Source organism: Nicotiana tomentosiformis, chromosome 2, assembly GCF_000390325.3.
Source record: "Nicotiana tomentosiformis chromosome 2, ASM39032v3, whole genome shotgun sequence".
NCBI classification, from domain to species: domain Eukaryota; kingdom Viridiplantae; phylum Streptophyta; class Magnoliopsida; order Solanales; family Solanaceae; genus Nicotiana; species Nicotiana tomentosiformis.
Window position 1 is genome coordinate 102,281,001 of NC_090813.1, and position 71,812 is coordinate 102,352,812.

The 71,812-nt window shown below is 36.9% G+C and overlaps 4 protein-coding genes across 7 annotated transcripts; 2 read left to right on the top strand and 2 right to left on the bottom strand.

Annotated features, from left to right (window-relative positions):
- Positions 1-17,100: 17,100 nt before the first annotated feature.
- LOC104093622 (serine hydroxymethyltransferase, mitochondrial) lies at positions 17,101-29,219 on the top strand. Of its 2 annotated transcripts, XM_009599391.4 has the most exons (17): positions 17,101-17,240; positions 17,354-17,404; positions 17,494-17,580; positions 18,353-18,474; positions 18,596-18,672; positions 18,766-18,890; positions 19,572-19,664; positions 20,177-20,269; positions 20,362-20,559; positions 20,712-20,816; positions 21,405-21,470; positions 21,618-21,695; positions 21,825-21,872; positions 22,106-22,217; positions 22,299-22,409; positions 28,066-28,229; positions 29,025-29,219. In XM_009599391.4, exons 1-16 carry the CDS (start codon positions 17,148-17,150, stop codon positions 28,212-28,214), a joined length of 1,608 nt encoding a protein of 535 aa, XP_009597686.1. In that variant the 5' UTR covers positions 17,101-17,147; the 3' UTR covers positions 28,215-28,229; positions 29,025-29,219. The 2 variants fall into 2 exon arrangements, with proteins under 2 accessions (XP_009597686.1, XP_009597687.1); XM_009599392.4 differs by lacking the exon at positions 21,825-21,872.
- Positions 29,220-30,000: 781 nt separating this feature from the next.
- Positions 30,001-39,651, top strand: LOC104093620 (probable cytosolic oligopeptidase A). Its single transcript, XM_009599390.3, has 16 exons — positions 30,001-30,486; positions 30,599-30,766; positions 31,673-31,796; positions 32,361-32,437; positions 32,871-33,014; positions 33,111-33,341; positions 33,463-33,553; positions 33,934-34,055; positions 34,686-34,793; positions 34,888-35,133; positions 36,409-36,554; positions 37,728-37,845; positions 38,555-38,746; positions 39,006-39,071; positions 39,177-39,248; positions 39,366-39,651. Exons 1-16 carry the CDS (start codon positions 30,028-30,030, stop codon positions 39,450-39,452), a joined length of 2,451 nt encoding a protein of 816 aa, XP_009597685.1. The 5' UTR covers positions 30,001-30,027; the 3' UTR covers positions 39,453-39,651.
- A 2,591-nt stretch (positions 39,652-42,242) lies between these two features.
- LOC104093619 (nodulation receptor kinase-like) lies at positions 42,243-49,561 on the bottom strand. 3 transcript variants are annotated; one of them, XM_009599388.4, is made up of 14 exons: positions 49,432-49,561; positions 49,186-49,358; positions 47,333-48,331; positions 47,077-47,227; positions 46,836-46,907; positions 46,654-46,722; positions 46,384-46,455; positions 46,040-46,218; positions 45,214-45,437; positions 44,556-44,682; positions 44,402-44,470; positions 43,930-44,119; positions 43,492-43,624; positions 42,243-42,782 (listed from the first exon to the last, which is right to left on the bottom strand). In XM_009599388.4, the coding sequence occupies exons 2-14, from the start codon at positions 49,274-49,276 to the stop codon at positions 42,447-42,449; spliced, it is 2,712 nt and encodes a 903-aa protein (XP_009597683.1). In that variant the 5' UTR covers positions 49,277-49,358; positions 49,432-49,561; the 3' UTR covers positions 42,243-42,446. The 3 variants fall into 3 exon arrangements, with proteins under 3 accessions (XP_009597683.1, XP_018625434.1, XP_033511348.1); XM_018769918.3 differs by having other exon boundaries at positions 47,333-48,328; positions 49,186-49,525; XM_033655457.2 differs by having other exon boundaries at positions 49,186-49,525.
- A 1,409-nt stretch (positions 49,562-50,970) lies between these two features.
- LOC104093623 (uncharacterized) lies at positions 50,971-51,663 on the bottom strand. Its single transcript, XM_009599393.1, has one exon. It carries the CDS (start codon positions 51,661-51,663, stop codon positions 50,971-50,973), a length of 693 nt encoding a protein of 230 aa, XP_009597688.1.
- Between the last annotated feature and the right edge of the window lie 20,149 nt (positions 51,664-71,812).

A 71,812-nucleotide genomic window follows, 5' to 3' on the forward strand; every position in this document is an offset into this window, starting at 1 on the left:
GATAAGAAGTGGAAGAGGTGGGAATACACCTACCTCAAGTCAAAAGCAACTTGTGGATGATGAATAAGTGGTAGAAGAAGAGGATACCACGAACAATGTTGTGCAAGCAAATGATGAAGTGCGGATTGATATTGATGACATAGCGGAAGAGACTCAAGAGGATGTGAACCCGTCTAGGGATCATGTGATTGACATATCAAAATCGGTAGTGCAAAAATCTAAGGCACCATTGCCTAAGCCACCTCCTCCAAATCCTCAAAGGCTATCCTCAATTCAAGAAGTTCATTGATATGATGAAGAGTCTCTCTATAAATGTGCCATTAGTTGAAGCCTTGGAGCAAATGCACGGATATGCAAAGTTTATGAAGTATTTGGTAACAAAGAAGAGATCGATAAATTTTGAAACTATCAAAGTCACTCACCAAGTGAGTGCAATTGTGCATTCGATGGCTCCTGAGTTGGAAGATCCTGGTGCTTTTACAATTCCTTGTACCATTGGAAGTGCCGAGTTTGCAAAAGCTCTTTGTGACCTTGGGGCGAGTACCAACATGATGCCCTATTCGGTTTTCAAGACATTGGGAATTAGGAAACCAAGACCCACATCTATGAGATTATAAATGGTCGATCGTACAATGAAGAGACCGTTGGGGGTGATTGAGGAAGTATTGGTTCGAGTTGACAAGTTCACTCTCCCATCGGATTTTGTTATTCTTGATTGTGAAGTGAACTATGAGGTGCCGATTATTCTTGGTAGACCTTTCCTTGCTACAAGGAAGGCTCTTATTGATGTGGAAGCCAGTGAACTCACTTTCCGGGTGGGTGATGAAAAGGTGATGTTCCACGTGTGCAAATCTATGAGGCAACCGAATAACAATGAAGTGTGTTCGTTCGTGGACTTGGTGACCGATATGATTATTGATGATACAAGTGCCACGATTAATGTGGGTGACATGTTGGAGGCCGTTTTGCTCAATTTTGATGATGATGAAATGGATGGCTTCATGGAATGTGTTATTTTTTTTCAAGGGATGGGGTCATACAATTATACACCTCAGAAACTTTCCTTGGATCTTGAGAATAAGAAAACTCCTCCTACAAAGCTTTCAATTGAAGAGCCTTCTATCATGGAGTTGAAGCCATTACCTCCACATCTCAGGTATGAATTCCTTGGCCCTTGCTCTATTTTACCGGTTATTCTTTCCTCTTGTTTGACTAACGTGCAGGTTGACTCTACATTGGCGATGCTCCACAAGAGAAAGAAAGCTATTGGGTGGATTTTGGCGGATATTCGGGGAATAAGCCCCACATTTTGCATGCACAAGATTAATTTAGAGGAAGATGACAAACCCTCCATTGAACATCAAAGGAGACTCAATGAATCCATGCAAGAGGTGGTCAAAAAGGAAATCATAAAGTGGTTAGATGTCGGGGTTGTCTACTCCATTTCTAACAGTTCGTGGACTTCTCCGGTGCAATGTGTTTCGAAGAAGGGGGAATAATTGTGGTCACCAATGATAAGAACGAGTTGATTCCAACAAGAACGATGACCGAATGGAGAGTGTGTATGGATTATCAGAAGCTAAACAAAGTCACAAGGAAATACCATTTCCCACTACCCTTTCTTGACAAAATGCTTGATAGGTTGGTTGGCCGGGCGTTCTATTGCTTTCTAGATGGATATTCGGGCTACAATCAAATCTTTATTTCCCTGGAAGATCAAGAGAAAATAACTTTCACTTGTCCTTATGGCACTTTCGCTTTCAAGTGGATGCCATTTGTCTTATGCAATGCACCGGTAACTTTTCAACGGTGTATGATGGCGCTCTTTACAGATATGGTAGAGGACTACCTTGAAGTCTTCATGGATGATTTTTCGATAGTCGGGGATTCTTTTGATGATTTCTTGGAAAATTTGTATAAGGTATTGGCAAGGTGTGAAGAAACGAACTTGGTATTGAATTGGGAGAAATGACATTTCATGGTCGAGAAGGGTATTATCCTTGACCAAAAGATTTCAAAGAAGGGAATAGAGGTCGACAAAGCAAAAATAGAGGTGATTTCTAAACTTCCACCTCCAACATCCGTGAAGGGAGTGAGAAGTTTCTTGGGTCATGCGGGGTTCTACAGGCGTTTCATAAAGGATTTTTCCAAAGTGGTGAACCCCTTGTGCAAGCTTTTGGAGAAAGATGCTAAATTTCACTTCAATGATGATTGCATGAGAGCATTTAAATTTCTCAAGTTCAAGTTGACAACTACTCCCATTATCACCGCTCCTAATTGGAGCATTCCTTTTGAGCTCATGTGTGATGCTAGTGATGTAGCGGTTGGAGCAGTTTTGGGGCAATGTATAAACAAGATATTTCATTCGGCCTACTATGCTAGTAAGACCATGAATTATGCCCAATTCAATTAAACTGTGACCGAAAAATATCTCCTTGCCATTGTGTTTGCTATTGAGAAGTTCCGCCCGTACTTGATGGGTGCAAAAGTTAATGTCCACACGGATCATGCGGCACTTTGTTACCTTATGAGCAAGAAATATTCCAAATCTCGGTTGATGAGATAGGTGCTTTTGTTGCAAGAGATTGACATAGACATCCACGACCAAAAAGGAAGTGAAAACCAAGTGGCGGACCACTTATCTCGTTTAGAGGAAGAGAGGAGGCCGCATGATGGCCTTGAAATCAATGACTCCTTCCCCAATGAGCAACTCTTAGCTAGTTCAATGAAATAGGTGCCATGGTTCGCGGATCTAGCAAATTTTCTTGTCAGTGGTATCACCACAGATGAGTTCTCTTCAAACCAAAGGAAGAAGCTCAAACGAGATTGTCAAGACTATTATTGGGATGAACCATACCTTTTTTGGATTTGTATGGATGGAGTGATTATAATATGTATACCGGTAGAGGAACAAGTTGAAATTCTGGGGGCTTGTCATTCTTCGCCGTATGGTAGTCACCATGGTGGAGCAAGAATGGCGGCCAAAGTGCTAAGTTGCGGTTTCTATTAGCCCACTCTTTACAAGGATACAAGTGATCTAGTTAAGCGTTGTGATGAATGTCAAAGGGCCGGTGGAATCTCAAAGAAAAATGAAATGCCCCTCACCACCATTTTGGAGATTGATATTTTCGATGTGTGGGGTATTGACTTCATGGGACCTTTTGTGAGTTCTTATGGAAATACCTACATCTTGGTCGCGGTTGATTATTGTCTCTATGGGTTGAGACCGTTGCTCTACCCAACAATGAAGCAAGAAGTGTGGTGGCATTTTTGAAGAAGAACATCATCACAAGATTTGGTACTCCGCGGGCTATCATAAGCAATGATGGGTCGCATTTTTGCAACAAAGCTTTTGACACCTTGCTTAGCAAGTATGGTGTCACTCATAAAGTTACGACTCCCTATCACCCTTAATCTAGCGGTGAAATGGAAGTCTCCAACCGGGAGATAAAGAGTATTTTGTCCAAAACAGTGAATGCTAACCGGACGGATTGGTCAGAGAAGCTTGATGATGCATTATGGGCTTATCGGACTGCTTTCAAAACTCCTATCGGGATGTCTACATACCGGTTGGTGTTTGGAAAAGCTTGTCATCTTCCTGTGGAACTCAAGCACAAGGCCATGTGGGCTTTAAATAAGTTAAATCTTGATTGGGATATAGCTGCTAACTTGCGGGTTGCACATTTGAATGAATTAGATGAATTTCGGTACCATGCATATGCAAGTTCGTCCTTGTACAAAGAAAGAATGAAGTACCATCATGACAAATACATCCGAAACAGGGATTTCAAGGTGGGCAATCTTGTTTTGTTGTTCAACTCAAGATTGAAGATGTTACCCAAAAAGTTGAAATCCAAATGGAGTGGTCCCTTTGAAATTGTGGGTGTGGCACCTTTTGGTGCATTGAACTTGAAGAACAAAAATGATGAGGTATTCTGAGTCAATAGTCACCGGGTGAAGCATTATTTGGGACAAGTTGATGATGGCCACGTGGTGGCAGTTATTCATTTGAAGTGATGGTAATCTGCATCGTGTCGCGACGTTAAATCAGGCGCTTCTTGGGAGCCAACCCATGTTTCTTTTTTTTCTTTTCTTTTTCTTTAGATAGGTCTTATTTTGTGCTAACAGGTTTTGAAGTGTGTTGCGGGAAGGTGTGTGCTTTACAAGAACTGTGCTTAGAAATATTTTCTAAGTATGGAAAAAGTGCGGACAACACAATTTTGGACACTACAGCAGAAGGCAAATACGGTCGCACAATTCATGTGCGGACCGCACAACTTGAGATGGAAAATGTAAACTCTCTAAAGCTTGTTTGTTAGAGAAACAGCCAAAGTGCAGCCGCACAACGAATTTTGCGGTCCGCACCGAAATCTGCAGCCGCACATCTAAATCTGCGGACCACAGATCATCAAAAGGAAGTGGAACACCAACTAACAGAGTGCAGACCGCAAAAGGAATTTTGCAGCCGCACTCGTCTCTTGATTCCTTAACCAGACCCACTGTGTATAAATAGTAACCCTAAGGCTACTGTTGAAACTTTCCATTCTCTGAGAAATCAAACTAAAATTTTGCACGCATCTTATTCAATCATCTACCACCTAATTACACATATGTGATCATTCCTTAGCACCAATTCATTACTAGTATGTTCAAATCATTTCTAGGATTCTTCAATTTTCTTAGTTTAATTTACAATTTGTTAGTTAATTTAGACCATTTGTCAATTTCATGTCCATGTGGGGTTTAAATTGTGTGGGCTAACTCTTACTTGCTTTTCGGGGAGTGGGTAGTTTGATTATCATGTTTAGTTTCTATCACCATGTCCAATTTGTGAATAAATCGAAAACCTACAGGACTCTGCCCTATTGAATATTGAAATGTGTGGCCGCACAAGGAATTGTGCGGTCCGCAGAAGTATAGATTAGGGCAGTTGGTAAGGCAAGATTGTGCGGACCGCACTTAAAATTGTGCGGACCGCAGTAATTTTATCGCGACCGCAGAAAAGTGTGTGCGGCCGCATATCAGGAAAATCTTTGTCATCAGAGAGTTGGCACTTTTGGAAAGTTTCATGTGCGGCCGCACTTGCAATTTTGCTGACCACAGTTTCATTGATGCGGCCGCACTTGCAATTGTGCGGACTGCACTTCCCCACCCTGCAACATGTTTTGTTCTGTGACTTTCTGTATATCTGCAATTAATTTGGACTGACTCATGTTGCTGTTTGTTACAGAAAATGGTTAGATCAGGAGGTCGTGGTGATACATCAAAGGGGATGGGTGATCCTTCCAGAGGTAGAAGCAAAGCAATATACCCTCTCCCTCCAAAGAGCAATCAGTAAGAAAGCCATAGCAGGCCGAGGAAAACAGCTCAAGCCTTCCGAGTCTAGTTCATATGCCCCATATCGGGAAGCGTCGGAGGGTCACTCAATACAAGAGCAGCCTGTTATTCAATCACAACCACAGTAGCCACATGGAAGATACCAACTTAGAGACGAGCCTTCCTCCTCTAAGAGCTCTTCCGAGGGTTCGGAAGATGACAGTCAGGCTTCAGAGCCCTCATCCGCACATGCCCCTGACGCACCTATTACTACAGTGGATGTTGAGGATATTCCGGATGATGGTCGAGGGGTGATACCAGAGTTATCGGCTTTGAGAGGTTGAAAAAGAAATAGATTTGGGAATATAGGTTTGTCAGTTTGGCTGCTTTCACAAGCTTCTAAGAGTGGTGGCCAATGAGATCGCTCACTCTTGAGCGTCAGTTCATGATAAAAGACCTTGAAAAATACAACCCGACAGTGTTGAGACAAATCCGGGAATGGAAGGGGTGGATGTTGTTCACCAAAAGTGTGGTAGATGCCAAGTAATACCTGGCCCGGGAATTTTACGCCAATGTGGCGCATATCAAGAAAGGGACCAAGGTAACAAAAGTGAGAAATCTAAAGGTGTGATTCGATCTGAGCACCCTGAACACGTATTTAAGGTTTGAGAATGTGGAGCATGTGCAATACCTGGAAAAGTTAGCACTGTGAGATGCAGTTCGACCATGGCTAGCTGAGGTTCTTGCAGGTCTGGGACCGCCTCCATCATGGATCACAACAGGGGTTCCCATTCAGCGGAACACCTTAAATTTTGAGGCAAAGGGATGGCAAACATTTGTGTGTAGCAGACTAGACCCGTGCCAAAATGAAACAAATCTTCCAATTCAGCGGGCAATGCTAGTCGTTTCTATCATGACCGGGTACCCAATCAATGTGGGTGTCGTTATGTCGGCCAACATGTCTGTGGTCGTCAGGCAAGGTGACACCTCCTACCTGTATCCCAACACTATCATTGAGTACCTTACGGATGCGGGTGTGGAGCAGAGGGATTTTGATACCAAGGTGCAGGCGAAGAAGCCCTTCTCATGGTATTCTTTGATGGGTGGTGGAAACCCAAAAAAAAAGGGTCAACCCTCTACTACTGCAGGCCAGTTTGATGAGCCCGTCGGGGTAGCTGCTGAGATAGTTGACATGTCATCTATTTCAGCAGAGCCTGCTGATGGTGCAACATCTATGCATCCACCTCCTTCTTCATGTCCTTCAGCATCAGTGCCTTCCACATCGGCTTTGAAGCCAGTTCCCATTCCCATTCCCATTCATCCACTATCTGCGTTGTGAGTCTCCCAAACACTAGCGAGCCTCTGCAAAGTTGTCTCATATATACAGTGATGTTGCAGCACAATCATCCACTCCGGCACCCCAGATTCCTCCGACAGTGGAGGATGCATTGAAGAAGATCTTGGAGAACTATACCACCATCATGAACACCTTGGTAGCACATGGAGCAGTGATTGAGGAGATGGGGAAGCAGGTAAAGAAAATGAAGAAATCCTAGGCATCCAAAATATCAGCTGACATGCTGAGGAGAGAGGTGATCAAGATAGCAGTAGCTGGTGATCTTTCATTTGATATGCTCATGGGGTCAGACCCACCATCACCAGTAGATCCAGCAGCACCATCAGCTCCAGTGGCACCAGCTGGCCAGTCTGAGGAGCCAGACCTGGTTGCCGACACTACTGAGGTAGTACGCCAGATGTTCACCAACCCAGTTACTCCCAAAGCAGATGATGATGAGATCCAGTTATAGGAGACTGAGGGTGGTGACGCTGCTATGGACACAGAGATGTCCAAGGCCACATTGGGAGTCTTTTTCACTCTTACCCTTCTTTATTCTTGTTTTGATTAAGCATTGGGGACAATGCTTATTTTTATTTGGGGGGTGGAGTAATTTGATTTGCTATTTAGATGACGTTTAGACATTTGGTTTGTAGTAACTGACAATATTTTCTTCTTTCTCTTCATTCTGTATATATATATTCTCTTTGTTCTCTCTTGATGTATATATTCTCTCTTTTCCTCTCTTATTATATATATTCGTTAGCTTCTTTATTCTGTTTTCTTACTAGTCTATGTTTAATATAATAGCTTCTTTTTAATTTTGTAGCTTCTTTTTATGTTTTAGTCAACAATAAGCCTTTGGTTTTCTTAATGCCACGGTTCTTTCCAAAAGTCATTTTTGTGTGAACCGGGTGACTCTTCCCAGCGATGGATGGCGTGACAACCTTCTTAAGGGATTAAGTTCGTTTTTGGTTTTTAGGTAAGAATAGTAGTAATAATGAACAAAAAGACCTAATTGAGTCAGGCTCGAAGAGATCCAGTTAACTACGTGCTTATGATTAAATACATGCTTCACTTGGTACCAACACACTTAACTGCGTGCTTATGATTAAAAACAAGGTTTTTGGAAAGATATATCTCTAGTTAGTGACCTTGTGACTCTTGTGTTGACTTAGGCAACCATCGAATGGTTTAGTCTAACCATAGTGATTTTCAATCTTGAATATGGTCATTGTGGGCCCTCGACTCTATCCTCTTTAACAATCCTGCTGTGTGACAGGTGAGATGTTTTTTATTCAAGTCCAAGTACCCGTGCGAATGGTCCAGAACTTACCTCGAATGTGTCTCTAAGCGAAATTTTAAGTTTTGCTTAGCTTTAGAAGTGATTGTAGGCTATCCTTGACCCACTTGAAATTTTCCATGGCTCACCAATGTTGTTATCCCTAGTCAACCCATTTGAGCCTAAAACCTTTCTCATTTGATAACCATGTTACAATTCTGTCGTGACCCTCTCTTGGCACCCGAGCTTTCCTTAACACTCTTGTGAAACAATTAGCTAAAAATGTAAGTTTGGGAGAGAGAGACGAGGAGTTTGAAAAGGGTATCAAGGCACAAAAGGAGAAAAGAGATAAAGAGAAGGAAAGTCAAGAAAAAGAAAGAGAACAAAAAGAAAAATGCAAAAAGAAAGTGAATAAGTTGAAGAGTTGAAGGGATTCAAAGAAAAGTAATGATGCAAAGCATGGAGAAAGCAAAGAAGGAGAAAATGAATATCATGACCAAGAAAGAGTGATGCTAAGTCTCTCTAATCCCCCTATGGAAAATAAAATGCCTCAAAGAGTTGGCAAAGCATGAGCCGATAGGAGAAAATGGAGTGGTTAAGGAAAGATACCCGTTCTATCATAGCATATCCAACCGTAGTCCAAAATCCTTCATTGCATTCCGAAAAAGCCCTACGTGATCTCATGCCGAGTGAACTTACATTAGTGATGACTTACATGAGGGGCAAGCCTATGGTACTTAAAGCCATACTTGTGACATTCTTTTGAGAGAGATGAGCGAACCTTTCACAAATCTTTAAATTGAGTGCTACATTCTTAAGTGAGATATGCAAACGGAGAGTAGAGAGGAGGAGTTTGGGATCCACAATGATCTACATGAAAGAGCGAGCTTCCTTGATGAATAAAGTCAACTCTTGATGCTCAACTATCATATTAGAACTATTTGTGCTTAAAAGTTCAACCCATTGCCTTGTTAATAATTCATAAGTGTTGTGGGTAATTGTTGGTCTCAATTGATGCGTGATTGATGCATTTTTTATTAGCATGAATAGCTCTTAACTTATGGAGGTGGGAATTACCTTATTTGCTTGAGAACAAGCAAAAGCTTAATTTTAGGGGAGTTGATTTGTGGGAATTTTGACTACTTATTTCCTTTCGTTTTAGTCCAAAAATATTTAATTGTGTTCCCGAAAACTGATGAAATATGCTTAATTGTAGGAATAATGGGAAATGAGCCCCCAAGATGAAATCCAACTCAAGAAAAAGTGATTTGAACTCAAAGACACAAACAGGCACAGAAGCTGAGAAGTGCGGACCTCAGATTGTGAAGAAACTCCTATCAGAGACAAGTGCAAAGTGCGGTCCGCACATGACATGTGTGTCAGCAGAACATGGGCAAGAGAAAACGTTCATAGAACCTACATCTCAAGTTCAACAGAAGTGCAGACCGCATAATTATTGTGCGGCCGCAGAAGAACTTCTACGCGATCGCAGTCACATTTGTGTGGTTCGCATAAGAGCAATGTTCGGCCGCACTCAGAAATGCGCGGACCGCAGAAAGAGAGAAGTGCGGCCGCAGTTCAGAATTATACGGCCGCAGGTTTCCATTCCTGTCAGGCTGAAGCAAAGTACGGACCGCACATGGAATTGTGCGGCCGCAGAACCTCCGAAAGGGCATTTTTATTTGAAAATTGCAGCACTGTATAAATAGAAGAGTTTCACTTTTTTAGGTCAAGTTTTGACATCAGCAGCTACAGTAGACGTTTTCTTTTACTCGTTTTAGTAGTTTTTGCTATTTTGAGCTTTTTTGAATATTGATTTCATCATTTTAATTATCAATATGGGTTTAATTATCACTTTTTCTTGTTTTTCTTCCAATTTAAGCATGAGTAGCTAGATTTTCACTAGGGTTGTGACCAACCCTAGTGTGTAAACTTAATGTGTGTTTGATTTATTGCTTGTTTATTGTTGGGTGTTGATTATCTAGCCTAGTTCTTGCTTTTATGTGAAGAATTAATAGTTGCAAACATTATTTCATACATATTTGCGGTCTCTACTTGAGAAAGAGAGACTTAGTCTAGGAAAACTTGGCTAACAATAAATTGGGTCAATCGAGAGATTGATAAGCCTAATTAAAGGGTTGAACCTAGAGATAGTAAAACCTGACTTGAGCTTATCATCAACTGTTTTGTTCAATACCCATTTGGACTTGAGAAATTCAAATTGGGCAAAATCACTCTCTGACCGAGAGGTATTGAGTGGGTACTTGGGTGTTGATAGCTATAATACACCCCGACCAATAAAACAAGCTTTTAAATTTATAACATATTAGGCGAACACCTAGGTGAAGGTTATAGCCCTAGGCCTTTCATATCATTTGAAAAATAACCAAAAATATTTTCCTAGTTTAACTTTTTAGTTTGTAATCTTCGTTTAAATTAGACCTAGAAACAACCCAAATTTATGGAAGTGCAATTTGAGATAATTCAAGCTCATACACTATAATATATATTCCTAAGACCCGTTCATAGCTCCCTATGGAAAATCGACCCCGACTCCTTGTTGGGTATTACTATTGCATCGACCGTTTTCATATCCTCAAATAGAGGAGTGAAATTGGACAAGATCAATATTCATTGTGATAGGAGAAGACTTTGCTAAAAGATATTCCCTCTCTCTCTTGTAAAGATACAAAGACTACCTTTTTATCAAGATTCTTACTCATATTATTCCTCACTGTTCCATCAGATCCGAGAATATTTCAAATGTTCTAAGATCTGTCTGTCACTCATCATTGTCAGGGGGAATAATCATCCATCTCATTGTTTATTGGGTGAACCACTTTTTCTATTTATCTAAATGTCATTTATTGCTATTTATTATTAGTTACTCTTCCATTATTGCTCATACTTTATGATTACTTATTGTCGACCCCTTATTGGATTTGTCCCACCTTATACACGTTTTCACGATTCGCATCTAGAGATGTTGTCGTTAACTAGGTCTAACCCGTTATTACATAAATATAATAGTTCCAACTGAAAACTATACTTTTTGTTCAAACAACTCTCTCTCTCTCTCTCTCTCTCTCTCTCTCTCTCTCTCTCTCTCTTCGTCTCTCTACTCTCCCTCTCTATTTTTTTTTCCAATTTTTCTTCATTTGATGTTCTCTATTTTTTTATGCTTTCTTGTTGTATAGAGTTTTAATGGAATTCATCAATGGATTTCAATCGTTTTAACTTAGAAATTTCCTTTCATGTTGTACAATTGATGTTCAAATTGAAAGTGTCAATCAATAAATTTTGAAGGTGTTTGACTCTCCACCATTGATAGCCCTTAAAAAGCTTTGAAACTTTGAAATCGAATTTGGGTTTTCAAAAGCCATTATTTGTTTGGAATGGGTGTTGTTGCAAACAATTGGAAATATTATTTGGAGTTTATATCTCAATTTTGAGGGTGTTTTAGTGAAGATTAGACTTGATTTTGGCTGAATTTCAGATTGAAACTCGAAGAAGGAGAAGAAGAAGAAGAAGAAGAAGAAGAAGAACACATGACATACAATATACTTACGAAATTGTAGTAAAGTTGTATTATAGTTGTATGTAAATTGTATTCTGTTGTAGTTATATATTTTTTTTTATTTGAATATTGTATGAAAGTTAAAAAATAGTTGTATAATGTATGAATCGTTGTATAAAATTTATATTTAAGTTATCAATACTATCTTTTTACATAAAGTTATTGATATGTATCAAAATTGTATTAAGAGAGTAAGTTTTGATTGGAATTTTAGAGAGGAAGAAGCACACACCACAGACAATATATATATAAATCAGATACAAAATATATACAAAGACATATTGTATCAAAATTTGTATAAAAATTATATTTAAGTTGTATGATATTGTAGTTGTATTTAACAGGGTAAAAATAATGTATGAAAGTTGTAGATAAGTAGTAAATAAGTTGTATAATATATAATTAGTTGTATAAAATTTATTTTTACTATGTATGTTGTTGTAGATATTCAAATTTGCATTAAATTTATACGAAATTTATTTTTAATTTGTATGTTGATGTACCATATATTGTTCCTTTCTCAGTTGATTTTATCTTCTCTGAAGTCCGAGGAGATACTAAATTTTGTTCAGTTGCAACATTCGATGTAGGTTTTTCGTCGCCTGCTTTTGGAGACATTACCTTCTTACTATGCTTACTATGCCTCGTTTACACTATGTTCAGGTGTGACAATGCCCCCTATTATTTCTGGTAAAATTATTGACTAAATAGATGGTTCATCTTATTTTCATATAGAAAGAGGTAAAAGAAATTTCTGGAAAAACATTGTCTTCCAACTTCAACTGAACTGTTGCCTAATGGATAGTACTTTTGTGGCAATAATAGGGAACCGTTGGGAGGTGGGACCAAATGACGAATCTCCTCATCCAACTAGACCGTTTCCATAACTAAATATAAGTAAGGTCTAGAGAGAGGAGAGAAAAAAGAAAAAAGGTATAACTAAATCTCTTGATTGAAGATACTAATAATGGATTGAGAGTCTTTTAAGGTGAAATGTATATAATTTGTAAGTAATCCTTGTTTAGGGCGGGTAACATTAGAATAATTTTGGTAAATAAGTTTCAAATATTGTATAGGAACGAAAAAATCCCTTAAAATTTTGTGTTCAAGCCTATTATTTGTTAGAATTTTAATAAACTTTTACTCAAAAATTTATACACCGCGTTAAAAGTATTGAGTTCAGATGAACCCGGGTCTATGGGGTTGCATACGCCCTCTGTAGCTGATCACCTACTACTATCTCTTGGTTTAATATTTTCCTATATATTTTTGTTTGAGAAGATAACATTAATTCAATTCAAGAGCCGCCTATGCAAATTAACCATGGGGTCGTTTGGTTGCCGGTTAGAGTTATGCAGGTATTAGTTGTACATGTATTAGTTATGCAGGTATTAGTTATGTATGTATTAGTTATGCAGGAATAAGTAATGCGGGGATTAGTTATGCATGGATAAGTTATGCAAAGTTGAGTTATGTTGGAATTAGTTATGCATGAATTAGTTATGCAGGGATTAGTTATACGGTAGTTATATAAGGATTGGTAATATAAATGTAATATGAGTGTTATTTATTATTAGCTTACTTTATTTTATTAAAATTGTTAGTATAGTTTAAATATATATTTTTAAACAAAAAAATACAAGTTTGAATAAAGAGTATTCTTGTCATTTTGTATTTTAATATAAGTATTACTAATACATGTATATGTTATTCCACCTCCTACCCTGCATAAATAATACATAGATTCCCTCATAACTTATACATGTATTAGTTATGCGGAAAAGAAAAACATGAATCAAACATTGTATTAGTAATGCTACATTTTATGTGGAAAAGAGGAAAAAATAACCAAACATTGTATAACTTATGTTAGCTTTTATGTGGATATTATTTTTTCCCCTTCTTTTAACCAAACAATGTATAAAGTTATCGTAGTTTTAATACATGGATAACTCCTCTCTAACCGGCTACCAAACGATCCCTAAGTGGTTAGCAATAGAAGCTGTTTAAGGAGATACATAACTTTAAAGTGGGTTTGCTAACGAAGGGCTAATTTATTGGAACTTACGAGAGGGATTATAATCTAGCGGGTGTTTGCTTTTTTGGATTATTTAACAAAAATTACACTTTTCGAAATTAATCTGAACTTTTCAATATTATAGTAGGAGTATACATTTTCTTCTAAATGAATTTAATCGCATTTTCTTGAATAGGACAGAACATACAAATAATTCAAATTTTGACCCAAATAGTTTGGGATTCAGCGCAACTGATTAATTAAGTGGTGGAGTATTTGATAAAATCGTGTTGTAACTGTCAATATGGTAATTGGTTCTACTTGTAAATGGTCTTTTGCTTACTTAATTCTATGAAGCAAGAGGTCACGACATGAAATGCAGTGTTACAAATTCGAATCTTATATCTTATTTATTTATTCTTATTTTTTTGAGTTTCTACCCCCAAAAAAGGAGTTTTTGAGTTTTCGCAACATTTAAAAGCTAAGCTTGAAAATGTCAAATAAATAAATAAATTTAGTACTCAACAGATTACCTACTTTGTAAAACCACAAACAATCACTTTTAACAAAACTATGGAAACTCTATTTTGGCAAAACTTAAAAACAACAATCATCTTAGTGGCTCTACCATCCAGACTTCCAGTTATTTTTCCCCATTAATTAAGTGAAAAAAATAAAACATATGAAAAGCCAAAAGAAATGAAAAAAGAAACAAAATTAAGGAGACAAAGGGTTAGTGTCTTAGAGACTATTTTAAATCATGTGAACTTGGACATATGTCAGCCCATACCTACCGCAAGCTAGTCTTGTCGTCGCTAACCATATTCTTTGCCCTGGTAACCAAATTCATAGAACAAGCAAAGATTTCTAATTTCTGGCCTTTTGCATAGCAACAAAAACCAGGAAAATCAAAATGATGTTGTATAGTTTTTTTATTTTAATTAGTCATTGGATTCCTTTGGTTGCACTTTGTACATCAGAATGTGGACTCGAGGAAAGGCTTCTTGAGTGGATAATTTGAAGACCAAGTCAATAACATCAAATGTTATTATTTGATCATACGTCTTTTTCATTTGTGTATTCATCATATAACAAAATTAAATTATCTATAATAAAATAATCGATTTTACTTTTAGTTTGATATCCATCAAAAAGATGTTACAATAAATCGATAACAATAACAACAATCCAGTGAAATCCACAAATGGGGTTTAGAGAGGATAATGTGTACGCGGACCTTACATCTACCCTAAGAAGGTAGAAAGGCTGTTTCCGGAGGATCCTTCTCTCCAGAGGAAGAATAGATCCATCAAAAAAATGTTGCAGTTCAAAAATCCTATAACATGGGGACTATATGACTTTAATAGGCTACTCTAGTACTTACTGCAAAAATAGGTTGTTTCTAGCACATTGAACCAAAATTGCTTGAAGTCCGAAGTTATGCTTGGTCAATTCCTAACTTCAGACTCGAAGGAGTGAAGTTGAAACTTCAGACCTGAGGTCTCAACTTTCAAGTTTGATTTCGAAATGGTTAAATTTTAAATAATTTGTAAATTTCGACTATATCCTAAATAACATTCCTTCAAGCGGCTATCTGTGCACTTGGCCCGAATATTTTGGTAGTCTTTCTGCTTGATGAAAAAATGGTCCTTTTATATTTAAGTGAAAGAAGCCAATATGAAATACATGCAAAGAAGAATTAAACTAAATATCCCCTCACTCGACCACTTAAACTAAAAATAGTCGGCGAATGTATTATATATTTAAAATTCATATATAGTATGTGTATAATCCATGCAATCAATATATAATCTAGGGAAAAGGGTCAAATATATCCCTCTACTTTCATATATTGTCTACATTTAACCTCTGTTATACTATCGGGCCAAATTTACCCCTACCGTTATACTATCGGGCCAAATTTACCCCTACAATCAGCAAACTTTAAAAAGTTATCCCTTGATCCGTTAAGTAATCCAAAATCTCCCAAATTCCTTCTATTTAAATCACTTGTTGTTCTTCTTGGTCCACTATTTTTGAAATAATAGGTATTTACCTGCTTTCTGAATTAGAAAAAAATATTAAATAATACAATCGAATAAACAAAGTATAGTAAATTGAAAAATCTAAATTAGGTAACTTTTCTAAATTCTAAAAGTATTTACAACATCCCAATTTTAATGAATTCGTTGCACCAAATATATAGAGTCTTTGCAAGTATTAGTGATTGAAGTTGAAGTTCCCTCGGAGACTTTACATTGTCGAATTCAACTTTGCTTTAATTAAATGTCTAGACATTATGCACTCTTAAGTTAGTCGATCGAACTCTATACTAACCAGGCAATGACAAAATATATTTGAATATACATGTACATACATGATGATCAACTGCATATAATACACAATAAATAGACCCGTTAAATTCTACGGTGTGTATATGATTGAAAAATAAATAAATTTTAAACCAATTTATTTATTACAAGAAGAAAAATGGGTGCATTGGTAATTTAAAAAAGATTATGAATAATTGTTATAGTCTAGTAACTTTAGTATTCACATCAATAGTAATTTTTAAAAATAATAGAGCAAGAAGAACAACAAGTAATTTAAATAAAAGGAATTTGGGAGATTTTGAATTACATAAAAGATCAAGGAAAATTTTTTTAAAGTTTGCTGATTATAGGGATAAATTTGGCCCGATAGTATTACAGTAGGGGTAAATTTGGCCCGATAGTATAGCGAAGGTTAAATGTAGATAATATATGAAAATAGAGGGGTATATTTGGCCCTTTTTCCTATAATCTATATATACATGCTAGAAAATATAAATAATAATTCTGACCGACTATTTGTGTAAATATCCCTAATACACAAAAGAAGAATTAACCCAAATAGCTACCCACATAATCTCTTAAACTAAAAATAGTCGACATATGTATAATGTATATATAATTTATGTATAATATATGTATAATTATATATAATTAATGTATAATTTGTGTATACTGACTATAAAAAATAAATATTGCATCTGGCCGGCTATACGTGTAACAATCCCAAAACAAAATCAGGCCCATATTTGAGCTAGACAAGTAAGACCCGTTTACATCCGAATGGACGGGCAATATGAGAAATGATCTGCAAAAGAGCCAACAAGTCTCTACCTGTGGGATGAACAAGAAAATGATCAAATTGTCCCAAAGTGATGGTTTCCCCAAATTCCATAACAGGTTAAGGCTAGCTTAAATCTAGGAGAGGCCCCTTGTGGCTAAGAAATCTGTAAGTTGGATATGGCTTCTATGGCTGGTATTATAGAATAGGATGGCTAAAGTAACAATGTTTTCCCACTTGAATTCATACGTTTGTTACTTACATTTTAGTGCACAAAATTTAAATTATTTTAGTGAACACAATTATGCTAAATTTGAATTTATTACCATAAATTAAGTAATGAGCGCGAAAGTATTCCAAATGCACATATACTTAATATTTTAAACACTCCTTAATCGTTGGTTAACTTTAATAACACCTGTAAAAAAGAAAGGGATATGAAATATGAGTAAGCTGGCGCCACAACGACCAGAATATTTATCCAAAATTCTCCCACCACCCAAACACCATGGCAATGGCAATAGCTCTTCGGAGGCTTTCCTCTACAGTTGACAAACCCGTTAAGCGTCTCTACAATATTGGTGGCTCTCTCTATTACATGGTTCGTCTTTGTTCAGTAGTAGTATTAGTTTTTTCCTTAAGTTAATTTCTCTTAACTTTGGTCAGTTTGTTGTTGCCTTGTTGAATTAATTCGTGTCGTTGTTGTTGTTGCAGTCATCTTTACCAAATGAAGCTGTCTACGACAAGGAAAAATCTGGAGTCTCCGTAAGCTCGTGATGAATTTGAATTAGTGTGTTATTTGAACTTATACTCGTCCCTTTTGATTTCTGACTTGAAAGCCTTAATATTTTCAGTGGCCAAAGCAACTGAATGCCCCGCTGGAGGTTGTTGATCCTGAGATTGCTGACATTATTGAGCTTGAGAAAGCTCGCCAATGGAAGGTTCTATCTTCTTCTTGTTGTTGTTCTTTTTTTGTCCATCTCTTGCTCCCTGAAATTTTGTTGAATTACCTGTATCGATATAATTTGATAACTTTACGTGATCGGTCTTAGAGCTTCGTCTTATATTGGAGCACTGCACCCCCAACCTCCCCTGAAAAGAAAGAAAGAAAGAAAGAAAGGAAGGAAGGAAGGAAGGAAGTCCTCGGAAAAAAAAACTTATGTCAGATTGTAGCAAATTAGAAAACTTATCAAGTACATAATATTTATGAAGCCGTGCCAAAAATGATGTTTCGATTTCATCAAATTGAAGATAAACAAGTCTATATGAAATGCCTTTCAGATAACTTTTTATTATAACAATGGTATTTGGGTTGGATTTCACGCACTCAACTATTTCATAGAATACTTGTTACCTTCCACCAGCATGACTATTGAGTAACTCTGTCCACCTAAGCTTAGGCAGATGAAAAAAAATCACCTAGTGTTTCTGTTTCAACTGAGATTTGAACCCTGGTCTAGGTGCAAATGCCTTTCAGATTACTTTGTGGGGAGTTCCAATGCTGAAATTAATTAACTTATCAATCTCCTGTTGAGAATTCTTTATCAGAAAAAAAAAAAGAAAAGTTAAGAATAATTATGTCTCATTCCTTTTACTCTTCTTATCTCATATAGTTTCCATTTGTGGTAATTGTCTTTCTTTTGTTTAAGATGCATAGAATCAGTTCGATTCGGAAGTTAAATTCCTTACCAGAGTTCAAAATGCTTTCTTTAGGGGCTCGAACTCATTCCTTCAGAAAATTTCACTTCCCTTTCGGTGATGCAAGCAGTTGGATCAGTTATGACTAACAAGTATAGTGAAGGATATCCTGGTGCCAGATACTATGGAGGAAATGAGTACGCAGAATATTTGCTAATTTTCATTCTCCTAATTCTTTTGTAATTAACCTGTATTTTCATGTTATATATCAGCTTCAGATATCCTTTTCCTGTTATGAGAGAATGAGTGTCTGTCCAGGTACATAGACATGGCAGAAACTTTATGCCAAAAACGTGCTTTGGAAGCATTCAGGTTGGATCCTGCAAAGTGGGGAGGTAATAGATTTCGTTCATTTTGGGGCGTATTTCATCACCTAAATAGTGCTGGTAATAAAAGTACTCTTCCTTAATTAACCTTTATTATTGCAGTGAATGTGCAGCCTCTATCAGGATCACCTGCTAATTTTCATGTTTACACTGCATTATTAAAACCTCATGAACGGATCATGGCTCTTGATCTTCCTCATGGTGGACATCTTTCTCATGGATATCAGGTGCTTCTATATTTTGTTGTTTCTCGTTCTAAATGACTGGTATTCTGGTTATTGAGAACCAGTAACTTTGCTTAAAAAAAGTGTAAGCACTTAAAGAAGCTTGTGCTAGTGGTTTGTGGTGTAAATACTGTACTCCTTCCTGGGTCCTTGGTAATGGGAATTTGCTGTTATCTGGGCTTCTATGAGGTGCATTTGTTATATTACATCTTCTGCTTTATCATTCTTGCGGATGAGGAATTTCTCTAGGATTTAGGCGAACACCACAAATTTCATCTGATAATTGAGTAAGGGACAGTTTAAACTGAAATGCTGTTAAACAATCTTATATATCTGTGTATGCAATTTTTATCAGGTTGGTTTATACATTGCATTGATCTTTGTTAGTTAATTCATTAGTGATGCTTTGCCACTTAAAAAGACCGAACTTTTCTGCTTTAAGGTCATGCATGATCTTAAATCTGGAAGTTGTAAAAATTGAATTAAATGAAGTTCGATGCATGTCAATTGATGCATATATGAGTGCATGTACCTGTTATGTTCATACATGCTGTACATAGCTCGAGGTGGAGTCGGCTTATTTCTTGTCAAAACTTGATTTCTTCTTTCTAGTGCAATTATTGTATGGTTTCAATTTGATTACATTATAAAGGGGTTGTCTTATGTTATGTTTGATTATCACAGACTGATATGAAGAAGATATCCGCAGTCTCTATATTCTTTGAGACAATGCCATACAGACTCAATGAGAGCACTGGCTATATTGACTATGACCAGGTAGTCTCTTATTTCTTATTATAGTTCTTTTCATTTGACTCTTACCCTTTACCCTCTCCTTTTAAATGGTGCACTTGTGTAATCATATTCAACATTGTAAATCCAGCTTCTTTTTAAGAGTTCCTTATCTTTCGAAGCAATAGTCATGCTGAGGCACAAAGCATTTTATAACATGATGAAAAGTAAAACTAATGTAATGTGATGACAGAAGGTCCATCATTGATTAAGTGTAAAGATGTCCAGATAACTGTTCATTAGTATGAGACAATATTTTGGAGCTGGCATTGCCTCCATTATTACATTTTTCAGATTATTTTGAAGTTTCTTTTACTTCTTATAACTGATTTTTCATCTGGTTATGTTAGCAAGTGTAAAAGAAATTTATATGTTTATTCAGATGATAAGTACTATTGAAGGCTGATCTACTTTACTTCGTGCTTGGGATGTTAGATTCTTATTAACGAGTACCTGTTCTTTTTGAACATTTTGTGACTTTTGATTTTTCTACGCAGCTTGAGAAAAGTGCCACACTCTTTAGGCCAAAATTAATTGTTGCTGGTGCTAGTGCCTATGCACGTCTTTACGACTATGAACGAATCCGGAAGGTAAAATTTACTTCACCATTATGCAATATTTACATCAACTTAATAAATTTTAGAGAAGGCATTTGACTTGTGCCTTTTTGCATATCTTACAGGTCTGCGACAAACAGAAAGCTATTTTGTTAGCAGATATGGCACACATTAGTGGATTAGTTGCAGCTGGAGTCATCCCCTCACCATTTGATTATGCTGATGTTGTCACTACCACAACCCACAAGTCCCTTCGTGGGCCTCGTGGTGCTATGATTTTCTTCAGGAAGGGTGTTAAAGAGGTTAACAAGCAAGGCAAGGAGGTTAGTCTTAACTGTCACCTCACCATCGCATCTCTTAATATTTAACCAGCTTTTTAGGACTCTAATCTAGTTGCTGGCTAAATCTGAGATACATATCGCGTACTAGCTAGTGTTGAAACTAATAGCCTAATTATATTATGTTAATTCTGAAGGTTTTGTACGACTATGAAGACAAAATCAATCAGGCAGTCTTTCCTGGACTTCAAGGGGGTCCTCACAATCACACCATTACTGGCTTGGCAGTTGCCTTGAAACAGGTATGATATCCTTACAACAGCATTTTTTTATGCTTTTTAATTGTATAGCCACTGGCTAAGTTCTTACTCGTCATTTAGGGATATTCCTGAATAAAATATCCCAGTGTCCTAGCTGATGAAATAAGCTTTTTGCGATTTAAGAACTGAAGGGTTTTGACCTTAGTTCAGGAAACGATTTTGTGAAACAAACAGAATATACTTATTGCCCCGGAATTTTACTATAAACACCTGCAGATAGCACTTTTGATGTCTTATTAAATCTTAATTTTTTTTCTCTGGGTGTGTAAAACTTATGGATTACATAGAGCAGCTAGTCGAGGACTGCAAACTAAAGCTGGAAAAGGTTTTAAAACATACATGAATGTCATTTATGTATTACTGTATTCAAAGTGTTCTGAGAGGTTTTGGAAGAACGATCTCTCTAGCCAATGGAAATTCTTCTTACTCCTTATTGGCCTCAACACTTTCTGAAATAGCTTCAGTAACTCAAAATGCTTTCCATTTTTCTCTTTAGTATTTCTTAGGCAAATGTGGAAACTGTTGTGATGGTACTATTTCTCATTATGCTTCTAATACTACTAAATGCAGGCAATCACTCCAGAATACAGAGCTTACCAAGAGCAAGTCCTCAGCAACTGCTCAAAATTTGCCCAGGTAAGAGTCAATGAGATATGCAGTTCCCGATAGGAGCATATTAGTGAAATCTGTAGTTTATTTTCAGTAATCCATAACTTATGGTTGAGTCATTATCTCAATAATATTGATTTCTTCATTGCTGCTGCATATTTTTCAACCTTGCAGGCTTTAATGGAGAATGGTTATGAACTTGTCTCTGGAGGAACCGAGAATCACTTGGTTTTGGTGAACCTGAAAAACAAGGTGAAGTATGAACTCTTAGGACAAGGGAGAAACCTTCCTCTGTGAGGACTAGTAAATTTAACAAATGCTTTTGATGAATTAACAAAATAAGCAATACAATAACCGGTAAAGTTGCTACTATATGACCAGGAGTTCGCGGGTTCGAGCCATGGAAACAGCCTCTTGCAGAAGTGCAGGGTAAGGCTGCTACAATAGCCCCTTGTGGTCCGGCCCTTCCCCGGACCCCGCGCATAGCGGGAGCTTAGTGCACCGGGCTGCCATTTAAACAATACAGTTATTGCAATGAGCTCTTAGAAAGATCATACGAGGCATTAGTGAATGAGCTTGCTGCATGTTATGTAGTGGCATCAGTTATGTGTTATCGCGAGAGAAATAGTACACCACAAATATTGAGCCTTGTCCTTTTACAGGGTATTGATGGTTCCAGGGTTGAGAAAATCTTGGAAGCTGTACATATTGCAGCCAACAAGAACACTGTTCCTGGAGATGTATCTGCCATGGTCCCCGGTGGCATCAGGATGGGTAAGACACCTCTCTATCATATTATCTTCCTATTAGTTATTATTCTTTGTACACAAACTTGATAAAGCTGTTGTAAATCAGGAACTCCTGCACTCACTTCTCGGGGATTTGTTGAGGAAGATTTTGTGAAAGTTGCTGAATTCTTTGATGCTGCCGTGAAGCTAGCAGTGAAAGTAAAGGCTGAAACTCAAGGTATGTAAGAGTCCAGCTAGTAATGAGTATTGGTTATAACACGTTTATGTTCTATCCACTTGTTGGGAATAAACCATCACAGAAATAATATTCACGGTACTAAAAGCGGAATAATAATATAGCACCGAGATACGGTAATTAACAAGAATAAAAGAGTGACAATGACACCAAGATTTTTACGTGAAAAACCCTTTTGAATAAGGAAAAAAACCACGGCCCCGAGACGGGCAACTAATATTACTATAGCAAGGAATTTTACACTTTGTAGGTCCGAGTAAAATATTCCAAAGACCACTACAACACTCAAAAGTAATAACCTCTTTTGATATTCTTACTTCACTACAATATCGCTCACTTTCTATTTTCCTCTACACAGTCTATTTCTCACAATGCCTGAGAAATACTCTCTGCAACTATTGTGTTGCTTTTCTTTCTGTGTGTTGAAATGAAGAAGCCGAAACTCTCCTTTTATAGGAGAAATAGCCTACCTCTTCAACCAATCAGAATGAAGGATTGGTTGAAAATTTGCAATGTAATTTTTTTCTTTCTTCCGCCGAAGAATTTTGACATTTACCTTCTTCAGCCTACCTTATTTGACAATAAGGAAGAAAAGATGGCTGTCAATCAATTTCTTCCTTAATTTATGGGATGGACTACCCCTCCAGTCCCATTCACCTGAAAGAGGTAGCAGTGTCTTCTAGTTTGAGTGCATGCCGACAAGTTCTTTGCATAGCTCGTACTTGTCTCTTGGTACCACCTTGGTCAACATATCAGCAGGATTTTCACTCGTGTGAATCTTTTTGACCTGTAAAGATTCGTTCTCCACCTGCTCACGAATCCAATGATATCTCACATCTATATGCTTTGTTCTTGCATGGTACATGGAGTTCTTGCTCAAGTCTATTACACTTTGACTGTCACAATAGACGACATACTTCTTTTGATGCAATTCCAGCTCTTGAAGAAACCGCTTGAGCCATACCATCTCCTTGCCAGCTTTTGTAGCGGCAATGTACTCTGCTGCAGTTGTTGAAAGTGCAACACACTTATGCAATTTAGACTGCCATGATATAGCTCACCCTGAAAATGTAAACAAATATCCAGTAGTGGATTTTCTGTTATCAATGTCACCTGCCATATCAGCATCTGTATAGCCCTTCAAGATTGGATGAGATCCTCCAAAGCACAAACAATCTCCTGTGGTACCTCTCAGGTACCTGAGTATCCACTTGACTGCTTCCCAATGTTCCTTTCCAGAATTTTCAAGGAATCTGCTAACAACACCAACTGCATGAACAATATCAGGTCGGGTGCATACCATTGCATACATCAAGCTTCCGACTGCTGAAAAATAAGGAACTCTAGCCATGTTCCCTTTCTCCTCCACACTTGTAGGACACATCTTCTTGCTCAACTTTAGATGGCTAGCAAGAGGTGTGCTGACTGGCTTAGCATTCTTCATGTTGAAGCGTTCCAGTACACGTTCAATGTACTTCTCCTGAGACAGCCACAACTTTTTGCTTGTTCGCTCTCGAACTATCTTCATACCCAGAATTTGTTGTGCTGGGCCCAAGTCCTTCATATCAAATGACTTGGACAAATCGCCCTTCAACTTTGCGATCAGACCTTTGTCTTTTCCTACAATTAACATGTCATCTACATACAATAACAATATAATAAAGTTATTTTCAGAAAATATTTTGAAGTATACACATGGATCAGAATATGTCTTTGTGTACGTTTGACTTTTCATGAATGAGTCAAACTTCTTGTACTACTGCCGTGGTGCCTGCTTCAACCCATAAAGACTCTTATTCAGTTTGCACACCATGTGTTTCCTTTCAGCTACTTTAAATCCTTTTGGCTGCTTCATATAGATCTCCTCTTCCAAATCTCCGTGAAGAAATGTAGTTTTCACGTCCAACTGCTCCACTTCAACATCTAGGCTAGCTACTAAGCTCAAGATTGTTTGAATAGAAGGCATTTTGACAACATGTGAGAAAATTTCGTCAAAATTAATACCTTTTTTCTGCTCGAAGCCTTTTACCACCAATCGAGCTTTGTATCTGACCAGCTTGCCATTTCCATCTTTCTTGAGTTTAAAGACCCACTTATATTTGAGTGGTCTTTTACCCTTTTGAAGTTCAACTAGCTTGTAAGTGCCATTTTTCTGCAAAGATTCCATCTCCTCTTGCATGGCTTTCATCCACTGGTTCTTTTCTGGATGGGACATCACCTCCTTAAGACTTTCTGGCTCCCCCTCATCACTGATGAGGATATACTCCATGGAAGGGTACCTACATGACTCTACCCCTGGCCTTTCTGATCTCCTCAGAGGTTGAGGTTGTTTTTCTCCCTGAGTGGGATGATCCACTTGCTCGATATCATCATTAAGTTGCTTCCCCTGCTCAATAACCTTACCAGGTTGCTCCCCCTGCTCGGAAATCTTGTCGGTCGTACTTTCTGCACTTGTGGGATTGTTAGAAGTAGAAGGAATAGTAACAAGGTTAGGAATAATACCATTTTTGGCCTTCTCTGGCACATCATCAGCAGTTCCAACTTCACTTTCTCGGAAGACTACATCTCTGCTTCTGATGACTTTCTTCTTTACGGGATCCCACAATCTGTATCCTAATTCTTCATTTCCATATCCGATGAATATGCAAGGAACAGATTTATCATCCAGCTTTGTTCTCTGCTCCTTTGGTACATGTGCAAAAGCTTTGCAACCGAACACCTTCACATGCGAGTATGACACCTCCTTGTTGGTCCAAACTCTCTCTGGGATGTCAAACGCCAACAGAACTGATGGACTCCTATTGATCAGGTAACAGGCTGTCTGAACTGCTTCACCCCAGAATGACTTACGATGTTTAGCCATTCTGAGCATGCTTCTCACCTTCTCCATAATGGTTCGGTTCATCGTTTCGGCTACGGCATTGTGTTGTGGGGTTCCAGGAATTGTCTTTTCATGTCTGATCCCATGGCTCGAACAATACTCTTCAAATTCCCTTGAAGTGTACTCACCTCCATTATCACTTCGGAGACATTTTAGCTTTTGGCCTGTCTCCCTTTCCACCATAGCATAAAACTTCTGGAAAACTTGAAACACCTGATCTTTGGTTTTCAAAATATAAACCCATAATTTTCGTGAAGCATCATCAATAAAAGTAATAAAATAATTGTTATCGCCCATCGATTCAATTTCCATTGGACCACAAACATCAGAATATACCAAATCAAGTATATTCAATTTTCTTTCAGACGATGTCTGAAATGAGACTCTATACTGCTTACCAAATAAACAATAGTCACAGGGTTTTACCGTTGTACCTTTGGCATAAGAAAATCTCTTCTCGCTCATATGACCCATTCTTTTGTGCCACAAATCTGTAGAAATCTCATTTTGTGCCGCGTTCAATTCACCTTGGCATATTTCTGCATTTGTCCTGTACAACGTGCCATGAGAAACTCCCTTTGCAATCACCAATGATCCCTTGGTGAGTCTCTACTTTTGATTTACAAAATAATTCTCGTATCCATCTCGGTCTAAAGCAATTCCCGAGATCAAGTTCATCCGCAAATCAGGTACATGTCGCATGTCTTTCAGAACCAATGTGCATCCGACATTTGTCTTGATACAAATGTCACCAATCCCCGCAATCTTTGAGTAACTTGTGTTACCCATTCTCACAAGGCCGAAATCACCTACTACATATCTGCAAAAAAGATCTCTTACCGGTGTGGCACGGTAAGATGCTGCTGTATCAACCACCCATTCCGACTCTGGACTTGATAAGTGCATGCATTCCTCTTCCTCGTTTATACATATGACAACATTATCATTGTTTTGCATCATGACGGTTGTGTTGTCGTCATTCTTCTGGCTACTAGTTTTACCTTTGCCCTTCCTTGGATTTGGGCAATCTCTTTTGAATTGACCTGGTTGATCACAATTGTAGCAATTTCTAGCTCTTGATTTGGATCGGTTCTTAGACTTCCCACGAGCTCCGAATCTACCATAGTTACTCGAACTCCTTTGATAACTCCTGCCTCTACCTTCTGTGATGAGAGCATGTACTTGATTTTCAGGCTTCTTTCTCATCTTCTCATTGAGTAAAAGAGCCGATGTGACATCTTTTAACTCAATGATAGTCTTACCGTGCAGGATGTTTGTTGCCAGATTATCGTACGAAGATGGCAACGAGTTCAACAGCAAGATGACTTTATCTTCTTCCTCGATTTTCACTCAGAGATTGGCGAGCTGTGTGATTAGTCCGTTAAACACATTTAAATGTGACAAAAAATTCGTACATTCACCCATGTGTAGGGCGTATAGCTGCTTCTTTAGGTACAATTTATTTGTCAGCGTTTTGGATATGTATAGGCTTTCCAACCTTGTCTAAATACCACATGCGGTGTCTTCATCAATGATGTTATTTACCACATCATCTGATAAGTGTAGTCTGATTGCACTAACAGCTCTTTCATCCAAGTCAGCCTAATCCTCAGCTTTCATGGTATCAGGCATTATGGTATCAGCATCTAGTACTTTGTGTAATCCTTGTTGGATGAGCAGATCTCTCATCCTTCTTTGCCATATTTTTGCTATCTCGTACTTTACTCCAGACATTTTTGTTTTCCACCGAGTATAGTACTACCGACAGTGAATAGTATTTCTGTGAACGAGCAGAACTTGTGCTCTGATACCAGTTGTTGAGAATAAACCCCCACATAAATAATATTCACGGTACTAAAAGCGGAATAATAATGTAGTACCGAGATACGTTAATTAATAAGAATAAAAGAGTAACAACGACACCAAAATTTTTACGTGGAAAACCCTTTTGAATAAGGAAAAAAACCACGGCCCCGAGACGAGCAACTAATATCACTATAGCAAGGAATTTTACACTTTGTAGGTCCGAGTAAAATATTCCAAAGATCACTACAACACTCAAAAGAAATAACCCTCTTTTGATATTCCCACATCACTACAATATCACTCCCTCTTTATTTTTCTCTACACAATCTATTTCTCACAATGCCTGAGAAATACTCTCTGCAACTATTGTGTTGCTTTTCCTTTTGTGTGTTGAAATGAAGAAGCCGAAGCTCTCCTTTTATAGGAGAAATAGCCTACCTCTTCAACCAATCAGAATGAAGGATTGCGCAAATTTTTTCTTTCTTCCGCCGAAAAAGTTTGACATTTTTCTTCTTCAACCTACCTTATTTGACAATAAGGAAGAAAAGATGACTGCCAATCAATTTCTTCTTTAATTTATGGGATGTACCCCACACCACTCACGGTGTAGTTAAATTGAGCCCACAACAATAGGAACTCTCCATATTAAGTTTGATATGGTAACCTGGAAAATAAAGTAATAACCAGTTAATTTTTACTGATAATGTAAACGTTCTTAACACCGTATAACTTAAATCTCATAAAACAATACCTTGTCTATACATGTCCATCTGATTTGTTAGGTATACATGAGTTCCAAAGTATTTGCCGTTTCCTTTTATTATCACTCTTTTAGTTCTTTACAGGAAGAGACTTAGATTTTGGTACCACAAATGCTTTCCTCATTTGACTTTTTGTTTTTTAAATACGAACTCCTTTCACAGTCACCATAATATCATCCAATTGTATCAGGGACAAAGTTGAAAGACTTTGTAGCAACACTACAATCCAGTGCTCCAATCAAATCTGAAATTGCAAAACTCCGTCATGATGTGGAGGAGTATGCTAAGCAATTCCCTACGATTGGGTTTGAAAAAGAAACAATGAAGTACAAAAACTAAGAGTACATACACAAGGTACGTCATTTAGGGATACTTTGTTTAGTCATGAACTGTGTCCTTTGACTGTGATGAGCCATATAGCAACTGAAGCTTATAAAAATATATTATGGCACTTCATATCAGATAGACTATGATGTGAAAGCATAACGATCATTTTCAATGCTTTGAGTGATTTTATTAGCATAATAATATGGATCTCAAACTTGTTCAAGTTGGTTTTGCTTGAGAAGTAGTTTGCATCAGATTTCTGTTACTGCACGTATGGATAAAATTCTATTGCCGTCACAAACAGGAAAACTGTTGAATGCTATATCTTTTTTTAGGGAAATACGTCTCAGGTGATAATTTCCCTTATCCTTACGCAATATTTTGTTCTCCTTTTCTTTCAAAGAAAACGATAATGTATACAGATATATGCGACTCATATTATTTTTTGTAGATAGATAATAAATGTAAATATACCACACAATTAATCAGAATAAACTTAATGATTATATAACACTTCCATCCAAAGTTTCCAACAAATAGATGACTAGATGACAGATTTGGTTATGAAGTTCCAGACCATTCAGGAACACGTTTGAATCTAAATACAGCTTATAAGCTGATCAGAAATTGACCAACTGATATATAATTCGGTCATTTTGTTGTAACACGGTTGAAATGTTGAATCTTGTTGGTGTGCTTGTCACGATTCAGATTTACTCCTTTCTATACCTATTGAATGTGGTTCTTTCCTTGCTCTTCATATTCAATTGCGGCTCATTTGTTTTCTTTTCACGTCTGTGGTTTGCGTTATTCGTGTAACAGGCACCTGATATCCGACTTCAGAAATGTGAAAGGCAAAGAAAATCCAGCCATGGCTTGCTTTCAAGTACATGATTCTCATGCTTATGTATGTAAAAGTCCAGCAGATGTTGGTTCCCATGTATGCCAATTTGTATATTAAACACTTACAATCCAACAGAGGTCTCCTTGAAGCAATAAACTCTTGAGTTCTGTTCATTTACAAGTGGGATTATGTTATCTCAATTCTCAATGCTCTGCTTCATTATGTTACTACAACGACTTGCAACAAACCCATGAAATTATGTTACTACCTCGACTGTGAATGAAAAGTAATCTAGTCTGAGTTCACATCAGAATTTAGATAGATCTGTATTTCAAAGCTAACTTAATATTGTTTTTGGGACGGAGAATTATGGTACCGTGACTATTATCCCGCATCAAAACGAGAGGAGTGCCTTGAACAACTTATAAGTTAACTCTTTTTTTCTCTCTTTTAAGACAAACAATGATATCACCACATTCCTAACATATTTTTGGCACCTATAAGTTTCCTCTCATGTCTCACCTTCAAGACATGTTTAAGATTACCTCCTTCCCTATGTTTAAAAGAAGTTGGACAGAAGATCGAAGTGGTATTTAAGTTGGGACTCAAATCAGCATGAACTTAAGTTTAAATGAAAATAGGTCCAAAAATATAGGTAAAGTTGAGTTTTTGAGTAATTCAAATATTGTTAGAAGTACAGTATATTTCAAAGAACCTTTTTATAATTGAATAATGAAGAAAGAGTAGGAAAAAATTTCTGACATTAAGAAAGTAAATAGTACAATTATCTGATAATGTAAAATAGAAAATAAGGCAGTTTAATTCTGGAAACGAGTACTTCCCAACAATCAAGCAAGCCTTAAAGTAATAGGCTAGATATCTGTAGATATTAATCTATCACATCTGTTTATCATGGGTCTATACAAGTACCAGAGTTTTAACGTTATTCAAACTTGGACAAAAAGGAAACGGAAAAAAGAGATGAAGTATAGTAGGATAGGGTCACAACGAAGCCGAGCCCAGTACGGCTCTACTCCTACTCCGTCCCTTATTATTATTATTCTTATTCTTATGCTAATGGCGACTCGCTTTTCCTTATCTCGTTCAGCTCACTTTTGCTTAAAACCCCCTTCTTCTTTTCGCCGTCCATTAACCAAAAATATACTTCAGTGCCGTTCTTGTCCCCTTTGGTCCTCCTCTTTCTCTCTCTGTCTTCACACTCTCCCCAAGTCAACACTCCCTTCTCCTCATCACCGTCGCAAACCCATCGCCGTCCGATCATTTTGTCCCGCGCCGGGATCAATTTCCGATCATCCTACTAAAATGACGACTGCTACTTCCGATGACAATCCTCTTTTGAAGGACTTTTATTTCCCACCCTTCGATTCAATCGAGGCCAAGCACGTTCGTCCCGGAATTCGTGCTTTGCTCAAACAAGTCGTATGTTTCTTTCTTTTTCTCTCTTTTGGATCCGAAAGAAAGCGCGTGGGAATTAGTAATATGGCGCGTTAAATTTGTGTTTTTTTGTTTTGTTTTTGTGAATTGCGTGCAGGATGAGGATTTAGAAGCTTTGGAGAAGACGGTGGAGCCCACCTGGCCGAAGCTGGTGGAGCCGTTGGAGAAGATTGTTGATAGATTGACGGTTGTTTGGGGTGTCGTGAATCATCTCAAGTCTGTTAAAGATAATCCCGATCTTCGTTCCGCTATTGAAGAAGTTCAGGTTCGTTATTTAAGGGCCTACTTCTTTTGGACTATGATCTTTAATTTCTTTTTGTGTCTATAGAGTGTAAAGATAGTGTCCTTTTCATTCAATCAACTCAAGATGGTCTTTTTCCTTTTACATGTTAAATTTATAGCTTTAGTCTTGTCTCTGTAGATTTACAGCTTGTTTGGATGGTTGTTGTATATGGTTCATAATGTATTGTATTTCATTGTACTAACAGCCTCTCTACCTTCGTTAGGTAGGGATAAGGTTTGCGTACGCATTAACCTCCCGAAATAATAGGATATCACTGGACTTGTTGTTGTTGTTGTTGTATATTGTTTTGATGAATAAGCTACAATATTACAAAGAAATAATAGGATACAAGATAAAATTATTATATAAAAAGGTAGGGTACGTGTAAAATAGGATTATTTAACACGTAATAAGTAAGGGCAAGGTGAGAAAAAAAGGTAAGACGCTCCACCAAATCGGTCATTACATATAATGATATATATGGAACTTTTCATCGTTACATAAACAATCAAAACAAACATAGTAACAATACGACAAAACACAACAGGTAACAACCATCAAAACAAGCTGTTAAATTTTACTAATTTGTATTATAGATTTTGCCTTGCACCTCTGGCTCCATAAAAAAAAAAGCAGAGAAGAGTTTTAATCCCTTTATTTAAACTGCAAGGAATACTAACCAGAATTGTTTGCTGGATAGATGATGATATCTTCAGTAGGACGCCACACTTTCTCCATGATTTAACCAACTATAAATCTTTTTATGTACAATGTTTGATGCTAGAAATTTGTCTCACTTCAGGATACACATGTTCCTTTTTTCTTATTGCTTACGTATACTACTACTCTCCTCCTGTGCAGCATAAATATTATTTTCTTTTCGTGTAGCCGGAAAAAGTTGCTTTTTCGCTTAAATTGGGTCAGAGCAAGCCAATCTATAATGCATTCAAAGCCATACGGGAGTCTCCTGATTGGGAGTCTTTGAGTGATGCTCGTAAACGAATAGTTGACTGTAAGTTCATGAAAATCTTTCCTTTAATCTGTCGAAATTTGGGAGGTGTCTTTTAGCATGAAAATCTATTTACTTCCATTAGCTGTCTGTCTATGACTCTAAATTTTAGTTTTAATATTCTTGTAATGTATCACGAGGTCTGTCTGCCAATTTTTTGGTAGTTGTGCTGAATCTGCCAAGGTTATTGTTCATCTGGTGAAGTTGAGAACTGTACATTATTATCTTGTATGTACAATAATTTCTTCCCAACATCCATGACGAAGAAGAGAGTCACCATGGGTGAAGTTTCTGTTATCGCCGTGCATTTATATGTGTTAGAATTTGCTGTAGTTGTTCCTATTGGTCACAGGATTCCATTAAACATGAACCGTTCCCCGCGCACAAGAAAAAGAAAAAGAAGATTCCCAACTCCCATCCCCAAAAAAGGGAAACCATATTTTTACTGTTTAAGAGTATCAACTAACTTCTTACCTTCTTTTGAGGTCATTCCCATGAGTGTATTTTTGTCAACCGCAAACTAATGTTTTAGATCATCGTCTCACACTCTTCTTCCTGCTCGTGCAGCGCAAATAAAGGAGGCTGTACTAAGTGGTATCGCTCTTGAGGATGATAAAAGAGAGCAATTTAACAAGATTGAACAGGTATCTATTGTGTCTTGTTGAGCCTAGCTTTCTCATTGTTCTATACTCCGGAAATGTCTCTTCTAAAATGTACTGTTAACAAGTGGAAAAATTTAATGGACTGGAAGTGGAGGAATCTATCTACAGGTCATGGATTTTAGATATATGTTCGAAGTTACTTATACAGCCCTCTGATTATGTTGTGGCTGTTTTTCTATTTTCTCTGGTTTCTTCTTTTTTGGGTGGTGGGTCGGTACCTCGCCTGCCAAGGGAGAGGAGAAAAAGGTGCAAAACTCTTGGGTTTGACCTTATCTTCTTTTTCGGGTGGTTGGGTTAGTACTTCGCCTGCCAAGGGAGGGGAGAGCAAGGTGCAAAACAGTCAGACCGTTGTTGTGCAGCTAAGGCTGAATTTTCAATTCACTATCTTGCTTTTGACCTTATCTTCCTTTTGCAGGAATTAGCAAAGCTATCTCAGAAATTTGGGGAGAATGTTTTGGATGCCACCAAGAAGTTCGAAAAATTAATAATTGATAAGAAAGATATTGAGGGATTGCCTGCCACCTCTCTTGGTTTAGCTGCACAGACAGCAGTGTCTAAGGTAATACGGAAGCTCTCTTCGTGTATGTTTGACAATTGAATTATCATTAGTTACCTTTTCTCTTATGCGCTTTTTGCTGCCCATAACCGATAACAGGGGCATGAAAAAGCTACTGCAGAAGATGGGCCATGGATAATCACATTGGATGCGCCAAGTTATATGTCTGTCATGCAACATGCAAAGAATAGAACTCTAAGAGAGGAGGTTTACCGTGTGTATATAAACCGTGCTTCTGATGGAGACCTTGATAACACTGGGATAATTGACCAAATTCTTAAGCTTAGGTTGGAAAAGGCTAAGCTCCTTGGATACAATAACTATGCTGAGGTATACATTTTTACTTTCGAACTCACAATACCATCTATGTTTTTTTGTCCCCAAAAAAAGGCCATCTATGTTTTTTAAATTTCTTTTCCTTTTTGAAGATTAAAATTGTTTATGTATATAGGTAAGCATGGCAATGAAAATGGCCACTGTTGATAAAGCTGAAGAGCTTTTAGAAAAGCTTCGCAGTGCTTCTTGGGATCCTGCAGTCAAAGGTAGGGCCTGCAAAATCATCTCAATGGTATTTGAGATGTAAAGTAAACTCGGCCTTTGTTATCAGTTTTAATCTTTTTGTTTTTTAATATTTGGCTCTATCAGTTCCGAGCTTTCCTTTTTAGTCTTCAGTTGGTAGACATGAGGTAAAATAGACAAGTTCTGATAGGTGATAGATCTTTATAAACAGGTTGCTTCTTCTTTTCTTGTTTTACCTGTCTTGAAAACAAGATGATACCACCTAACCACCTTGTTCTTTGTGCTTTTGATATGAATCACTTTTCTTCTTTCTCTTCTTTCCTTAATGCAATCAAATCAACTGGTTGACCTCTCTTAGCTGGCAGTTTTTTGAGTTCACAAGCTTTTCCCTTGATCTTTGTAGATTTGGAAGACCTGAAAGAGTTTTGTAAAAGTCAAGGTGCTCCAGAAGCTGATGATTTGAACCATTGGGATATTACTTTCTGGAGTGAGAGGCTTCGTGAATCTAAGTATGAGCTAAACGAGGTGGGTTCTCACTCTCTCTCTCTCTCTCTCTCTCTCTCTCCCCCCCCCCCCCCCCCATTGTTTCTGTGTTGATTGGAAACAATACCCTTTAACACAGCTTACTGTGTGCATGGACGGATGTGATTTTTTTTATAAATTTCTTGAATTGCCTTTCTTATGATGTCCTTTTATTTTCTGATAGTCTGACGAGTATTTTAGAAGCTTTATGCTTCCTGATCGTCCTTTCTTAAACAAAACTTTATACCTAACTGGGTTCAAAATCCTTATCCCCCCAAAAAAAAAAACCAGACAAACTTAGTTGAACATGATAGCAATGATACCCTTAGTTAAGAGTTGGAGACCATGAATATCTTGCTAAGTAGAATATAGATTTTAGCCTCATTCTGTAGTTACTATACACTTGTATTGTTGTTGTTTTTAGCTGCAATTTTTTTAATACTTCCTTTGTTAATATTAATGTAAGTTCCTTTAATTTTTTGTTGTTTGGTCAGTAAGTAAGTAAAGTCTTATAATTTGTCCCTTATTTGTTAGTGGGCCACTGCCTTGTGCATTCTATAAATCTAGACATTATAGAACTTCCTCTTGATACTTGTTTGTACAGCTCTAAGTTCATAGGCTGCTTATTTACAGGAAGAACTACGCCCATACTTTTCATTGCCTAGGGTTATGGATGGTCTTTTCAGCCTTGTAAATATGCTGTTTGGTATCAATGTTGAGCCTGCTGATGGATTAGCTCCGGTAAGATTTTGTTCACTTGCCTTTTCTTTTACCTCTCTTCCTGCTCCTGTATGGAGTGGCAAATAATGTTCATGAATGTGTATGTGATTTCTAGGTTTGGAACAACGATGTGCGGTTTTACCGCGTGAATGATTCCTCTGGAAGTCCCATTGCCTACTTTTATTTTGATCCATACTCTCGTCCGTCTGAGAAACGTGGAGGTGCATGGATGGATGAAGTTGTTAGCCGAAGCCGTGTATTATCACTAGACGGTGCCTCTGCTAGATTGCCTGTTGCCCACATGGTTTGTAATCAAATGCCACCAGTTGGGGATAAACCCAGCCTAATGACATTCCGCGAGGTAAGCATGTATTTTGATTCTAGGTACCTTCAATTCATGGTGTTCCGAAATGGTTGGACTAATAACTCAGTAAGGTATGGTGCTGCATTGTATGGCATCAGCCTTGGCTAATCTCCTACTCTTTAGGCTTTGCATCATAGTAGGTGTTTCTAATAATTTTCTTTTGGGTGGTGTGTGGTGGGCTTGGAAGGAGAGACATGAGTAGGGGAGGAGAAAGAAGACGAAGGGAGGACTTTTGGTGTTGATTTTTCCAATCAACAAGTGTAAATAAACAAAATCGGGCTTTAAGCAAAATGCGGGAATGAAGAAGAGGACTGTCATATTGAAAGAAAGAGTTATTGTCTGAAGAGTAGAAGGAAAGGATTTCAGAAGGGTATGCAAATGTATAATGTAGGCTTGGATGTTTCTGTGAGCAGTAAGGAACAATATCCCCTTAGTTTGGAAAAGCTAGTGGTGACAGGAAACATTAAGTGGAAAATAGATTGTTACGTCTTCTACTCTATGATGATGAACAGCAGATGTTTTAACTACTTTTTAGTTTTGGAAATTTCTTTTGTTAATGTAAACGATTTTATTAATGCTGGGGAAATCCCCCATGTACAAGTAGTATACAAATGGATAAAGAGGCCTAGGCTGAATTATGGTTCTCAGTTCTCTAACTAGTCATCCAATCATCTATACAAACCGGAACCTCATGGGTACACCAAAAAGAAACTAGAAGCGCGAGGCTACCCTTCACACACAGAAAATACTTCTCAACTCTTCAAACATTCTCCTATTTCTCTCTTTCCATATTATCCGCATAAAAATTAGTAGGGCAACATCCCATGTCTCGGTCTTCTCTTTCTTCTTCTCAAAGCTCAGATTACGGTGCTTTTTTTTTTTTTTAAGATGGTAACATAGATTACGGTGCTTCTTTCACTGTGCTTGGCATGACGCACTGTATTCTGAACCAATTCAGAATCTCCCTCGCAAGCGCATAGCTGCCTAAGAATGTAGTAAGAGTTGACCCACATATTCTTCCAAACATCTCCACATATAGCACTTGCTGACATGAGTGATCCTCCTCTTGTTCAAGTTCTCGACTAACAGTAAAATCTTATGCGCTCTTGACTTCTTCGTTAGCTTGTTTATGAGATATTTTATGATGCTTCAAATCAGGGTTCTATTTATAGGCTCACGAAAATTTATGGTAGTATAAGATCAAACACTTTTTTCAGATCTAAGTTATCATTAGGTGTGTTTTTGGTGTTGATTACGTGCCTGCTTTTGTAGGTTGAGACCGTCTTCCATGAATTTGGACACGCCCTTCAGCATATGCTCACTAAGCAGGATGAGGGTTTGGTTGCTGGTATAAGGGGCGTAGAATGGGATGCTGTGGAATTACCATCACAATTCATGGAAAATTGGTGCTATCACAGGTACAATGATGTCTTAGCAATGATACTTTAAACGTTTGGTATTGGTTGCATTACCAAGTTAGTTCGCCACTTTGGTTTTCAAAACCATAGCGGAGGACAAAACATTTCTTTGAAGCTATTTCCAGAGGACCCCTGTCTTTCAAGCTTTAAATCAACAAATTGCTCTGTTGTAAAAAGAGACATTTTTATATTCTTAAAAGTTTATTTTAGTTGGGCATCTTTAATACTCCCTCCGTTTCAATTTATGTGAACCTATTTCCTTTTTAGTCTGTGCAAAAAAGAATGACCTCTTTCTATATTTGAAAATAATTTATGCAACGATTTTTAGCCACACAAAATATATGTGCTTCATTTTACACCACAAGTTCAAAAGTCTTCTCTATTTTCTTAAACTCCATGCCCAGTCAAATTGGTTCACATAAATTGAAACGGAGGGAGTACCATTTTTTTCATTTTGTTGTACTTGAGATCTTTCAATAAATGAAGTTGGGAGCAGGCAGAGATTCGGAACAGCTTGTTATATTGATTTTTCCTTCAGCAGGTTCTGTCTGTCTCCGGACAGAAGACGTTTTCTATTTGTTGTCCTCTCTTTCTTTCTTTCTTTCTTTCTTGATAAACAACTTATTTGTCTATCCTTTTTGCAATGACTTGTTGATAATTCTATCAGACTCTTCGTATAATTGTTACGTGGGTCTAATTAGTGCTTTCGCATGTCTCACTTTATGTTAACTTATTAGTACTGACAACTGATGCTCCACTCGCTCAAGACATTGTATTTTTATGCAAATTGTATTAGTTAATCATTCTATATAAGTTCCTTGTCCTTGCCCATTTCTAAAACCATATGTGATGTGACCGAAATTTTACTCTTCATATAATCATGAAATATTTTCTTCTCACTCCTGCCCATAGATAATAGATAACCTGTAACTTATCATCAACTTGTAATTTTCATGGAACTAACTTAATTATGCCTACCCTGGCTTTGAATGCTATCTTTCTCTGAGTTTGTAGAATTTTAGTTTCTGCCTCAGATGTTGCATCATGCTGTAATATACAGCGCCTCAAAAGGATATGAGTCTGCTAGAGTGGCGATATAGTTGAAGATATCCGTGTTTCTTTCCTTTGGATCAGTCGTCTGTTGATTACTCATTTTCTTGATGGCTGTTGCAGGGATACTCTGATGGGTATTGCTAAGCATCATGAAACTGGAGAGAGTCTCCCAGAAGACATATACAAGAAGCTTCTTACTGCTAGGACTTTTCGTGCAGGTACCTTAAGCCTTCGGCAGGTGAGCACTGCCCACTTTTCTCTTTTTCTGGGTCCTCTTTACTTTTTCTAATAATAATCTCTTGATACATCTTTCTTTCCACCCTTTAGTATTAACCAACAAACTATATTCCAAATTCGTCATGTTTTGAGGTAGGAATCGTATTATTTTTTCCCCCTAAAACTCCTTGTCGGTTACATTAATCTCTCCAGAAAATGCATTTGACATATACTGTTTTGCTGGTTCATTTCCAAGGTTTTTTCAGTGTACTATAGCTAAGATACATATTGTTGGCCTTTCTCTGTGTACTTGGAGGAACTCCAACTTTCTAAATCAGGTCTTCAGGAATTGGAAACAACTCGTTTAACATATTCTAACTTGACATTTTGTGGGTTGTATGGTTATTCATGGTTTGTCTTCAGAGGTCTAATTCAACAATCAAGTTGTGCCAGTAGTAGGTTTTCCAAAAATATTCTGAAAAGAGTAATAACCACTAAACGGATTTTTTCGGTCATACTAATTCAGACAACAGTGGCTGTGTTTGCCCAAACGGTCTTCTGTTGGATCGTTTCCTTTGCGTTCTGTGATTTATTTTTAGACATCTAGATTGTCCAAGGGAGTAATTTGTTCCACGGATCTTTTCTTCTATTTTCTAATCATTAATGACGTTAATGCCATGACTTGTGGTGCTGTGGAAATGCTTACCGCGGCCATAAAATTGTTCTTGTAGTTGAGATTTGCAACTGTTGATCTTGAGTTACATGCAAAATATGTTCCGGGTGGCTCAGAATCAATCTATTGTGTTGACCGGCGGGTCTCTAAGAGAACCCAAGTGCTTCCTCCACTCCCAGAGGATAAGTTCCTTTGCAGTTTCAGTCACATTTTTGCGGGTGGATATGCTGCTGGATACTACAGTTACAAGGTGCTTCTCCTATCTTTTAGTGGTTCTTAGCTCCTATATTTTTCCAGTTACTTGTATTTACTGTGAGTCTTATGTATAAATATTGTGGGGTTAAAAGAGGGAGTTATGTCTTTTCAAATCTTTCTTTTCTATGAAAAATGATTTCTCGGGAAGAAAATATGTTTTAGGTTTTCTTATAAAAATAAAAATGTGTTAGATTGCAATTTAAGACTTGCCTTTAACCACATCTAAGTGCAAAATTATTTTCCAATTTTTGTAGTGGGCAGAGGTTTTGTCTGCAGACGCTTTCTCTGCATTCGAGGATGCTGGGCTAGAGAATGAGAAGGTAAAGTTTGAGAAAGTTTACTTTTGATTGAGTAGTCTTTAGTCTTATAGCTGTCATTTTAATGAATATCACAGTTCAACTAATAGTGGCTTTAACTTTGAGTAGGCTGTGAAAGAAACAGGCCACAGATTCAGGGAGACCGTTCTTGCTCTTGGAGGTGGAAAGGCTCCTTTGGAGGTAGGGGTTAAACATGTCAATGTCTTCTTATTATGTTTGCTCATTCATTTCTTGTCTGATTTACACACTGCTAATATTTTGCCACGACTCTTTAACGATTTTTGGATGCATATTCAGGTTTTTGTGCAATTTAGAGGTCGGGAACCTTCTCCAGAACCGCTGCTTAGGCATAACGGCCTACTCTCAGCTACCGCCTCTGCATGAGATCATTTTAAAATCTTGTGCAATCTTAATGGACATTTAAAGGCCATTAGAAGCATTTGCATGCTTTCACGCCATTAGATGTAGGCTTGATATATTATTTCATTCAGAACGGGCTTTGGTACTGAGGATCGGATAATATGGATTAATAGTATCTGATTTACTGGTTATAAATGAAGTTCTTGGTTCTTCCCCGTCTCCATTACTCATCCCCTTTATGCGATTTTGATCAATATGACAAATAGTAATGCACTGGGTTGATGTTGTTGTTGTTGTTGTTGTCGTGCCGGTGGAAAGGCTTTGTTTGGTTAATGTTAACATGTAATCCGTAGATGATGTTTACCTATTCTCCTCCAGGAAAAGGTTCGCCAAGTAATTTCAATGTAGTTCTGTTTTATCAAAATTGCCTAAGTAGGAGTGGAATTGATTACCTTTTGAGTTGAATGATTTGAACCAAATGCCCGGCTAATTCTGCAAAAGTTTTCTTACAGATTGAGAGTGCTTTTTTAAGTGTCAAAGGTTACGCAAGACGCAAGTCTGGGTAAATGATGGAAAGTTGGGTATGCGGTGGGGGATATGGCATTTAGTTTATGTAATTAATAGCCAGTTTGGCCAAGTTTATTTTTTTCAAAAGCATTTTTCAAAAAGAGAATCGATTTGTGTTTGACTAATTAATTTGAAAAGCACTTTTGAGCAGTATTTAGTGTTTGGCCAAACTTTTGAAAACTGCTTCTTAGTGTATTTTTCTCAAAAGTGCTTCTTAAGAAAGTGCTTTTGGAGAGAAGCTACTCTCAAAAACACTTTTTTTTCCTTAGAAAAGCTTGGCCAAACACTTCAATTTTTGGCCAAAAGCACTTTTGGCAAAAAAAATACTTTTGACCCAAAAAGAAGCTTGGCCAAAAAGGCTATAAATAGGGCTTGGAGTCTCTAATAAGTTATAACATTGACAATATAACTATTACTACTTTGTTAGTTTTCTCTCCGCAGATCTACTACAAGTCAATAAAATGATAGAAAGGTTGGACTGATTGTCTTTAATATTAACAGAAAATTGCTGGTTAAAACAAGTTTATTACTACATGTCTAAGTTTATGTTTATACGGTTGGAATTAGCTTTGATATACATACTTCAATCGTCTTCTTTTTATTCTCAATGTTAAATGATATGTTTATACGCTTGGAATTAGCTTTGATATACATACGTATGCGTAAAGCAAAATTTTCCTTTTTTCCTTTCTTACATTGATTTTTTTTTGTTTTCTTTAACATTTTTTTATTAATGTAAATTAACATGTTAAAGATCATCTAGAATTTAAGAGTTGAATTTATTCATCATACTGTTATTAGCGGTCGTCAAAGTTAATCGATGCTAAAGTAAACAGAAAAGAAGAGGAAAGAGAAATTTTAGAATCACCAAACAAAACAAAAAAAGTGTGAAAAAGAAAATAGCAAAAGAGAAGCGAATCAACAAGGCGGGCTGAGGTTCACAGACTGTCAGGCTCAGCTCCGTGTGAATCGTGTAGTCAATCCTCTGTTGCTTTAGTGAAATGTGAAGAAGAATAAAATATCTCACATCTTCTCCATTTCTCCACAATTCGGTATTTTCTCTCTCCCTCCTTGTTTTCTTTTTATTTTATACATCTCCTCTTCTTGCTGTCGCCATTTTCGTTCTACAGAGGCCACGACGAGAAGTATATAGATTTTTGCTGAATGAGAAGCTTTGAATACATTGGAGTTTTGTTTGGCACTGCTTTGAAGTCCAAGCTCTGTTCAATGTCTGATTTGCACTCCGATTCTACTTAATTCTCTTTACTGTAAGCTACTTCCAGTTTAGTTCAATGCAAATCCTTTAGCAAACAGGTGGAAATAGCAATTCGACGTCTTAATAAAAACAAAATCAATGTGGTTAAAACAAAGGTTGCTATTGATTCTACTTAAGGATCTGAATCTCTTAGCTTTTATTATATGATTGTAAATTTGTAGACAACCTTAATCTGCTGGTCCTGAACTTTTTCTTTTTTTCCTTTCGTTTCACCTTCTCTTATTCAGCTTATATAAAACATAATATGCCATCTTGCTTCTCGTATTCCTTTTTGTTTTTTCATTTTAGTCCTAGTGTTTGCTGCTTATTTTTTACAATAATCTGAATCTCTTTCCAGTAGTAATTGTTTTCATTTTACCACTCTACCAGGATGTAAACGAGAAAAACTCACACACTAGAGTGAAAAAGCATGCAACCCATTCACCATCAATTATTCTCTGGATTCTCAGTTTATTGATGAAGGACATTGGCTGCTAGAGTTTATACACACACACACACACACACGCAAATATTTGCTCCTTCCCGGGCATGCGCCTTCTCTTATGTCACCTTTCATTCCCTCTTTAACTCTGTTTTAAGCCTCTAATTTCTTAAAATTGTTTGTATCTTCCCGAATTTAAACCGGCTCAAATGATGGGGCTGAGCAACTCTTATTTTGAATATGTTTTATCTCATGTGTCTTCTTTGTCATACACCGGTAACATATTTACTTCTGCCTTAACGTGGAAAGGTCTTCCATTTCTATCAAATGTATTATTGGACTAAAAAGCAGCCATGGTAATTGCTTTTGATGGTTCGTCAAGTTTAGAGTGTTTCTAACTCTTGATCTTGCATTTCTTAACAATTGTTCCGCTTCCGCTGTTGAAAAGTTGTTTCCTCCCTATATTGGTAAAAGAAATAATTATGAACTTCTTTATATGCAAGTACAATATATGCTTGTTTGCAGTTTGTTCTAAGCCATGCTCAGAGTGGAAGAGAAGTGGAAATTGACAATTCCAACTAAAGGGCATTTATTAGGAAGATCTATTACATTATAAAATCTTCTCTACCAAATGTACAAATAATGACATTTTAAGTTAATGGAATTTGAGGAGTAATTTGCCAAAAATTATCCAGGAACTTTTCAGAGAAATATGTTACCGATTGCAGTCAATTTATCCAATCCACTAGAATTATTATCTTGGTTGTGGAGGAGCTGGGTTTGAGAGGAGACTTGATGGTTCTATTTGAGATTTAATGGGTGGTAGGATAATGGACCTTTCTATAGAGAAACGATTTGATCCTCCAAAGCTGTCCAGGGACTTCAAGTATTCTGATGCATTGTTTTCTATTATCAATGCATCCTCAAGCTCTCTTATGATGTCCGCCATGCATGGTCGGTAAGTGGAGTATGTCTCTGTGCATGCCAAGGCCACCTCTACCACTCTCCACAGTGCCTCACCATGATACCCTCCCTTGATAGCTGGATCCACAATTTCTTCAACTCTTGAGTTTCTTATTAGAGGTTTCGCCTGTACATCAAAGTGGATACTTGCGTGTGATTAAATGTAAATTTGCAAAGCAATTAAGTATATATAGGGCTAAGTAGTTAAGCAATCAACATAAGTTTATCACCTGAGTAGCTCCAAATTACCACGTCAAAAATAATAATTAAAGAATTAAATATTTAAGGTGCTCTTTGTGTGTTTAAAAGAAAAGTTGAGCTTCCCCACACGTGACAGGTGTAGTTGAGGCTAGGCTATTCATACATTCGCATTAGCTTTTCGGTCTTTTTCATTGCACTGCAGTTTGCTGCAATATAATTAATAAGAAGAGACTTACGGTTCTGGTTCGTGAATCTTCAGGTCACATGAAGTTTCCTTGATTGAGTGTGAACTGACTTTACTATAATTCCAATTTTGTGCTTCAATAGAGGGGAGTATGGTTCTGACAGTAAGGTTGCTTCTACATGATTTGGAGGTCTTATTAAAGCCTGAAAATGTGATTTCTGCTTTGGGGGTACAGGTTTTTGTTCCAACTCTTAGTTTAAGTCGGTTATTGGATTCACCATTTTCCATATGGTGGTTGCTCTCTATCTAGTGTCTAGGTGACCATTTAGTTCATTGGAAAAAAATGTTAGAGAACTTTTTTCATCTTGGCACTCATGCTTTCAATAGGATTCAGTTAGTAGCAAGTTGTATCTGGAGAATCTAAAGAAAAGCTTGCTAAGTTGACTCTTACCCATTCAACCAAGCTCCACTCATTTCTTGGCCTGCTTATGTTGAGAGGCTCTCGACCTGTTAAGATTTCCAGTAGGACAACTCCAAAGCTGAAGACGTCACTTTTTGCTGATAGATGTTGGGTTGAGTAGTACCTATGCAAAAGGAATTCATGAAGAGGTCATGAGCTGGATTTCCCAGAAGATTTTTGAACCATTTTGTGTTTTGGTGAATTCATAACAAAGGTGAATTATTCAACAGATGTATTGATGATATCTTGGGTTCTTTGTTTATGCATTTAGTGAGAATTCAGAACCTCCCAGTAGATTCTCATGGCGATGATTCAAATAACGATAATCCATATTAAGGTGGCAGAACCATGCATTAGGCCCTGTCTTAGAAACAAACCTTTTGTTCTAATTTCCTAATGACAATTCAACCTAGAAGAGTTTATACTTACTCTGGGTCCAGGTACCCAGCTGTTCCCCTTACTTCTAAGGATGTACCACTATCCCCTTCTTGAGATGCATATTTTGAAAATCCAAAATCAGCAACCTTGGCGCACATGCTTTGATCTAGAAGTATGTTACTTGATTTGACATCCCTATGGATCAGACAGCGCTCCGAGAAAGTGTGAAGATACATCAAACCTGAAGATGTTCAAACTTTCTTGTTTCATTCATTGCAAAAGGAGGGGGATATAACATATTGAAAATGAAGAACTTTAGTATTTTCTGTTACAAATGTGCCTTGTGATGATATGATAAGTCACAGGGAATGATTTGACTGTTATGCTGTATTAGATTCAGGATATGCCCTGAAGCTATTTCTCTGAGGTAAACAAGTTTTATTTATTTAATGCATGCTTAAGTACAAAGATATTGTTTATTTCACAGAAGAGCTGTATCAATAGCAGAGCCTTGCGTACTTGCCTCTTGCTGCACCTAAAGCAATGGAAAGTCTGGCTGGCCAGTCTAGAGTCTTCCTTTTTGCCGCTGCTCCTAAGCAAGATGAGTGAAAAAGCAAGAAATTAGTGCTGGTTCTTATGTTGAAGAGGAAGTAGGAATTTGTTTTTATGTGAAGTACCATATAACCGATCCTGTAGGGAGCCATTTGACATAAAGGGATAAACCAGAATTTGTTGGTCATTCTCGCAGCAGTAGCCAAGAAGAGGGATCAGGTTCTCATGCGTAATAGCTGAGAGAAGGGTCAGCTGTAATACAAATTGATAGTACAAGGTTAGTTTGCAAGCTGTGTTATTTGTTATGCATGGCTTAACTACATATACGTGGATAAGATGCACTTATTGTAGAAGATGGCTCCTGAAGAGTGCAAGACAAATCAGGAGGAGGAAGTGATAAATCTAAAAATCTGATAATTATCATTTAGTAGACATGTGAGAACATCAAGTTAAGGGCATGGCTGCAAAAGCTTGAAATAATTGGTTAATTTTTGCTTAATAACACTGTTTCTTGTCCAGTACATTATTCAGAATATTTCAGAGGTTAGGAATGTTTGCGGGGAGTAATTATGAAGAGAATCATGGGATTTTGTGAGACAAAGTATTATTTTGAGCATGTAGTTAGTTTGGTTTCCTATGTGAACAGTAATAGTAGATAGAAGGTTGATTGCTCCGACATTGTGGTGATGTTTTCTTCACATTTTAGTTAGCATCTATTTTATTGGTTTAATGCAGATGTCACAGTTAGGAGAAAATTGGTCTAAAAATGCTCTAGACTGATACCTCATTATTGAATTCTCGAGTTCCCTGAGTCGAAGTGGCTGACCGGACCTTTACAGCCACTTCTTCACCATCAGTCAAGGTACCACGGTAAACAGATCCAAAACCACCTTCACCTATCAAAGTTTTGTAGTTCTGTGTAACAGCTTCTATGTATTCCAAAGTGAAATTCCTGATGGATATTGACTTCAAGGTAGTATCTGTGCTTGGTACTGAATAAACTGCATCTGTATTTGAAAGAAAACTTCGAGCATGTTCTCTCATAGTGGAAAAGTACCAGATCTTACAGAATATAACTCTTTCAAATAGCTAGAATGCTTGTCTGTAAAGCTCGCTTGCAACAGATGATATAGTTACAGTTTCTGTTTTATGGTGAAAGTTTTATGATTCTATTTTGTTGGGTCCTATCTTAAGCTTATTTCAAGAAAGACAAGCACTTAAATTATGACTTTCTAGATTACATATCTCTTCACTCTATTGTCTATGCTTTCTCAATGATGTGCGAAACGACAAATTGATAACATAATTTCTCAAATGATGTCTCTGTGCAAAACAAAGTTGTAGGCTAAACAATCTATTTAAGTGGAGGCAAAGATTATTTTTTTTTATGAGTATGTTGATGTGAACTCTAGATTATCCTTCAAGAGGATCAAAACGACTCGTGCATGGCGTCTTATTATTTAGTACACAAAATAGAAAGAAGAATGGATTGTCATGGTCGAAAATATGTGCCTAAAGAATAGGATAAGTTTCTTACGGCATTCAGAAATATATATTATCATGCATTAGGCATGCAGGATTATTTTTGGTGTGCTGAGAGTGTACTTACTCTTTGTCACTGAGTAACTTCTCATACTAAATCTTGGCCCTGCTATTACTCGTCTTTTGTAGAGGCAAACAATAGAGATAACTATTGCGAGGATCACTAGTAGAGATGCACCTACAGCTGCACCTATCACAAGTTTATGTGCTGAACTTGTATTTTGTTTACCATTAGCCATTCCCTTGCTGAAATGCAAAGATGAAAAAAAGGAAATTAGGCTCATTTCACTTTCTTTGTCAGCTATCTGATCCTCCTATCCTTTTGCTCCTTCCCCTGCACTGGGAATAATTTAACAGGATAAAGGCATAGAACATTCATTTTTTTCCTGAAGACAAGGCAAAGTCTCATACACTGTGGTGCTATTAGATTCCTTGATGCTTTTAGAAAGCTTGTTGCTGAGGTGAAGGCTCCTGCTGAAGTTTCTGGAGGGAAGGGACAAGGAAAAGAAGATATTGGTATCACATCATATTTTTCATCGAAACACATGAAGCATGATATGTTTTTTATAACTTTTTGTACTGCTTTTGGTAATCCTTCAGAGCTTAATCCTCTGTATGATATCATTTAACTTGTTCATGTTTCACGATTATGTTATGTGGAGTCCAACATAGAAGATTTACCTTGCAGAAAATGTGGAGGATGATGGAAAGAGTGTGATTGTGCCACTGGAGCCATCATTGCTCATATCCCTGCCTTTGCAAATAACTTGATTGCTTAGTAAACCTATAACAGACTGCAAATTACTTGGAAAGAGAATCAATCAGATGAAATAGTTGTCTTGATAACAACGGCTTGGACATACAGTTTTCTTAGGTGCATCAGTTTTTGGATGCTAGGAGGGCTTGGTCCACTAAGGCCGCCCAAGGAGAGATTCCTGTGATAGGGAGTAGGAAATGATTAAGCAACCAGAAGTGTAATCCATCCATCTCAAATACACAGACAATGATACCATATAAGGTTGACACAATGGCAGATATATTACTTGATAATGTTCAAATAAACCTAACAACTTCGAATCTCTGAATAGAGAGGGAATAACTTACATCTGAGTGATGACTGAAGTACCATTAACTCGATCACAAGTTAGACCGCGCCATGGAAGAGGAAGACAAGGGTCTCCTGACCAACTTCTTAATATTTCATTGTTTTGGTTGTGTTGCAATAATTCCATCTTCATATTCACCATTATGTCAACTGAAACATAGAGAGAGAAATGATAAATGTAGTCTCTGAAATGTTTTTCTACAATTCTACATATGCATTTATTCTGCTACTACTACATTCTTTGACTAAAATTACCTTCTTCTATGGCTGTTTCTTTAACTCGAGGCAGAGTCTTTAAAATCTCATAAGCATTACAAATTGGTCCCAGTTGCGATAAATTTGAGGCCTTAATCATAGTCAGATTAACCGCCCTGTTTGCTCTGAACTTCAGAACTACATCCAGGTATCTGGAACCACTAGCCAGTATATCAACCTCGAGTCTCTTTTCATTGTTGATGTATACATGAAAAACCCTTTCTCCAGCTTGAACTGAGTCATTGGGCTCAAAAAAGTACAGGACGAGATAGTAGGTATAGTATCCAGTGTCAAGGTCTTCATGCAGGAATTCCAATCTCCCCGGATGGGTCAGGGCTGTTTGTAACACCAACGAAGGAGGTAATAAACGGTGTGCTTCTGCATTGGCCTGCTTAACAATGGATGGCTGGATATGAGCAACTTCTGAATCCAGATTTGAGGCTGGTCTCCAAATCCTATCATACTGGTCATAGGGGTACCTGATTTCGGCACCCTTGTTTCCAGAATCTACTCTATGTACAAGTTTGAGTACTTCGGAAGGCTCCCTCTTCAGATAATCTGGATTTATTGGTCTGAGTTCAACCTTAGAAAGGTAAGGTTTTCCTTTCTTGTTCAACAGGCAGAAGTTGGTATAGTTTCTAGTAGCTCGAAAAATTCCCTCAACCCTAAGTTCATCAGATGACTTCACTGTGGCTAATGGTGTGACACCAATCAAAACAACAAAAGAACTGTGTGGGATTGCCTTCTCTTGATTGCCAGAAAGAAATGTACCTCTTACTAGATAGTCTTGATCAATCCTGGTTGGCAAGTTGTAACACCACTTACGACCAATGTCTGAGCTAAAAAATCGAGCTCGTTCATAGGGTGTATTCTTGTGCGCTGTCCTTATAATACAACTTTGGTTTTCAGGGAACCAAGTTTCATCTGAAATCCAACTTAAGTTGGTACTTGGCTCAGTAAAGTTTGCAGGAGCACAACACTGTATGCTTAGAAATACTGCTCAAGATTGCATTGAAATCTAGAAGTTAGATTTAAGTAGACGAAAAATAAGACATATCTGCATACTATGGCGAGATTGTTTTTCATCAGCTTAAACATCATATATATATACTACAAATAGCCAGTTACTGCTTGCACTTGTAATAATCCGTCTGTGCCTAGTGCTTGATCTTATGGTGTTTGGTAATGCAGGTAAGTTTATTTTGCCCAGTCTTCTTACAACCTTTTTCCTTGATCAAGTCCTATCTGCTTATACAGTTTCAGTAGGTTTATAGCCCTGGAATTTTGCAGTCTTGCATTTTATTCTATTTTTCGAGCAGTCAAACACAGCTTAAATGATAGTTGAGGTAATTGATCAGGCAGATCCAGCTTTGTCAGTGTCTTTATGTTGTGAATGTTTTAGTTTATATAGGATTGCATTTAGTGAAGTCACCACATCTGACAAAAAAAGTTATTTATTGTTTGGGCTTTCATATGTTTACTGCGGACTTAGTCAAACACAACTTAAATTATGATAGTTCGATATAATACAAAACACTCTGTGTTATTTGCTGTAGGGTTCATCTTTTTGTTCCCCATGGGAGGACAACTGGAATAGTTCAGGCAAATTTTGGGCTAGACTTGTGCTTTGATTCATTAAATGGGTAAAATAGGAATGAAGGTAAAATTGATTGCCTCAAACTTTAGTGTTATTGAGGAAATTCAGCAACATTATAGAAATAAACAGGATAATGATCAATATCATTCAAAAAAGAGAACGGAGCAATTGTCTTAGTGATATCACGACAATAAGTAACATTTATATATTCCTTTTCAAACTAAGTAGATCATTGAGAATGATTATGTGGACTAACCTTGTGCAAAGGCAGATTGAACAAACAGGAGCAGAAAGATGATACCACAGTTGACCAACCTTGTATTCCAGCAATTCACCACTTCCATCATTCTCTTCTCATGGAAGAAAATTGCCCCATTAGGTCATCCAACTCAAAATCTGACCTTGTCTATCTCATTTAACTTTGGTTATCTGCAGAATTCAATTTCACTCATAAATTTTCGTAATTTTAGTTTGAAGAACTGACAAAAAAAAAAAAAGGTACCAGGGAGCAAGAAAGGCAGAAAGCAAACTGGATGTCTGTTTTGATTTTCAATGGTTGCTATTCTTGAAGTATTGCTAGGGAAGGTTAGATAATAAAAACTGAACTAAAAATTAATACAAGATATCGTCACTAATATTATGTTGCTTATGAAATTATGACTAAACTAATAGTTATGGTCGTTGTTCTGGTCTGGTGGGACAATAATTTTTTTAATGATAGCACAAATAGGTAATATAATAATGGGGCGGAACAACCATTCATCAATCATCTTTTCTAATTCGTCTCTCTTTTTGTCACTTACCTGCAGCGAAACATCAAGGTAATGAGCCTTCTCTTATTTTACTCTTTTTGCCTACTCATATTTTGCTAGTCAAGAAAGTTACCTTTCGGCTCCCGTCAAATGATAGGCAAAATTTTCAAGCTAGTCTGGAATTGCTTCTATTAAGTTTGTAGTTTTACTGCTTATTTTATTAAAGTGAAAAGGAAATTAAACATTGTAAACACAATAACAAATTAACCACATAATTGGAGAGGAATCTTTCTAACTCCACTTTATTTTCTTAATGTATAATAAAACGACACAAATATTTCAATAGGTATTTTTGCTTTTTTTCGTTATCTTCCAATAAAGTCAAACATGAATGTCCAGTTAGAGACCAATGAGTTTCGCTCAGAGTTGGTAATTGTGGTTTGCTATCAAATTATAGTACGACGGAGAATACAACTATACAAAGTCTTGTATATATCTAAGGTAGTGTAGCTGTTAAATGTCAGCTTCTTTTCTTTCACAAAGTGGCTGATAACCCGCAACCAAAATGTTCGTTATTTTTTTACCAAAGTCATCCGTACACCACACATTACTCCGTACCATTTACCAGTTCCATCAATAAGATGATTATCAGACACCAGTCAACAATGTCGAGCCACTTCCATTCAACTATGAAAGACAATTGTGATGAGTCGGCGAGTAGTAATAATTCATATGTTATTTACATATAACAGATGGGAAAGATGGAGATGTTCCTAACTTTTTGTTCTTGGTTAATATTCAGAATTCACCCGGTCAACGAAATTTCATAATTCTCTAGGGGCTGTACTGCACTAATTTAATTAGGGTTCGGGTTCGCTTATAAAAAATATAGTAGTCTAAGCCCAACTGAAAAAAGAAGAAGAAATTACCCTAGTGGTACTAATGATCATATAATCTGAATGCTCATAGGCGGACTAACAATATCAGCAATACAGATATCCTACTTATCTTCAGCTCAAACTATATATATGGAGTAAAGTTTTTCAAAAGTATACGTACAAAGTATCACTAACTTAATTAAAACTGTTTGATCTATCTGGAGAAAGTCCCTAGCCTATTCTCAATACAAAGTTCCTCGTCCATGCACATTCTAATGAAGAGTAAGAAAATACAAGTCCATGAATATACCATCTTATACAAGATAATCCAACATGCACTTGATATTTCACCAAAAAGAATCAATTGCAACCGAATTGTGAAGGATCAACAATTCAATTGCATCCTCCAATTCAGTCACTTGTAACTCTCATGACGATTCTAGTCCTTTTTTCTCCACCCATTGTCACATTCCTTACTCCCAACACCTTAGACTTTCGAAACAATTTCACCACTTCCTCCACCTCTTCGCCGCCGCACTCTTCCACAGCCACTACACACGCGCCGCCAACTCTCACCGCTCTCTCCGTTTCCCTAACATATCTGTCCGGAAACAATGCCCGATCCAGATAAGCGCTAAACCCGAGATCAAACGCATTATCAAAAAACGGCAGATTATGCGGATCCGCACGGCTGACTAGCGGCGGCGAGTCCACGAGCTCAACTCCCGTTACGTCGCGAAGGCCCATTTCTTTTAGGGCCATAACAGCATGACCCGGCCCGGCGGAGACCACAAGGGCCCGTGAATGTTTAGAAAAGAGATTCTTCGCCTGTAGAGTCTGGAACTGAGCTTTAAATGAATCAACTGATTGGATCCAGGCTTTTGTGGACCATAAACGACGGTTGTGTTTTTTTATGGAGGTTTTAGCTCGGTGGGAGAAATCGCAGGTGGATTTGGGGAAACGGTGGTGTGGCTTAGGTTTGGTGAGATTAGGATTAACGCAGGTTTCAGGGGTTTTAATGAAGAGGAGGAAAAGGATAAGGGTGGCTATAATGAGGAAGGCTAAAGATAGCTTGTTGAGGAAGCTTTGGACGTATTTATCCATTGTTGTTTGCATGCATTTTGATCTAACTGGATGAGAGAGTAACGTTTGATGAAGGAGAGTGATGAAATGTCGCCGTTTTACAAGGATGAACGATAGTTTGGGAAAATGTATTCCACGGATTTTCTGTTTAATAATTAATTACTGGATTGTTAAGTGAGTATAGTATACAGAAACCTATTATGCCACTAGTTCAAAGTGAAGTACAAATTTATTTGCATTACTATCTTGGCCCACATTACATTGTTTTTATCGGATCTAGTCTGGTTTATTAATCCAAATTGTGATTAAAAAAATTAACACAGAAAATAAGATTTCCTCCATGTCATGAGGTAAATTAATCATAGTATGTTAAATAATGATTAATTCAAAATTTTATAAAGTAGCTTTATTAACGCAATAAAATTTGAGCAAATGTTCAAACCATTCAAATGAAAAACAACGAACTGAATTAACTATTCTTTAGCAACAGATTAGATTGGAAAAGAAAAGAAAATTTTCATTTGTCAAATGCCGACATATAATTTAATGTGAATATTGTCAGCGATGTTACAACGGAAATGCTCATAAGAAACTGCATAAATACAGAAATATTTAGTACTGCTGTATTTAAAAAGTTTCTAATTGCCAAAGCGGCTACACTGACTATTGATTGGTCATGACATCCGTTTAATATATACTTAGCTTTCTTGTTCTGGAAAGTGGAATCTGGACAAATGTCCAAGTTTGCAAAACATCCATATCATTATTTGCACAGCATAATACTCGTATATTCGGGGCATCACTGTTTGTCGGTTGAGGATATATGCTTAATTGACATTGTTCACCTTTTTTTTAATATGCAACTCGTCACTATTCTATCTTATGTCGATTGTTTATTTTATGAAACCAAAGCTTATCCTATCGTCCTCTTGTTAGTTGTTTACCTCGTCAACTTCATTCTGGGTGGAGAACCAAAGAGTAAGAAAAGAAGTTGTTAGTGTAGTACGTTATTGTAGTTGTGAAATACGTAATTAAAGAAGCAGAAAGTCCTAAAAGAAGAGATTAGATGTCATTTACACCAAACTAATAAATACAGGATATTTATCTTTTACATAAATTATTATCACTTAACCGTTGCATGATGTTTAATATATATTATGTCCTTAATTTATCACTTAACGACGATAATTATCGCAATTTAAGTATTTTCCAGCACAACCACTGGCTCCCAAACAGTTGTGCGTTGAGCAATTGTGCCTCGGATATTTAATGAAAACCACACAAGATGTCTATCTTCGTTATTAACACAGCAAAGAAACAAATTAGTTTTCGAATTCTTATTTCTCCCTTAATGCACACTATACAGTAAACACAAGTTTCAATGGATACTTCACCAAGTAATATTGAATGAATCTGGATGTTTATTAGTAATCTCAAAAATGAAACTATAACTCAGTGACGTGGCAAACAGATAAACGAATTACCATGCTGTATTTTTACCTTTACCTATATAACTAGTATAAGACCCGCACGATGTGCGGACAATTCTAAAAAATAGTTATCATATCAAAATGTGATTTAGTTTATTTAAGCACATTAGATCATATTGATTTTGTAAAATTCTAACTATCAGCTAGTTTCTTAACTCAATCTATGAGAATCTTTCATAACAAAATTATATATAAGATTTAATTTTATTGATTAATTACCACGATTATTTAAGTAATTATGATCTCTTAAATTATATATATTACAAATATACGAACTATTTTGTTGATATATCATATATGATAAAATCATACCATATGGTATATGTTGTATGATAAGAATATATGTTGTAGACAATAAATTGCGTCGAGAAAATAAAATCAAGACCGTAAAATATCGCGATAATCATAGTATTTGATTTTAAATAATTTGAGTGTACAATCTCTATGAATCATCTGATTCTTCTTTCCAATAGTAAATAAATTCAAGTACCTTTGAACTTAATCTTGAATTTCAGTCCTTCTCCTCGGATTTTCTGGAAGTATCCCATAGCTTTGTAGTCGATGATGGGCTGTCTTCCATTCTTCCTTCTCAGCTTCTCATTGAAGCTGGCTTTATTCGTGAACGATGAGAATAAAGTAGACCACAATGTATGACTACAATGTATGACATCTTGGGCTTAATAAAGTGGGCTCGTCACTTTATCCTAATAAATGGGCTAACCCAATGAATTAAGACTTATTTGTTTAATTCATATATATTGGATTATATAATTAATTCAATTATATTAGCACATAATATTTGTTTGGACCAATATATCTTGAATTTAAAATATAGTCCAAATTATTTTATTGATTTAGAGTCGATAAAATTTAAATACTTACAAATGCCCTATACTTCAAGATTTGTTAAAATATCAAGTTATCAACGACGAGGCTTGAAGTACGGTGTTTAAATGATTGAGCAACTCGCACGTCGCTTGTCATAGAGATGAAAAGCTATAAATTTTCAAGCTTTTCAAATTAAACCATTTTTTTCAGTGTATAACCCATGCCAAGACCTTAATTTAAATCAACTAATTCATGTGAGCAAATAGCAAAATCAGAGATAAGCTCATATAAGATAAAATAATTCATGGAAACTTTAAGTCAAGTGTTCCACGTAATTAAGGTCAAGTGACCAAAAAATGTATTATTTTAATATACACCTGGTCTCTATATAGGCTTTCATTTGCAAAGAACTGAGCAACTCAATATGAAAAGATTTGTGACTAGTTTCCACATTAAAGTTGGACGCGTCGACGACTGCTTTTTCCCCGGCCTTTACGTGGTTTAAACAAGGAAGCTATTTGATTCCTTATTGAAGTCAGCCACTCACACCTAGGCCTGGCAAGTGGGCCGGTTCAGGTTCGGGACCGGCCCAGGACCGCGGGCCAGACGGGCCAAACGATTAAACGGGCCAGGATCGTTTGGTCCGGTTTTAGCGGGCCTGGTCCGGTCTTGTGGGCCGGTCCTATGATTGGGCCCGTCAGGCCCGGGACCGTTTGGCCCGCCAGGGCCCGGGGACCGGACCAGGACCGGCCCGGTCCCCTTAGCGGGCCTAGCGGGCCCAACGGCTATTTTTTTAATTTTTTTTTTTTTTTAAAAAAAAAAACGTTGGACTGTCAAAAATAGCCGTTGGCTATTTATGAAATAGCCATTTAACCCCTCAACTTTGTTTTAATCCCAAACTTTTTATAATTATACTTTTTCCCTATTTTCAACTATAAATACCCCATCATTATTTCATTTTTTCTTACAAAATCATCAATCTATCACAATCTCTCTCTAATTTACTTCTACTATTGCTTACTTTATTGTTACAATTTGTGAAACAATTGTGAAGGTGGTGAATTGAAGTCTTCAACGATAATCAATTTTCAACAAGTTGTTCGTCAATTCGGTAAACTCGTTCCAACTCTTAAGTTTTAATATTATAATTTTGTTTGTTTTATTTACTTTTCTTGATTAATTAAGATGGCTTATTCCTTAAAAAATATGTTTAGTAAAAATAAGAGAAAATCGAAGAGTGGTGAATCTAGTGGCCAATATATTTCTCCTCCACTTCCCCCGGCTCCACGACCCAAATATGTTACCCGTCCTATACCTCCTATTCTTGATAGCGATAATAGTTTATTATAATTTACCGAGAGTCAATTTTTTCATAATATAGCACCCGGTGAACAATTAAACCATGAATATATGAATGCTCTTTATGGTAATCCAACTATTGATGAAAATGATGATGAAGAAATAGATTTTGATGAAACGCAACCGGATGATGATACACCCACTAGCCCTGCTCCTGAAGTTAACCCAACTAATAATAATCTAGATGATCCCTCATCTGACCCTCCTATTAGTGCCCCTACTTTTTCTAGACAACCTCCTAAACGGGCAGAAACATCTCTTGTTTGGCAATTTTTTACTCAACTAAGAGAAAAAAATAGGGCTAAGTGTAAAACTTGTGGCAAAGAGTTAGTTTTTCAATATGTTGGAAGTCGGGAGGGGGAGTGTTTGGGGGGACGGGAAGTTTGACTAGACACATATTGCTACACCCTCAAGATAAAGCTAGATATTTTCGTATGAAAACTTTGGCTGAGGGGACAAGTGCACCTAGTCAGGCTGACCTTAGTACCGGGTCAAATCAATTTCAACCGGGAATTAATACCGTTACCGATGGTATTTTATATTATGATCCAAAAAAAGATCGGGAAGAATTGGCAAAAATGGTCACTGTTATGTGCTTACCCTATAGTTTTCCTTCTAACCCCCACTTTCTGCATTATATTAGAAAAATTTATAATCCTACTTATAAAGGTTTTTCTCGCACAACCGTAAAGAGTGATATTTATAAATATAAACATGAATATGAACAATATTTGCGCTATTTATTTACTCATATAAATTATCGTCTTTCTATTACAACTGATATTGGTAGAAGTGGTAATGACTGTGATTACCTTACTGTTACCAGTCATTGGATTGATGAGCATTGGATAATGCAAAAGCGCATTATTGCTTATAGAATAATTAATTCACATCACACAGGGCAGTTTATTTCTAGCACGATTGCGGATATTTGTAGATATTTTTGCATTAGTGATAAAATAATATCAGTTTCAATGGATAATGCTACTAGTAACACAAATGCTGTAGCCTTGCTTACCACGATACTAAGTCCTGTATTTAGTAATATTTTTCATGTTAGATGTATTTGTCATATTTACCATTTAATTGTGGGTGATGGCATGCGAATTTTAAATGTTGAAATTGAAAAAGTTAAAATGGCTCTTAATTGGCTTTTTTATTCAAATCGTAGAAGTAGACTTAGAGAATATTTTAAAAGATGCGATGAATTTGGCCTAAGAGAAAGAAAGGTTCCTAAACCTTGTCCAACTAGATGGAATTACATGTATGAAAGTTTAGTTATTGCATATGAATATAGAAACCCCATAAACTCAACGTTTAATGCTCATGTAAGTGATGATGATGAGCACCTTACAAATGCGGATTGGGCTAATGTTAAAATGCTTGTAGATTTTTTAGAAAAATTCCATATTGCTACAAATGAATTTTCTGGGCAATATTATCCTACTATTTCTAACTGTTTAGTTTATATTGCAGAACTTGCAAATTTGTTTGATCATTTTTCAGATGGTGGGAAAATTTATCAACTTGCTATTGATTCCATGAGAAAAAATTTTAAAAAATATTTTTTCCCTATTCCCCCTATTTATGGTATTGCTGCATTGTTAAATCCTACTATAAAATTAGGAGGTCCTCAATTTTGGTATGAAATTGTTTATAATGGTTTAGCACTTGAAGATGAGGAGTTGTCTAAATTTCCGAACGCAATAGCCTCAATTAAAATAAATGTTCAAACTATTTATAATGCTTATCAAGTTGCATTAGATCATGCTAGACCAAATATTCCAACTCCTTCTTCTTCTAGTTCTCAATCATCTAAAAGAACTGCGGGAGTAAGAGCACTTAGTGCTTGGGCAGGGTTCAGGGGTTCTCAAGGATTTATGAAATTTGTAAGAGATACCATGTAAATTAATATGTAACTTGTATTTTGGCACATCTTGATTAGTTTCTTTTTCTTCCCACCTCGAAAGATGCCAACTTAAGGTGCAAAGGGACTTAAATATCTACCTTAAGATTGGAAAATTAGAAAGTTTCAACTCGAACACTTGGTGAACTTTGAAGATTTGGCGGACTTCGCAGACTTTAACTAGAAGAGTGGTGGACTTTTAAACTCCAATTTGAAAAATTAGAAGGCTTGAAGACTTCAACTTGAAGATTTTGAGGACTTAAATAATTCAACTTGAAGACCGACGGACTTGAAGACTTCAACTTGGAGACTTCAACTTGAAGACTTGGAAGGCTTAAATATTTCAACTTGAAGAACGACGAACTTGAAGAACGATGGACTTGAAGACTTCAACTTGGAGACTTGAAGGATTTAAATATTTCAACTTGAAGAGCAGCGAACTTGAAGACCGGAGGACTTAAAGACTTCAACTTGAAGGATTTAAATATTTCAACTTGAAGAGCGGCGAACTTGAAGACCGGAGGACTTAAAGATTTGGTAAACATGAAAACATAGTGAATCTCCAGTCTTCAATGCAAATACTTAGTAGCCTCCTAAAAGACTAAAATCATTCCATTGAAGATACCAATTTACCATAGAGGTTTGCCCCCTTTAAATCAAATGGGATCCAAAGTTTAATATAAGAATGATATCTCAGCTCGATTTTCAAGTGCTGATTAAATGGATTATATTCCATCGTACTTCATTAGGACAACAATTGGGGGATTATATATATATTTTAGACTTATGCGACTGAACTCAAAATGAAACTCTAAGCTTTCTACGTACCTCGATGAAGAGGATCAAGTCATACTGTAGTTCAGAATGGGTGGATATTTTTTTCTTTTATGTCATAACTTTTGCCTAGGCTGCCTCTTTCGAGGTTTTCAACCTAGCTGACTTTTTTTTTGATGTCCTAACTTTTGTCTAGGCCGCCTCTTTTGAGGTTTTTAACCTAGCGGACTTTTGTTTTAGCCGTACACAGTTTATACTCTTGCGGGCCAAGAGTATAGGAACATGAAATTTAGGCTCATGCATCAAGGAGCATTGCAACTTCAAGGATAATACTTCTTCAAAAACTTGCCATTGATAGGGCCGATTCTCATGCCGTCTGCATCAACCAGCTTGTAAGCCCCACTTGAGTAAGCTTCTTGTACGACATATGGCCCATCCTATTTTGAAGTGAACTTCCCTACATGTTTATAGGAAGTAATAATGGGTTTTTGTACGGCAAGGACTTGATCTCCTACTTGAAAGGATCTCAGGCGAACTCTTTTATTGAAGGCGCGAGATAATCGAGCTTGATAACATTCAAGACTTTCTTGAGCTTCCAACCTCTTCTCATGAAGAGCCTCCAACTCTGCTAATCGAAGTCGAACATTTTCTTCATCAGTGATCCCTTCTTGAATAGCTAATTGTAATGAATGTATTTGACGCTCGAGTGACAAGACGACTTCGACTCCATAAACGAGTGCATAAGGGGTCACTTGTGTTGGCGTGCGGTAAGTTGTCCTATACGCCCACAGAGCTTCTTCCATATGGTCATACCAATCTCATTTGGATTTGGAAATAAATTTCTTTAATAAGTTGCATAGAGTCTTGTTAAATGCCTCAGCTAGACCATTGGCGGCATCATTGTACATAGAAGATTTACGTTGCTTGAAGCCAAAGAGATCACAAATCTTATTCATCAATCTATTGTCAAATGGCTTGCCATTATCCGTTATTATGTAACGAGGAATGACAAAGGGATAGATTATGTTTACTCGGATGAAACTTGCAATATTTTCCTTCTTTACTTCCTTAAGAGCCATAGATTCAACCCATTTTGAGAAGTAGTCAGTTGCAACCAATATATATAGGTGCCCACCAGAGGACTTTGGCCAAGCGTCAAACGACCAGGATGCAACAGTCGGGTGCAATACTTCAAGAGGCTGATGAATAAAATTCGCATGGAATTGGCAAGCCTTGCATCTTCGAGCGTAGTCTAAGCAATCTTTTACCATCGTTGGCCAATAATATCCCATCTTTTTTATATGAAAGTGGAGCTTTGGTCCAGACTGGTATGACCCACATACCCCAGAATGTGCTTCTTACAAAGTTTGGAGTGCTTCATCTTCCCCTAAGCATCGCAAGAGTACTCCCTCGAATGACCTTCTGTACATAGTATCTTTGTAGTAAAGGAAGCGAGGTGCACGACAACAGATTTCAATCCTTCTCCTAGAATTTTTTAGAAGTATTCCATAGCTTAAGTAGTCGATGATGGGCTGTCTCCACTATTCCTTCCCGGCTTCAAAAACGGCCACAAGATGCTCGAGTTCATTTTCTTCACTTTCACCCTCATTTGGCGGCAATACTACCCATTTTTGGCAGATAGTAACTTGCGCTTGATTATGCAGGGTTAGAGATGAAGCTAGGGCAGCTAAAATATCAACTTTCTTATTTTCTTTCCTAGGCACATGTTGTATAATCACATCACCAATCCATCCCATCAATTTGTTAACATAATTATGATAAGGGCGTAGTTCAGGTTTCTTGACCTCGTAACTACCTAAAAGCTGATTGACCACTAACTGGGAGTCACCAAAGACTTCCAATTGCAACTGCTTCATATCAACAGCCATTTCAAGCCCAAGTATTCATGATTGATACTCAGCAACATTGTTGGAACAAAGTTGTGTTAACGTAAAAGAGTAGGGCAGAACTTCGCCTTGAGAGATGACAAATACTACGCCAGCACCAGCTCCTCGCGATGCGCAACACCATCAAAGTACATCTTCCATGGAGGTTGAACTTTAACGACCATTGCATCATCATCAGGTAGTTCGTCAGTTAGCTCCCAATCATCTAGTATCGGATGATCTGCCAAAAAGTCTGCCAATGTTTGTCCTTTTACAGCCTTTTGGGGGATGTACAAAATCTCGAATTGTTGAAATTGGAGGTACCATCTCGCTAGTCAATCACTAAGAATAGGTTTTGACATTACAAACTTGATGGGATTTGCTTTAGAAACAAGATGAACAACATGAGCTTGAAAGTAGTGCTTCAACTTTTGAATTGAGAAGAATAGCGCCAAACACAACTTTTCAATTGGCGAATATCAGCTCGTTTGGTGTCATCATCCTGCTCAAGTAGTAAAGAGAGTTTTCTTTCTCCTCACTATTTTCTTGGGCCAATAGTGCTCTAACAGACCTTTCTTGTTCTGAAATATATAGTATCAATGGCTTTCCAAGTATAGGGGCTGCCAAAATCGGAGGCTTCATCAAGTAAGTTTTGATTCTTTCAAAGGCATTGCTACAAGCTTGGTCTCACTTAAAAGGAACGCCTTTCTTCATGAAGCGACTGAATGGTTGGCACCTCCCAGCTAGGTTTGAGATGAATCTCCTAAGGTATGCTAGCTGTCCTTGTAGACTTTTCAATTCATGAATATCGCGAGGCTCAAGCATCTTCAAGATGGCATCCACTTTGGCTTGATCAATTTCGATCCCTCAATGTCGGATAATGAAACCAAGGAACTTTCCAGAAGTAATACCAAAGGTACATTTTAATGGATTCATCCTAAGTTGGTACCTCCGGAGCAACTCAAACATCATTCTCAAGTCTTTCAAGTGGTTGCTCTTCTCTCTTGATTTTACCACCAAGTAGTCAACATAACATTCAACATTCTTGTGGATAAGATCATCAAAAATATTCTGCATAGCCCCTTGGTAAGTAGCACCAGCGTTCTTCAAGCCAAAAGGCATTAACTTGTAGCAATAAATACCCTTGGGGGTACAAAATTCAGTAAGCTCTTCATCTTTTGGCGCCATTCGAATTTGGTTATAGCCTGATGAACCATACATTAATGACATTGCCTCGTACCTAGTAGTAGCATAGATCATCAGCTCTGGAATAGGAAGCGGGAATTCATCTTTGGGACAGGCATTGTTGAGATCTCTGAAGTCAACGCACACCCGAATCTGGCCATTCTTCTTCCTTACAGGGACAATACTTGAGACCCATGTTGGGTATTTAACTTCGCAAATAAAGCCAGTTTCAATGAGTTTGTTAACTTCACTTTCGATCAAGGGAACCAAGTCCGGCCTAAAGCACCTTTGGGCTTGCTTAACAGAGCGCCATTCTTGACTGCAAGGTGATGAACTGCTACTTTAGGGTCCAAGCCAGACATCTCTTTGTAACTCCAAGCAAAGATATCCTTGGACTCCTTGAGTAACTCGCTATATGTGCTTTCTTCATTAATTGCTAGTAAAGCACTTAGGTATGTGGGCCTTGGTTCTTCATCTATGCCAAGGTTAATTTATTTTAAGGCATCAATCGTTGCCTTCACCCCTTTTTCAAGTTCCAGGGGAGCATCTTTCACATCTTCATCTTCTTGAGGGTCCCCATCATTGAAGGATATGTGATAACACGGTGAAACATCCTCCAATTTCTCGTCATCCTCCATTAGAGATGAAATACCGTGCTCGCCTTATGCAGTGACATGATATGAAGAACCCACACTTTCTTCCTCTTCTTCACGTTCTTTAGTGTAGACCACGGTGTATGGCTTCACCTTTAGTACCTCATCACACGAAACCATGACTTTTGTTTGTCGCCTCATTCTGGAAGGAACCAGACTTTAGAAATCCTTAGAGATCTTCTGAATTTTGGGCAAAACGGGTGTTCTTGTATTTCGATAATTTTTCCGAAACTTATTCCCTTTCTTTAATGGACCCAATCTCTCAAACGTGGAAGTCCTCGCAGTTGATTTTCCAAGTCGATCAAAGACAGAAGGCTTGTTAGAAGCGGAAGATTCATCTTCTACTGTGATATAATTGTTGCTCGCCCTTCTTATGGAGATGCGCACTGGTGACAGTTGTCTGTATCCCAAACCTTTACGTGGTTGCCTCGTCGCAGCCTCTGATGGGAGCTTCCCTAACTTTGATGACTCGTTGGGATTGTATCCAGCTTTTACAAATAGCTTGTACGCGTTAGGATCAAAACCTTCATCGGTTCGCTTTGTAGGGAGTCCCGCATTCTGCAAACAATTTTGGGCCACAAACCCTGCAAGTGGCTTTGAGGACAACTTTACTGCCTCAATTCGTTTTACCGAAAGATTTAACTCCTTTAGCATGTTAGTTTGGAGATTAGATGATTCACCTTCATCTTTCTTCCTTTTAGGGACATATTGGAGCGCAGGAGTTACTTTCTTGCCATAAGACGTAATATCCCCTCTATAAGATTTATTAGAGTTAGGTTGCACCTCTTCAGTAACAGCTTTGGCTCTACCAGAAGTCACCTCAGCTTTTTTAGTTGTGGGCTCGTCATTCTTGCTTTTCATGACATCATTAGCTTTTAGCTCCTTCACAATGCGGTTCTTCAAGTAGAACTTTGCATCGGCGAAGTGTGACTCAGCCTCGGTGAATAGCTCATCATCAACAAATATCTTCTTCTCGACTTCACCCTCGTAGTATTTTAAACATTGATGGTAGGTAGATGGAACTACTTTATTCTCATGTATCCAAGGCCTTCCAAGCAAGACGTTGTATGAAGTCTTTGCATCAATCACATGCAGCCATGCACTTGATTACATATATTTAATGGTGATTCCCATCCTGATAGCACCTATGGCTCTTTGCCCTCCTTGGTTGAATCCTTGAATCACCACACAACTTTTCGAGAGTTCGTTCATAGGAATAACAAGTTCTTTCACAATGCGAATTGGCAATATGTTCACTGAGGATCCTCCATCAACCAAAATTCGATTTACCCTTTCATCGTGCATATAGCCAACCAGGTACAATAGGCGGTTATGAGGAGTGTCACCTAGTAGAAGATCACCATTTGTGAACGTAACTTTTTCCTCACAAGCATTAACTTCTTGAGGAATGGACTCGATGAGATTTTCCGAAGATGGTGTCGATGGTAGGTCATCACTCTTTTCTTACCCTTTTTCAGCATGGAAACAAGAGGCATCAATACCCTCATGGGAATTCTTTGTGCGGAACCAAGTTGGTAAGAATTCCTCCAAGGTCATTAGATGTCGTGGCTTTTGAGGATGGTGCACCTCCACTTTTGATTTCTTTAAATGTTTAACTGGATTTCATCTCCTTGGTCTTTTCACCATCATTTTCCTTATTGGTTGTTCTATTGATTCTTTTCGTGGGCTCCTTTTGTGGTGCCTACAGCGAGTCACCAACGTCCAACCCTCATTATCATGATGGTCGTCTACTTCAATTTTGTTATTTTCCAGTAATTCCTCATCTTTGATTTCTTTTAAACTGCATAGCTCATCTAGACTGAATGAGCCAAAGGTGATAGAGACTTGGTTCACACTTTCCTTCTCATCTTCAAGCACTATATTCTTTTCACTGGCCAAGTCCATAACTTTGTCCTTGAAGACAAAGCACTTCTCCAAAGGGTGGCTCACGAGTCGATGGTATTTGCAGTAATTTGTGTCATTTGTTTTACCAACTTCATTTGGCCGCTTCATCTCTGGAAGCTCAATGAGATTTAACTCGATGAGTTCTTCAAAAATTGATGGTACATCAGAATCCAGAAATGGGTACTCCTTCTCTTGCATTTATTTTAGAGTCAACTTTCCACTTGGTTTATCTTGAAAAGAAGTGGATTTCGTACTCTGCTTCTTGCTCACCTTCGTTGTGAACTTCACAGGTGATGTGTTGATATTAATAGCTTCTTTGTTTTCAGACTTGGGTGCAAACTTGCTCCATTTCCTAACTTCTTGCTTGTCGTTCCCTTTGTGAGGCTCATAGATAGGCAACCTTCATTTCCAGTGGAGGCCACGCTTAACTCTATGTCATGGGCACGAGTCGCAAGTTCTTCAAATCTGCTAGGCTTGATACCTTGCAAGAAGTAGCGGAGTCCCCAATGCATGCCTTGGATGCACATTTCAATGGCAGAAGCTTCACTAAGCTTGTCTTTTCAGTTGAGGCTTGCATTGCTCCAACGATTGATAAAGTCGATAACTGGTTCACCCTTCCGTTGATGAGTATTTGTAAGTTCCACCATGCTCACAGTGCGCCTTATGATATACAAACGATTGAGGAACTCTTGCTCTAGCTGGTCCCGGCTATCAATAGATCCTACCTCGAGGTCTGTATACTAGTCAAAAAGCATTTCCTTTTAGCGAGCGGACAAACTGCTTGATGAGGTAATCTCCATAAGTCCCAGCGTTGTTGCATGTCTCAACGAAGTGTGCCATATATTGCTTTGGGTTGCCTTTTCCATCAAAGTGTTGAAACTTTGGCGGTTGATAGCCAACATGCATCTTCAACATATCGATCCTTGCAGTATATGGCTTTGCATATGTGAGAGAGGACTTGGTAACAACTTCGTACTTGCTTTTAATAGTTCCTTAAATGAACTCCTTCAGTTGATCGATTGGAATCATCCCTTCAGATGAGACAAGAATAACCTTAGCGGATACAACTTGTCTCGGGGGATAATTACTGTTTGGAACCTCTGGGAGCTTGCCAGGTGCATGGGTGGATTCTTCTTCCATCAAGATTTTCACCCTATCTGTTAACTTGTCAATTCTAGCATCTTGATTTTGCATGCACTTGGTCAAGGCAGCGATTGCTTCCGTCAAGTTTGCCAACTGCTCCTCCACAGATGAAGTGTTTGTCATCATGGCTTGCATGATTGTTGTGGACGATGGAGAGTAGCATGGATTGTCACACATATTGATCCTTGATTAGATCACGCTATATGATGTAAGTGGAGAGGATCCATCACTTGAAGCATCATCATCTTCCTTCACAGCAGAGTTCTTGGATCCGAAAATGTCAAGCAGAGAAAGAGTTTTTTTGATCTTTTCAGCAACATCGCTTCCTCCTTCGGGTGCGTTTGTGGAAGATCTTTCTCCTTTTGAGGATGAAGATCCGAAAACAGGGGTTGATGCGGACGACACTTGGAGTGCTTGTTATCCTAAAGAGCTTGCCTTGCTCCTTGTAGTTGGTCCAAAGCTTCCAAAGGTAATATCTATGATGCTTTCTACATCAGCGTAGAACCTGGAATTAACAGCCTTGGTGGAAGTTGATCTGGGGTGATTTTCTTTGAAGCCATTTCGATGTTCTTAAACTTTAGTGACTGCAAAGTTGAGATGAGAGGTAGAGATTTTTCCACTAGGCATGCCAGAATTTGTAGACAATAAATTGCTTCGAGAAAATAAAATCAAGACCAAAAAATATCGCAACAATTGTAGTATTTGATTTCAAATAATTTGAGTGTACAATCTCTATGAATCCTCTGATTCTTCTTTCCAATAGTAAATAAATTCAAGGGACTTTAAGCTTGATCTTGAATCTGTAGTTTTTGCCACGAACGATGATCTTGAATTCAACTAGCACGAACTTTGATTTGAACTCGTACTTCTTGAATCTTGATTTGTTCTTCGTTCTTGAGCTTGAGCTTGATTGCTTGAACTTGATTTGTTCTTCTTTCTTGAGCTTGAACTTGATTTATTGAACTTGAACTTGATTGCTTGAAGCTTGAAACTTGTGGAGGAATTTGCAGCGTTTGATCCACGAGTTCTTTCTTGCTTCTTGTTATAACTTATGGTCCCTTTTCTGGGTTATGAAGACCCCTATTTATAGTTGTGGAATGGAAGAGTTATGATAAGAACAAACTCTTTATGACCAATCAAATTGAAGTGTGACAAGGTCGTATTTGATTGGCCAGAACATGTCACTTGCACATGTGACGCGATTTCATTGGCCTTTTAATTTGGCTTGGCATGCTTTGTCATTTTGACACGTGGCACGATCCTATTGGCTCTTTCGTTTGACTTGGCGTGCTACGTCATTTGACACGTGGTACCAAACTGGGCCTCTAGGAAGATGACATCTTGGGCTTAATGAAGTGGGCTCATCACTTTAGCCCAACTAAATAGGCTAGCCTAATGGATTAAGACTTATTTGTTTAATCATATATATTGGATTATATAACTAATTCAATTATATTAGCCCATAATATTTGTTTGGGCCTATATATCTTGAATTTAAAATATAGTCCAAATTATTTTATCGATTTAGATTCGATAAAATTTAAATGCTTACATATGTATCTCAAATATATATAATATTATATAATAGCAATAGTGCATACAATAAATACATACAATATATGGTTATATGATATATGATGCTCCCAAATTTAATTAATTAATTGGTATATTCTAAAATAAAATATTAAAAATGATAAAATTTTAATAAATCTTTCCAATTGTCTGTTATATGAATTTTTCTAACAAATGTTTTAATTAAAATACTTTGAAAATGAATTGTATAGTTATGTCTTTCAGTACTTTTTAATCATTATCTCTCTCGATAATTCTGTTTCAAGATTTAACACTTTTGTTTCCAGTTTGTCTTGGCTTCTGCAATATTTCTAAGTTTTGGTAAGTTTTCCCTCTTTCTTTATATGTTGCGCTAGCTTCTTGGTAGTGGAGTTGAGTGGGTATGTTTCAGTTTCTACATGTATGTTTGAGTGGCTATCTCAATTTCACATGTATTTATTGAATTTTAAAATTATATATGTAGGTGCATGTTTGGGCTATATAATTGTTTCTTATTGTGGTTGAATTAGATTGTAGTTTGAGAGTGAATTGTTTTCTATCAAGAAGGTGTCTACTGGAGAAACTTTCCTCGGGAATAAATATAAATACGTTGGTATTCTGAGAATGAATATTTATATGTAGTGGTGGCAAAATGGTTAAAAAAATAGTTAATCACCCATATGGATAATGAATTTTTTAAAAACGGGTCAAATATGGATAAGAATCATATTATTCATTTACAAAATGAATAACCAATGGATAACTAATGAGTTTAACTTTTATATTTGTAAAGCCTCAAATTGGGGTTTTCTCAAGTTTGGGAAACTAGGAATTCTCCCAAAAGTGATCATATCCAAGAAGTCATAAATAATACGGTTACCCATATTATTATCCGACGGTTAACCCGTTTTTTATCTATATTATGAATTGAGTCGGATAATTTATTTGTTTTTCTCATTATTCGTTTTTGACCCGAACCATATCCGAAAGGTGGCTATGAAAAAGGTGGCTACTGGGATTCTTTGCTCCCTTTGGCCCGCGTTTCGTTCCAACTCGGTGGGCAAGTATAAAGATAGATAATTTTGTGCTTGCTTTTGTTTTGCTTTCTTTTTTACTGTTGTACATTCTTTGGGTAATTGATTGGATATTTTCGTCCATTTTTTCCTGTTTGTGTGATATCTCGGCAGGGGCAGGGGCGGCCCAACGAGTTCTGTGGCTAAAACCAAATTTTATGAGGGGTCCTAATTTTTTAATAATAATAAAAAAAATTATTTATTTGAAATTTATTTTTCTAGCATTTCTTAGATACAAAGTTATTATAATTTTTTTATAATCAATAACTTCTAATAAGTCTTTCTTAATTGACAATATAGCTAATCCATTAAACATTTCTTGAAACATTGTTGATCTTATATAAGATTTTATCAATTTAATTTTGAAAATTTATTTCCGCTGAACGGCGGTAACAAGATTTATTAACATTATTCCATAAGTAATATATGCATTGGAAAAAGAATTAAATCTTTTTAGTTGACCGAGTGTATCAATTAAACTGTTATCTTCTAATTGTACTATTTTTTAAAATATTTTTAGTTCCGAAAATAAATCTAAACCATCAATATCGAATTGATTATTATGCTTTAGTGATCTTAATTTTTACCGCTAAATAGAAAACTAAAAATATTTTCATATGCTTCGAATTATTCAAATTTATTTTGAAGTGAAAAAAATAGTCTTGTCTACTATGTATAAAGTAATCAACTCCAAAGGACTCTTCGAAATATTTTGAGATTTTATTATCAACTTTCTCATCAAATTGTTACTTTCTATATATCATACGTTTCTTACGAAATTCGGGTTCGATAAACATTTTAAGTGCAGTTTTCGTGGCAGAAATTATAGCAGCTGCAAATCCTTCTTCTCTATACTCGTTAAAGAAAGAAATCAAACCTTCTCACTTCACATAACCTTTTTTAAACTTATACATAGTCTCTCTACAGGCCGCACGTAATCTTTCTTCCCTTTCACGAGTTTCATAGGTTCAAGAGATCCCACTATAGAAGTGTCTAGCCGTTCGCCGAAAGGGAAAATGGCTTTCTGTTAGAGAGATGTAACAAAAAAATGGGGCCCACAATACTTGCTTTATGAAAGGACCTCCTGTGGGTTCTAATCTTGTTGCATGCTTTGATTTTGAAATTTTGGTCGTTGACGCTCTGCTCCATCTTGAAGACAATGTCCATCAAGAAAAAGAGATATTGAAGCAGAGATAGGAGAGATCAGCTAATGTGTGCCAATTTTAAATTTTACGTTCAGCTATTCCTTATCAAAAAATTTGTGAAAAGAAAAATGAAAGATAAATGTAAGAATAATTGGTAATACATGTTTTTATTACTGATTGTATGCTTGCAAGGCCCTTACATGAGTGTTGTTTCCAGAAAATACAGTTCATAATCTATTTATTGCTATAATATCTTCCCTTTGTACTTGACATGATTTCTTTCTTCATTAAATTTGTAGATTTCTCATCTCTACACATTTGCATTTACTTCTAGGTTTATAAATGTATTCGAAGGATTATAAATTTTGTGTTTAATAATTACTGGATTGTTAAGTAAGTAAGTAGCATATACAAACCTTATTATGGAACATTTTACAATCTGTAATCTAAAATATGCGATTAGTTCAAAGTGAAGTACAAATTTTGTTCGCATTACTATCTTGGCCCACATTACATTGCTTTATCTGATCTAATAACTGGTTTATTAATCCATAATGTGATTAAACAAAATTAGTACATATTACTAACACATAGAATAAGATTTCATCCATGACATGAGGTAAATTAAACATAGTATGTTAACTAATTAAGATTTCGGTTTTTGCCAGTGTTACACGAAAATCCAAACACGTACATTTCTTTGAAAAAGAAAATACAAAAGGTTGAAGGGATTCCACGAGTGCTATTATGACTTTGAACTATTCGTTTAAGGGATTTCACTAGATTACACGCTTCTTTATAAAATGCTTGCAACTATAATTCAAATTTTTATAAAGTAGCTTTATTCAAGCAATAAAATTTGAGCAAATGTTCAAAGTTCAAACCATTCAAATGAAAAAGAACGAGCTAAATTAACTATTCTTTAGTAACAGATTAAGCTGGAAAAGAAAAGGAGGAGTCTAATCAATGGCCAGAAAACTTTCATTTGTCATAGGCTGACATATAATTTAATTTGAATATTGTAAGCGATGTTACAACGGACATGCTCATATGAAATTGCATAAATACAGAAATTTTTAGTACTGTAGTATTCCTACTATTAATAAGAGACAATAAGAGCTGCCTCCGGTTAGAAGAAAACTGAATCCGGTTACATAATTCGGGTCAAAAAGGGTACTTTTGTAACTACATCACAATAAAATGATTGTATTGACTGGCAAAAGGACTTACTGTAGCTACCAGTTAAAAATTTGGGTGTGCTGACCAAATGGGCCTTATATTAACTTTTTGCAGGTGACGTGAGTGGGATATGATCTTTTTGTGAGCCCATTTTTGTCCTTATCTTATTTTTTAATTAATTAAGTTGGTTCATGCAATATGGTAAATACAACGAACTTTATGGTCTTATGATATAACACACTAGCTCTTTTGTAACATGGGCCCTCTTTCTTCGGACTTAATGGAGGTCTGAATCTTAATCATTCAACTCTCATACATTAAGTACATTTGATTTTAAAGTCTGAATTTTAATCATTCAAATATTAATCATTAAGTGTGTTTGTTTTTTTACTTCACAACCACTTAATGAGTCTGAATATGTCTGTATGATTAAGATTTATAACAATGACTTAATTTCATTAAAATGTTATCATCCACATTTATTACTAACTGTCACCACCGCCTACTATTATCAACTACCACCACTATCCTCTACCATAGCCGCCACCACTATCACCACCCACCACCCCTACCACCATCGTCCTCAACCATAATCACACACCCACTCACCTAAACTACCACCACCAGCCACCCCATCACTATCAATAACCATAGCCGGCCCCGCTCACCATTATGAACCACCACCACCCACCATCACCTTCCTCAATCACAACCACAACTGTTACAACCACCACCCACCCACCATTATTAACTATCACCACCCACCACCACCATCCTGAACCATAACCGCAATCGCTACCAATCACCACTAGCTACTACCCAGAACCACCACCATCAACCAAAAACACCATCAACCACCGCCTCTAGTCAGCACTCACAAGCACCTCCGTTAGCTATCACCACCACCAATCACCTTATATATAGAATATTAGATTAATTAGTATTTTATTTAAATTAATATTTATTAGTTTTTAAATAAAGATAAATTTACATATCTTGATATTCAGATGTGTATTTAAATTCAGACGTCTTAATCTTAAAAAAAAAACGAGGGTAACATCAAAAGTTGAAGTGTTTATTTTCTTGCTTCTTTTTACTAACTTGAGTTTCACTTAGATGGACTCTTCTTATATTTGTAAGAGTATGAAAATATTTGCATTTCCAACTTAATAAAATAAAAATAAATGTAAATAATTTCAATGGCATATACTATTGCAAGAGCTTTTATGAAAATTTTTGTAAAGTGAAGAAAAAAAATGGAAAGGATTTTGAAAAAAATTACATAGTGAATTAAAGAAAAGAAGCTAGCAGCTGCTTTACTTCATTCAGTTTTCAAAGAAAATGAATCATAAATAAAAAGAAGAGGAAAAAAACGTAATTTGAGTAATTAAACTGACAGAAAATAAATTCAAATCACAATATATACATGAAGTTTTTTCCCAAGTTGTCAACCAATGCTTTGTTGTTGTGAAGAATTATTTGGAATTATTTTTAACGTAGCCGAACTAATTGTCTACATATAGAACTTAGTCTCATATTACTATTTCAAAAACTATATAGATTAGTTATAAGAAATAGAAAAGTAATTGAAGCCTTTAGTTTCTTTGAGAATATCTTGTCGATATAAGCAGCCTTTTTGGTTAAGAAATTGTTATAGCATTTTTTGAGATTACTTATACACAAACTTTTACCATGGTTGAAATGAATAAAAATTATTTCATTCTTAAAATTGTTAAAATGAGATCAGGAATCAATTTGGAAAAGGGAGATTATCATAAAATAGTATCGCAGAAGACTATTCCTCTTTTTTTAATGTATTCACTAAAATTGAAAGGGGTTAGAGTATTACGGTTTTAATTTTTAATGTAATTTTATCTTTATTATTTTTTGTTGAGTTAGTAATTAATCAAGGTCACTATTTATAATATTCTTTGATGAAAGAGCTATAATACACTAAGTTTGACATAACGAATATCAGAAGCTGTAATTTATATACCTTATATTTTTCTTGATTGCCGGAATATATTTGTAGAAAAATTAACTAACTGATGTTGGATTAATTAGTTCAGAAAAGAATCTTAGTATTGTACTAA

Excerpts from the sequence above, each read along its gene's own strand:
- LOC104093622 (XM_009599391.4), top strand. The coding sequence starts at position 17,148 with ATGGCAATGGCAATAGCTCTTCGGAGGCTTTCCTCTACAGTTGACAAA. Across the intron at positions 17,241-17,353 it reads GTGGCTCTCTCTATTACATG|TCATCTTTACCAAATGAAGC; the intron begins GTTCGTCTTTGT and ends TTGTTGTTGCAG. Across the intron at positions 20,270-20,361 it reads ACTATGAACGAATCCGGAAG|GTCTGCGACAAACAGAAAGC; the intron begins GTAAAATTTACT and ends CATATCTTACAG.
- LOC104093620 (XM_009599390.3), top strand. The coding sequence starts at position 30,028 with ATGAAGTATAGTAGGATAGGGTCACAACGAAGCCGAGCCCAGTACGGC. Across the intron at positions 30,767-31,672 it reads CCGCTATTGAAGAAGTTCAG|CCGGAAAAAGTTGCTTTTTC; the intron begins GTTCGTTATTTA and ends CTTTTCGTGTAG. Across the intron at positions 35,134-36,408 it reads GCCTAATGACATTCCGCGAG|GTTGAGACCGTCTTCCATGA; the intron begins GTAAGCATGTAT and ends CTGCTTTTGTAG.
- LOC104093619 (XM_009599388.4), bottom strand. The coding sequence starts at position 49,276 with ATGATGGAAGTGGTGAATTGCTGGAATACAAGGTTGGTCAACTGTGGT. Across the intron at positions 45,438-46,039 it reads AAGTTACTCAGTGACAAAGA|ATGCAGTTTATTCAGTACCA; the intron begins GTAAGTACACTC and ends TTTCAAATACAG. Across the intron at positions 44,471-44,555 it reads CCTACAGGATCGGTTATATG|GAGCAGCGGCAAAAAGGAAG; the intron begins GTACTTCACATA and ends CATCTTGCTTAG.
- LOC104093623 (XM_009599393.1), bottom strand. The coding sequence starts at position 51,663 with ATGGATAAATACGTCCAAAGCTTCCTCAACAAGCTATCTTTAGCCTTC.